The sequence below is a fragment of the Nuphar pumila genome, chromosome 8 (assembly GCF_984573655.1).
Source record: "Nuphar pumila chromosome 8, dmNupPumi1.hap1.1, whole genome shotgun sequence".
In the NCBI taxonomy this organism is placed as follows: Eukaryota; Viridiplantae; Streptophyta; class Magnoliopsida; order Nymphaeales; family Nymphaeaceae; genus Nuphar; species Nuphar pumila.
Genome location: NC_143256.1, coordinates 122,010,044 through 122,082,132, shown reverse-complemented (window position 1 = coordinate 122,082,132; position 72,089 = coordinate 122,010,044). Strand labels below are relative to the sequence as shown.

Genomic DNA, 72,089 nt, shown 5'->3' with positions numbered 1-72,089 from the left:
ATTGAATTGCATGCGGTGTCACAGGCAGAAAGCTTTGAGTGGTCAAGAGGATCCATAATTTGTTGGGCAATGCATGCTTGATATGGGCCCCCAATTGTCTTGTTGTGCTTGATGAGGGCATGTGATTGCTCAATGCACATGTTTGGTGGGGATGCCCAAAGCAAATCAATCCATCAGGGGTCCAACTTGATAAGGACTAATGATCTTGATGAGGGTAGGGCTGGTAAACAAGGTTGATCAAACTTACTTGAGTTGTTCAAGCTTGGCTTGTTTTTATGATAAATTAAGCCGAGCACAAACTGGTTTGTTTAAAAATATATATTTATATAATGTTTAAAAGCTTAAAAGTAATAAAAATTGAACTATATGTCTATCGAGCCAATCAAAGTTTATTTTTTCTAGTGAAAAATATACTTTGTTTAAAAGCTCAAAACAATGTAATTTGAACTCTAAACCTGCTATGTGAAAGTGTTGCAATGAATTAGCACCCTAGCGTAGCTATGAAACTAAGAAACTACAAAAAAACAAAAATTAGCATAAAATTGAAGAAAAATCACCAAAAAAACACTCATAATTCATTCATCTCTTCCCCCTTCTTTCTGTATAAAATAAAGAGAGCAAACCCTTAGAAACTCTAATTTTATTAGAGATAGAAGATAGGTCCAATATGAAACTATGATTCCAACATGACTCGAGAACCAATATGAATATGAGATGGATTCGATAATAAATAAAATCCAAAATATGATCATAAACTAATATCCAAATTAAATAAGTACAAAAGAAAAAACAAACAAAGAAAATATATCTAAATGGACCCTGTAAACTCAGTGGTGACTCGCATTCTCCCAAGGTTGGAGAAGACTTGCCCTCAAGTCTCGATCGCTTTTGCGTTTTTTTCAATTATATTTTACTTTGTGGATTATGGGCCCACAATATAGAATCGGGTCTCAATGATACTCTACCAACTGAATGAACCAAGCAAGATCTACCAGAACACTAAAACCAGAAACATTATTTTCAAACCAACCAAAGTCACGTACGGAGCCTCTAAAATAAAATAGGTCAAACAGATCTAGAGGTATAACTGAGACAAAAATTGGACCTACTCTAAAGGAACCACATCCATAGCTAACCATGAAAACTCATATTGATCCAAATTAGGCAAGTTGAAGGTTTGAAGCGGGCTTGGGTTAGGCATGATGAATATAAGATAATTTTGGTTTTGGTTATTATAGTCTGGATATCAGATTTGGTTAAAATCTGGTTATATCGTGACTGGATTGGGTAGATTATGAGTCGTTGGACCTAGGTTATCGTAGGACAGAGCCTGAATCGAGTTTGGGGGGGATAACATGTCTGGTCAAGATCCGAGACAGGTCTACAAAGTGTTTGGATTTGACCTAATCCAAAATCAGTTGAAGCTCCATCAGGGCCCGATTAAGTTAAGTCTAGGTCAGTTCCACATGAATGGGGCCAAAATAATGGGTTTGGGTCTAATCCGAATAAAAAACAAGACCAAACCTGGCCTTAGGAGGTGTCATTTGGGCCTTAACTAAGCCCAAACCCATTTGAACTAGATCTGGGGTCCCTTGGCTAGAATTAGCCCATACTACACTCATGTTTCATAGAGCGAATGGGTGGTTCTAATCACCAAGGCTGCCCCAACCCTCAGCGGACTATCGCTCGAATCTGTTTGGGGCATACCACAAACAAGATCTTCCCTTGCACCACCACGGTTTGATTTGTCAACTGGTTTTGAATATTTGTGGTTTTTAGATCAAACTCAACAAATCTTTTCTCTATCAATCGATTTGTGTCACCCAATTATGTAATAGTTCGAGAGCAGCCTTCTTGCATGCACTCGATGAGACCTTTTATCTCATCAAGAGCCTTATTTGTTTCATGTTGATCGGTCCCGTGGCGCTTCAAGCATTCTTGATGCTTTTCCATGAATCTTTCTTGGATCTTTCAAAATCTGTCGAGATTGTGGCCTCAAATCGGTCGATCAAACAAATTGAGGTGAACTGTTCTTTTTTCTTAACATGATCGCCCATTGAACTTCTTAATAAAGCAATGATCGAGAGGAACATCCAAGGCTCTAGTACCAAATTGATGCACTGAATAAGAGAATTTCTCTTGAACCCTACACGAATCAGCACCTTAGTCCAGCTATGAAACTATGAAAAACAGAAAATTAACATAACATTGAGGAAAAACACTCATAATTCATTCATCTCTCCCCTTCTTTTTGTTTCTACAATGAATATATATAATAGAGATAAACCCTAGAAACCCTAATTCTGCTACGGATCTAAGATAGATCCAATATGAAACTACGATTCAACCATGATTCAAGAACCATTATGGGTTTGAGATAGATTTGATATTAAATAAAATCCAAAATAAGATCATAAACTAATATCCAAATTAAATAATACAAAAACCCAAATAAATAAAATGGATCCGAATGGACCTTGTAAACCAATATATATTTCATGCAAACTTCCTCAAGTCCGTATATATTTTATGCGGACTTGAGAAAGTTTTCACATATTTTATACAAACTTTCTCAAGTCTGCATAAAACATATGAGGACTTCCTCAGTCTTGCCTATGTTCATTGTTTGTATGTTTAGAAGGAACAGTATATCTTTCATATGATGTTTCTCTCCAACAACTCATCACATCAAGGTGATTTTAGTGGCGGTGGAAAGCTAACATCCAAATCATTTTTTAAAATTTTTTGTAAAGGTGGCCAGAAAATAGCATAGAACAGGCAGAAAATGGGCAACCCTAGAGAGTGCATAGCATATTTTTATTCTAGTTTTGAAACTCATAAATGAAAACCCTAAAGGGTTTTTTAGTTCTGACTCAAAACATGAAAGTTACGTACTTGTGTCTTACCTTTTCAACGACTGTAAAAACATCAGAGAGATATAAATATGAGAACAGAGATTGTTCTACAAAAAATAGTCATGTTTTAGAGAAAGTTCTCATATATAGGAAGAGGTTCGCATGTGCGAAGTGTAAAAAGGTCTTTTTAGATTCAGATATTTGTGATTTTGAATATAAGAAGAATATCAAAATTTGTAGGGGTTTTAGATAAACGCATCAAATTACCCGTATACTACATTATGTGCTGAAAAATATATTTAAGATATATTTATTACTTCCTAATCAAGCTGAACTGAGTCAAACACCCGTTGTTTACGGCCAGCTTGCCAAGCCTATTTTACGAGCTTGAACAAGCTATTTACAAGCTGAACCACAAAGTAGTTCATCCCTTTCCGGAATTTTATTTAGGGGTAGTGCCGACAGGCCAGATCCTAACCCAAACCCTGCTGGCGAATTTCTGGCATGGATCTTATTAATGGTTCTAGCATGCACCAAGCAAGAGTTCTTAAACAACAAGCTCAGATCCAGCCACATCTGCTCGGTGCCCCTAGGTGAGAATGGAAGGTCCGCATAGATGAGGGTGGTAAGGGATCAGTGTCCCACCATTCAGAAATGTGATAGAAATATCACCGATATTTTGCATGGATCAGTTACAATTTTGGACTTTTTTTTTATTTTTGAGACATTATACGCAAATGGTCTGATACTATCAATAATATCCTCTCTTTTACTGGAAATAATGGGTGCAAACCGTATCTAGCAGACCCATGAATATGTTTATCATGGTTGGTTTAATCATCCAAAAAATAATAGTTTCTATAAGGGTCTCCCTTACCCCAGCTTGATCATCTAAAAAATAAAAGTACTACATTCACATATAAATCATAATACCCACCTTTTAAATGGATGCTAGTACCATGATCCGTGCCCTTCAAATGGATATGATTCAGACAGGTAGCCAAACTCGTTTCATACCTGTTTTCAGTCCTAGTTCCACAAGCCGCAAAACCGAAGCAATAAGCAAGCGGTCACACCAGTTTTGTTAGTTTCTATATATTAGAAACATACAGGAGTAAAGTTCGCGGCCTCAGTTCATCAAGTGTTCTATTCAATGTTGCTTGAATCGAATCGAAAGGGCCTGAATCAGCTGATTCAAATTGAATTAGTGTTTATTCGGATTAATGGATATTTTCCAATTTTCTTGAAAATCAGCTTAATCGGTTTTCTTTTTATTTTCTGGTGTTTACGATAGTTATAATATTTATTGGAGATTTGATTGTTCGGGCATTAAATGCATATTTTGGAATTTGATTGGACCCCATAGGTCATCATTTATTTTATTTCTGTATTTTCATCATTTTCCTTTTTTTTGTGATTTTTTGAACTTTTTAAAATAAAAAGAACTTAAAAAAGGCCGATTCAATACGATTCAATTCAACTCTGAATTGGCAGATTCTCTGAATCATTTTGTTCAGAAACCAATTCTGACAACATTGGTTCTATTCGACCAGATGACCGGCATGCTTATGTTTCACTGTCAAAAGACCCAAAACTGTAGAAACAGAAGGCTTCCTAGCAATATTATTAAAAGAAAAGAAAGTGGTAGCTTTTCTTTTTTTCCCTCAATAGTCAAGACAGAAAGAAGGGAAAACCAGTAATCAATTGGTGGTTAGAACTAGAAGCCCACGGTGCATGATATGCAGCCAAGCAATACATAGACATATCAGAAAGTAACAGAGGCAAGAGGCCCAAGTGTAGCGCTTACATGATTAGATTTGCATTTCTGAATTGCAGAACAAGCATAATTTATATGACTGTACAAGCAAGAAAACTCACCTATTATGTAGGCAGGTGCTCCAATGCTCACCTCGTGGGCAGGCTCCGGAAACAATAACGAATGCAGTCTACAGCTCATAGTCAAACTCAGTATAGCCACTGGCTCAATTGAACATGCACTGGCAGAGAGTCCGGCTATGAAACATGCTAAGGGTAAGTCCACACCGCAAACATTCTCCAACTGATAATAGCAACTACAGGGCTGAAGGCAATGCACTACCTGAAAGAAGGGCTAATGGCAATCTTGGCCCCACTAGATTTGATTTCTCTAAATGATTTTGAAACACCAACAATTGCAATGTTTCTAATGCCTGCCTCCACTGCCTCCCTTTCATCATTCTCTCTCTTCTTCCTCTCAGACATACTGTGTTCCAAGCTTTGGTTTTGGGAATGAGAGTGGGATTGGGATGGCAATTGTGATTGGGATTGGGAGTGGCTGTGGCTTCCTGGCTGGGATTGAATGGCAGGAGAGGGTGTAGATGGCAATGGTTCAAGAAGTCGAGGATGAGCATCGAGCCAGGGGTGAAGCAGCAATTGAGCCGCAGTTGGCCGCTTCTCTGGAACAAAGTCCAGTATTGGAATGAGGAAATTTGCCATATCATTTGCATCTTGTTCGCTGAACTCATACTTCTCAATAAGAATTTTATTCAATGGCCAGAAGCGTAAGCGTCTGATATGCCTCAAGTCCCCATGTTTGTTGAAGAATTCCCGTGAATATCGCCCACCTAGTGCAATCTGCAAAGCAAAAATATCTTGTTATAATTCCTTCGAAGTAAATGCAAAATACAAGTTCTTGCATAAATTTAACTTACTTTGCGAGGCATCATCCCAAGGAGCTCCATCATCAGTGCCAGGTGGTCCTGGAGAAAGACAAAACATTCATACGCATGGTTTTATCATGGCTTGCTGTGCATGTGTATATATAGGACAAATCTTTGGTGTGCAATGCATGCCATAAATGTGATATCAATGAGTAGAAACTCACTATTCATGCACTTTTAAGTCATCTGACCACAAAGATGGATTTATCATGGTTCATTTACCATTGAACATGCTTCAAATCAATAAATTTGAAAACACATGCACGCACACACACACACAATCAACTTGAAAAAGCACAAATAGCTGAGAATATGTTCAATCATATGGTATGCACATCAGCACCAGACCTATCTCCACACACACACACACACAACTATTTGTGTAGAAGTACTTTTCCAATGTACAGCTGTCTAAATTAGTTTGAAAACCTGTCAGGTTGGCCCAAGCAACTCGTCTGAATCAAGTCAATACACAAAAATATGAATTATTTCCTTCTAACTACTACAACATATAAAGAAGAAATGAAAATGGGAAGAATTTCTTTGTTTTATGATGTGGCCAGGAGGGAGGGGGGAGGGTGTTGTGGGGAAGGAGATGAAGATGAGGAAGCAAATCATATATTTGTAACTTGTTTATTTATTTCAGAAGATAATGACAGATTGGAGAATTTTTCCATGGAGGGAGGACAACATCATTTGAGATATCTCACGACTCGAAGATGGCCTTAACAAGTCATTCAAAGAGGTCATCATCAAGAGGTAAGGGGGTCTGGCCATTAAAATGATGGGGAAAATTGCAAAAGTAGCTCTCCTCCGAGAGGAGAATGTGAAAAGAAGGAACAAATAGGATTGCTGGTTGACAGTCCACTGGATAGTCTTATTTTCAACTTATGATAGTGCTATAATTTTAATTAGAGTATCCATTTTCTACTCTTTCACTACATACATATATATAGGGTTAATCTAACATTAAACTAGTTGTATTTAACATTAGATGGATTCAACCTTATTAAAATAACTAAAACACCCGTAAAATAATGCCATTTTTTAAAATGCAAGGTTACTTTTTGAGGTAAAAAAGGTAACTTTGATAGATTCATAGTTACTTTTTTTGGAAAAGGTGTTTGACTTTTCATTTCCCACCAAGTTCAAAAAACCTATGCTGCCCAAAAAAAGTAACATGCATTTTCAAAAAATATCATTCCTTTAAGGGTATTTTAGTCATTTTAATATGGTTGAATCCGTCTAATGTTAAATACAACTAGTTTAATGTTAGATTAGCCCATATATATTGCATTAATAAGATGACAATGACATCAGAGACTAAATACAGGTTCATAAACAAATTCTTTTCTGGACAAGAAGAAAAACATTGCATTACAAGAAATATTAAACAGGTGACAAGACCGATGAGGAATCGGCTTGTACAGAAATGAAAAGATCTAAATTACATTTAAATAGAGGCTTCAACCAACCAAAGTCACAGAATCCCCAACATGAACCAATCATGCTGAAAACATCTATGGTTTCATAAATAGAATTATGATGCACTATAATTAACCTAAATGCTGCAGAACATCAACAATGTTTTATTATTACAAAAGTTTAGTTTAATATGTATATTAGCTTGTGATTATAGTAACAGTGTCACTATATCATGATGCTCTGATGATGATAACCAGGAAAACCAAAATGGCATAGCTTTAACCCTGTTAACGTATTATGCCATAAATAATATATCTTTACAGTAATATTAGCAAAGACATGATAACTGTACTTGTACTAAAAGAGCAATAACATCAATTCACTAGGATATTATTCCTCTAGCTTTAACCCTGTTGACTTATTATGCCATAACTAATGTTGACTTAAGGTAATAATAAAAAAGATATAATAAATGTGCTTAGTCATACTAAATATCATCTGTAACTTTTTTTTTTTACACATCATCCGTACTTGTGAATGGATGGCAATATTCTTATTAATGAACTCAATCATCAGGCACACAACAAACTGGTATGATTACCATGAAAACACACTAACATTGCTATAACTACCTGCATCATGAATGTGAAAACTACTGCAGTCAGTGTGTGATGCAAAACAGATTTACTCTTCAAAAACTGGGTCTCACTTTTGGGAAATCACCAACTTGATTTAATGGACATCTTTTATTGGTCTTATAAGAGCCAATAGATCATCAGATTTAAGATTTAACATTTAAATAATTCACACGAGGGTAGGGGTGGTGTGGGGTGGCTGATGTAGGGGTTAAGACAAATTGCACTAATATGGCACTTTCTATAATATAGCCCTTAGCCATCTAGTAGACTCAATCTAAGAAACCCACAAGGCAATAAACCTAGGTAGTATATCATATCAGTTGGATCTAGTCGATGATGATTGGATTTACCCTAATCAAAGAATGCACGATAAGGTGCTGTCTATTGATAATAGAACAGGTTATTTCCATAAAATACAATTATCATCTCACACATATATTGGTAAAGGCATACACTATGCCTCAAGGTGTACACCTCATCACGAGGCATATGCATGTGAGTCACCAAACCCCAAGTTGGGTTTAACGGTTGCTTCTTTTATTTACTAAAACCACTGATGAGATTTAGCCTTTTTATTACTGAAAACTTAATGGTTGTTTTGACTTTATGAGAGGACAAAAGGCAAAGTCATAATTATGTGCCTTAAAGGACCCTTTAGTAAATTATAGGATAGTAATCAAATCAACCCTGCTAACAAAGGTCCAAATCAAAGAAGTAAATTAATTACGCATTTCAAAATTTAGAAATTACTTAAACTTTACTTTTTTCCTAGTAATAAATTTAGGAAACTCATAATTGATCTATCAAGATGATTTGTTTGTTTTTCAGAGAAGTCTTTTATTAAGGGAAAGAATAACCTCCAAAAGGGGTCTTAACAAGGTTACCAAAAGTTTCCAGACATCCTTGGAAGCCCATTTTCCCAAAAACCACTTCAAAAGCAAGAAACTAAGCTCTTCCAAAGCTCATTCTCCATTTTATGGGCAGCAGACTTCTGAGTGCATAAGACTTTTACATGAATTGTACTATTATATAAAGTAAAATGTTCACATAATTAAGAAATTTTATGATTCCTAATGGAAGGGAGCTATAGTAGATATATTTTAGTTGAATTGAGGAATAAACTGTAACAATAACTTGTTTTCTTTTTTTTAATAGAAAATGTATTTTTACTGAAAACAAAGGCATTCTAGGCAACTCGGTTGAAAGATTATGACAAGGTAAAAGTGTTCAATATTTTCTTCTAACTATAAGAAGAATATGTACAGTTCTTTGCATATAACTCAAACATTTGTTATGCTAAAGTATATCATTATTTGCTATTGATTTGTTATTTTAACATTACAGAGTAATGATTTCCATTTGAATTTAAGATGTTCATACTTATTTTATTTCCATCTATAGTTACATAACAAAAAAATGTATTTTAGATGCTTGAATATGCTTTAAAGACAAAATTTAATTATTTAATCATGGATGTAATTGACTATTTCTACTTGTGAATTAAAAAAAAAACTTTCTAATTCACGACTTAAACATTTCCTAGTCATTTTTCACTTTCCGCTTCACATGGATCTGAAAAACCCTGATTTCTCGCTTCTGCATCCTGTCTTGATTCTCAATTCCCCTTCCCTCTTTGACACCCTTGGTTCTTAATCTACAATAGGAAGATAAGAAATGAAACATAAGAGAAATTTGTATGAAAGAAATTAAATAATCCAGTTTCATTTTTTCTTTTTTTAAATTGAATAAATTTATTGAACGTACAAACAAGGACAAGCAGAAAAGGTAAAAAACAAAACAATGACAATGTGTCATCCAACATTAATGCAATTTAGTCATTATTCATAAGCCTTAACCTATTACTCCCAACCATAGTCGCAGATATAGGGGATATTTTGAAAATATAGTGATAATATAGTTGTAAATGCATAAAACAATATTAAAGGCAAAATATCACGATATTTTGAAAATCTTAGATTTATATATATTGTAACATTATCGCAATAATATCATGATATTATGAGTTACCTTTTATTTTTTTATTCTTTTATACATCTTAACTATGTTTTCCTTCTTTCTAATTTTATTTCTTTTATTATGTGTATTTTATTATCTAAAAAATATTGTTTTTCTTACTTATTTATACTCAAAAAAATTTAAGCACTAGTTTTTTTCCAAGATTTATCAACTAAATCTATATTAGCGTGAGAAATTGCCTTCCTGAGATATAACCAAGACCGATACTTGTGAATATGCTCCCAACCCATTCCAAATTTACACCTAGCCTTTTTTCAGTTCATTCAATAAAATCTGGCTTTGGACAAAGCAATGTATGATATAGATATTATTTGTCTTTTCTTAATGAGTTCTATGATTCCTTTCTTTTCCATCTGAGACAACAAGTTATGTGCAGCCATCACCTACCATTTCTCCTTGTGCAAGGAGCAAAACCAGATCCCTAGAGCCAATAACAGTAATATCACAAATATCAAACCCACCCAAGCAACTTATTGAGCTTCTTAAAACATACCAAGACAGTAACATTATTATGCACTGAAGATCATTTCCCATAGTTTAAAAATCCTCTTTAAGCCTATGTTTGCATTACCATTTGCCATGAAACTTGTAGATTGATTGAAATGTATAAACTATACTGTTATATATGTTTTATGAACTTTCTTTTTTTTTAACCAAAACAACTAGTACAATCATGCCAGCCAAGAGAACCGTTGCACAGTTATGCCTAGCACTTCTCGTAACCTTATTTACATGTATACATATAGTAAAGACTCCTATAAATAGGTGATCAAGAAAGATTGAAATACCTCATCCCTATCAAAATTATCACCACTATGAGGATCAAAAAGAACATCCCCTGTCGCAAGCTCAAAACAGATGCACGCAAAGGACCATAGATCTGCAGAGGTGGAGTACTTAGAACCAAGGATAACCTCGGGACATCTGTATTGCTGTGTCTGAATGTCACTTGTAAATTGTTTATAGACCCAACAAGCATTTCCGAAATCAACTAATTTGCACTTCAAATCAAGTGAGTTCAGAAGCTTTTGCCGTGCAGAATGGCAGCCTCTTCTATGTGTGTGATTCTCATGCTGCACTTCCTTTTTATCATTGGAATCCAATGGGCTGGCTTTACCAGCAGAACCTTCCGGTAGATCCTCCATAGATTTTCCATCCAACTTTGCATCAGAAAAATCTGCATTACTTTTCCTGTCAAGTTCTGCTTCTTGATTGACCCCACCATCCACACAATCTTGTGCTGCTCTCTTCGCCTTCCGCTTGATCATCTTCTTCTGGTTCCTTGTCAAATCTCCATTTAAGCTCTTCACATCTTTTACAACCCTAGAGTTTACAGGTAAGGTTGTCTTGTCCTTGTTGGCGGGATGGATCAGAGGAGTAACCGACTGCCTTGGATCCTTGGATGGGTCTATCACAGAGAGTAGCAAAATGTTTTCTGGCTTCAGATCGGTATGTATAACAGAAAGTTGCCGATGCAAGTAATCCAACCCCACCAAAATATAGTAACAAATTTCTCTAACCATGTGGAGTGGCACTCCGCTATAATTGGTATACTTGATCAGCGTCAACAGATTGCCTCCTAAGTACTCAAAGACCATACAAACATGCTGCCCGTTGGGCCCCAAATGCTTAAAGTGGTCCAACAACTTAACGACGCACTTGCTATCGTCAGGGTCACCTTCCGAGATCTGCTTAAGAATCGTAATCTCATCCATGGCAGCCTCTGTATAGTGTTGCGCACTTTTCTGAACTTTTAATGCTACATATCTCTGAATACATCAAAAATTAACAAGTGGGTATCATCTGTTACAACTCCAAACAGCCCAAAAAACAAAAAATGCGCAATTTTCTGAACTTTCAATGCCACGTATCTCTGAAAACATCACAAATCATAAAATGGGTATTGTCTATTACAACTCTAAAAGAACCCAGGAACAAAAAATGGCAATACAAGAATTCAATGAAAACCAAACGATTCCAAAAAACAGAACAGAAACATAAAACGAAAACCACGAGCATAGTTCAGTATGAAAATCATTGCAAAAATAGTAAAAAATATTTTTTCCCCAGAAAGAGAAGGAAAACCTTCATTTTGCAACTTGTTTAAGTGTAAGTCAATAACAAATCCAAAAAATAAAAACTAAAAGCAAAACCAAAAACGCCGAGAGAGAGAGATGCATCCACACCAAGGATTTCAGTGTCGAAGCTCGAAAATGTAAAACCATCGATTCAAGGCAGAATGGGGCGAAACAGAAAACTCAGAGAGAGAGAGAGGCGTACGTTGTGGTGGGTATCCCAGGCAAGCCAGACGGTGGAGAAATGGCCCCAGCCCAGCTTTCTCTGCACGACGTAGCATCCTCCCTTGAAGTTGTCGCCGATCCGGACGGCGTGGTATCCTCCCCGTCGGTAGTCCTCCGTCCCCTCGTCCTCCGAAGTGTAGTCGCCGCTCTCGCTCCCATCCTCCACCTCCGCCATCCCCACAAGACGAGAAGAAGAGCTTTAGATTTTTGCACCCACCACCCACCGAGAAACAATCTCCCAACGAGATGGATCAACAAGGAAGACGACCAACTCGACCAAAACTCTCTCTCTCTCTCTCTCTCTCTCTCTCTCTCTACGGTGAACGAAGACACCAGTATGGGTTTTGTGCGTATTGAAAAAAGTTTAAAACGGGAAACTAACGATAGCCAAATTTTCGTAACAACTTTGAGATTTTTTTCCCGCGTTTTTATCAGCAAAATATCGGAAACAGTAAATATATTAAAAACTAGGCATAAATAATCAATATGAATTATGAAAGTCTATATATAATATAAAACTATCTATTTTTCTTGAAATATAATTGGAATGAATTTTAAAATAGTGATATCTTTGTTAAGATGATAAGATCATGATATTTTAGCCATTTAAAATAATAAACGCCAATATCATGTTGCTTTCAAAATATTGCCTATATTGTCACTTTGTTGTTGGTATTTGGGGCTGCCAAAAACGTGGCGGACCAATGTGGGACCAGGGAGGGTCAGGGTCCGGACTTTGATCGCCAGGTCCGGTCATCATGTCTCACACACTTAGGGGTAGGGATGGCAGTGGACCGGGGGAAAGTGGGGCCCCGCCTCGCCCCGTTTGGACCGGGGATGAAGGGTATGAAACGGGGATGGAGGCGGGGACAAAGGTTAAAATCTATCCCCGTCCGGGGGTGGAGGCGGGGATGGACGTGCACTTTTCCCTGCCCCGCCCCGCCCCGCCCCGCCCCGCCTCATCCTCGTTTGAACCGGGGATGGAGGACATGAAACGGGGATGAAGGCGGGGGTGGAGGATAAAATCCATCCCCGCCGGGGATGGAGGCGGGGGTGGGGGATAAAATCTTGAGGCGGGGCGGGGGTGGAGACCTTGTCCCCCGCCCTGCCCCATCCCTACTTAGGGGTGTCAACGGGCCGGGTTTGGTTTGGACCCAGGTAAAACCAGACCTAGCCCCGATTTTCTGGCATGGTATCAAGACCTAGGTCTAATCGGATCTACCATAAGAGAAAACATACCCGAACATGATAAGAACCACATGAACGAGACTCAGGCCATACTCGATAAAATACTATTTTTTTTATCATTTTTACATTAAAAATTTGTAGGTCAATCAGAACTTGCGCCCAAGTCTGATATAAAATTTTATAAACTATACCCGGCTTCATGTATTAATCGAACCTTCGGGCCTGGACCCCGATCTTAATCGGATCTTTTTATTTATCACCATAGCCAGACCCTATAGGGTTTGGTCCGGATCGGTCCCGGTAAATCCAGCCCATTGTCACCCCTACTCACACCTCACTATTCATGAATCATGACCCTTGTTTGGATTGGATCAGAACAATCTTTGTTGATCAAGAAATGCCCAATGCATAAAAGCATTTAGAAATCATAAGCAGAAGCAAGTAAGAAATTACAACCAAAACTAGTTATAAATGGTATAAAAGATATTGTCTTTTTACTTAAAATAAATTATATATATAATTATATAATAATTCATGTTAAGTGAAAAGAAATGCAAGCATGCTAAATGGGTTTTTTCAATTTTTTCAATTTTTTTTTAATTTTGATTTTTTGTATAATTTTCACTATACAAACGTAACTCCGCCTGTGTTTAGTTATACACTGCCGGTCCCAAGCCCGGATAAAGGAGGAGGGTTGCGATAGGCCTGTGACAGCCAGCATAAAAACTTAGTCATACCCTATGAATATGAACCAATATGAGAATTTCATTGGGGTGTTCCCTACTGAGCGACGCGCTATACTCTATAGGCCTGGAGGCAGTGATAAATGGGCAAGGGTTGCTAGGTCGTCGCCCGGAAGCGACGCGTCACACCGGCGCCCGGGTGTGGTGTCAAATAGGCAAGGGTTCCCTCACTTTGTTGGACGGGTGGGGGTAAAGAAGTTAGTCCAAGACCATAAAATTAGGTTAGCCACTTGGAACAGAGGATCTTTAATTGGTAAGTTGGTAGAGTTAGTAGATGTTATGTGTAGGAGAAAGATTGATATTTTATGTCTACAAGAGACCAAATGGGTAGGTGAGAAAGCAAAAGTGATAGAACCTTGGGGATATAAAATTTGGTATACATGAATAAATAGGAATAGGAATGGAGTAGGGATTGTTATGAGTCGTGAGTTTATAGATAATGTAGTTGAGGTCCGTAGGAAGGGTGATAGGATTTTACTTATTGAATTAGTATTAGGTTCGGATATTATTGATATTATTAGTGTTTATGCACCTCAAGTAGGTTTAGATGATTCCATTAAGCATCAATTTTGGGAAGATTTAGATGGAGTAGTACAAGGGATATCTTATGGAGAAAGGCTTTTCATCAGCGGTGACCTTAATGGGCATGTAGGCATTAGTAGGGATGGATTTGAGAGTATCCATGGAGGCTATGGTATACGAGAAAGTAACGAAAGTGGAGAAAGAATTTTAGATTTTGGTTTGTCCTATGATATGATCTTAGCAAACACTTGGTTTAGGAAGAGGGAGTCTCACTTAGTAACATTTAAAAGTGGGGTTAATACGAGTCAGATAGATTTTTTCCTACTTAGAAAGAGAGATAGGGGTTGTTGCATCGATTGTAAGGTTATACCGGGAGAAAGTGTAGCTACAAAACATAGAGTCTTAATTTTAGATCTTAGAATTAGACAATGCCGCAAAAGGAATAGACATAGGATAGATCCTAGAATTAAGTGGTGGGCACTGAAAGGAGCTAAACAAGGAATGTTTGTAGCGCAGGTAATTAAGGAAGTTGATTGGTGTCTCGAGGAGGATTCAGAATCAATGTGGAATAAGATAGTGGGTGGCATAGAAAGGTGGATAAGGAGGTATTGGGTGAGTCTAAAGGCGGTGCACCGCTAGGTAAGGATACATCGTGGTGGAACGAGGATGTCAAATTAGCTATTAAGGTTAAAAGAGAGTGTTATAGAAATCTAAGTAAAAGTCATGATGATGAGAATTTGGAGAAGTATATGATAGCAAAGAAGAAAGCTAAAAAAGTAGTTCGGAACGCAAGGGATAAGGTATATAAGGAGGTTTATGACAAGTTGGATACCAAAGAGGGTGAGAAGGATATTTATAGGATTGCAAAAATGAGAGATAGGAAATCGAGGGATCTGGGTATGGTTAGATGTATCAAAGATGAAACGCTAAGGGTTTTAGTCAAAGATGAGGAGATTAAGGAGAGATGAAAAGATTATTTTGATAAGCTATTTAATGAAAGTCATGCTCAGAATCTTGGAGACTTTTCCATTCCTTTTCATGAGATGAATCGTGACTTCATGCGCAAGATTCAAAAGAAAGAAATTGCAGAGGCTTTGAAGAAAATGAAATCAAGAAGGGAAGTTGGCCCAGATGGTATACTTATCGAGGCTTGGAAATGCTTGGGAGAGAAAGGTTTAGAATGGTTGACAAATCTTTTTAACAAGATTTGGCGGACAAATAAGATGCCTAATGAGTGGAGGAAGAGTACTTTGGTGCCTCTATATAAGAATAAGGGTGATATACAAGATTGCACAAACTATCGTGGTATAAAACTCATGAGCCATACTATGAAACTTTGGGAGAGGGTGATTGAGTCTAGGTTGAGGAAGGTTGTTATGATATCGGAGAATCAATTTGGTTTTATGCCTGGAAGATCTACTATGGAAGCTATACATCTTCTTAGACAACTTATTGAGAGAAATAGAGAGAGGAACAAAGATTTTCATATGGTTTTTATTGATTTGGAGAAGGCTTACGATAGAGTACCTAGGGACGTTCTCTGGTGGACAATGATGAAGAAAGGTGTTTCTCTCAAGTACATTAGTATAATTAAAGATATGTATGAAGGAGTAGTAACCAATGTCCGCATTTGTGGAGGGGTGACAACCAATTTTCCTATAACGGTTGGGTTACATCAAGGATCTGCTTTAAGCCCTTTCCTATTTGTTATAGTGATGGATGAACTTACGAGATCAATTCAAGAAAATGTGTCGTGGTGTATGTTGTTTGCTGATGATATTGTTTTGATTGATGAGTCTAGAGCTGGGGTTAATGCTAAGTTAGAATTATGGAGACAGACATTGGAAGCAAGAGGTTTTAAGTTGAGTAAGAGTAAGACAGAATACATGGAATGTCGGTTTAGTAAGCAACGAAGTAGTGATGGGAGTGTAGTGAAGCTTGGTGAGCAAGAAATACCGGTGTATGATTGTTTCAAATATTTGGGATCTATCATTCAAAAGTATGGAGAAATTGATGGAGATGTAAATCATAGGATAAAGGTTGGGTGGATGAAATGGAAAAGTGCAACTGAAGTGTTGTGCGATCGTAGAATGCCATTTCGGTTGAAGGGAAAGTTTTATAGGACGACTATTAGGCCCGCTTTACTATATGATACAAAATGTTGGGCTGCCAAGAGACATCATATTCAAAAAATGAGTGTAGCTGAGATGCGTATGTTGAGATGGATATGTGGAAATACAATAAAAGATAAGATTCAGAACGAGGATATACGTAAGAAGGTAGGCGTTGCACCCATTGAAAATAAGATGAGAGAGAATCGTTTACGGTGGTTTGGACATATTCGGCGAAGGTTTAATGATGCTCCAGTTAGAAGGATGGAGAAATGGGAAAATATATTAATTAAAAGAGGTCAGGGTAGGCCTAGGAAGACATGGATGGAGGTGATAGGAAAGGATATGAATGCTTTGAACCTCAACGAGGACATGGCATTGGATAGAAATGATTGGAGGAGAAGGATTCATGTGGAAGACCCAAAATGATTTTCTTTTTTGGTTCATATCGCTGACCCCAATTGTTTTGGGATGAAGGCGTAGTTGTTGTTGTTGTTGTTGTGTGACTATACAAACGTGACCTATGCGCTTGACTTGACAGGGCTCAACTCTTGAAGTTGGTAAGTTTTTATGAGGTTTTAAAATTTGATGGCCCAAATTTTTCATACATTTTTAAGGCTCCAAATTTCATTTTCTTATTAAAAAAACATAGTCCCCATATCAATTCCTATTAAATTGACTATGTCAAACACATCGATGGGATCAGAATTGGAAACAACAACACTGTAAAGGCTCTGAGAAACTGATTTAACATGCATTTAGCTGGTATTTGTCACCATAATATATATATATATATATATATATATATATATATATATATATAGAGAGAGAGAGAGAGAGAGAGAAAGAGATGTAATATTGGGTGTCAGAAAGATGGATGTGCATACAATTTGCAAAAAAAAAGGGCTTTAGTAGCAATCAGTGACTGTCACTAATAACAGCACACACTCGTTTGACATGAGCATTCGACATTGCACTCTTTCACACGTATGTGTGCGCGTGTGAAAGAGTAGAGATCACCCTGATCTTTTTTTCAGGTATTTTTGCTTGATCTAAAGCAATAGACTTTAAGTCCATTCTTGTACCCTAGTAAATAGGGGTGGCAAAATTTGACTCGACCCGCCAACCCACTTCTTAGCCGGGTTAGGGTTTGGCTTAAACGGGTTCGTGTCGTAAATGGATCGACCCGCCTAACTCATTTATTAAACGGGTCGTGTCCGTGTTAGGAGTATGCCAACCCGCCAACCCGTTTGACCCGTTTAATAAACAGGTTAGGCAGGCGGGTCAACCCATTTACATGAACCCGTCAACCCGCAACCAGTTTATATAAAGGCCTTAAAAATTAATGTGTCATGTCAACCTGTCAACCCCCACTTATTACACGAACCTGTCGACCCATCAACCCGCAACCCGTGTCGTGTAATCGTGTCGACCTGACCCATTTATTAAACGGGTTAACCGTGTCGTGTCGAGTTACCCGTTTAATAAATGGGTCGTGTTCATGTTTGCCACATCTGACCAGTTTAATAAACGGGTCGTGTTCGTGTTGAGGTATTCTGACCCGCCAACCCAACCCGATTGCCACCCCTAGTAGTAAATCATCAAATCTCATGGTTTTTATGGTTCATGCAATGGTTGGTTTGGTATTTCTAGTTAGTTAGAATTAATCTAAACATGTTTTGGTTTGTGATTTGACTTTGTTTTTTCCATGAGAGAATGGGAAACCAACCCCAAGAGTAAGATACCCAGTTATGCTGGACTACGTCTGCCAACCTATGATCGCTTCTCCAACAACATAAAATTGTGGTACACCTCTTGCCCCTAGGGAGTCATCTTGCTTTGGCTATTATGCAAGGGGCTGACGCTTATAGGATTTGAACTTAGTCCACTCATCTAGCGGCCTAGGCCTTACCTCACTGCACCAAACCCTTTTGGAGTGAGTTGACTGAATGGTTCACTATATTGTAAACTAGGTAACTCTTAGAACTCGATTCTAGGGAGGAACTGATTCTACAAATGAGACGAAGGAACAACAAGAGGGTGAGTCTTAAACACAAATAGGTAAAGAAAAAAGAGGGTCTATTGGCCTGATACATGATTCTCAAGGCAAGGTGCCTACAAGGTAGGTGAAAAAAGCTTAATCTCGCCTTGGGACTCTGGAGAGAGACTCGCAATCCCTGAAGCCATAAACCAAGGTCAATAATAAAGAATAGGAAAATTCTCAATTATCTTCATTAATTTTAAATAAAAAATACAATATGTCCTACTAAAAATCATAACTAAATCAATAAGCCAAGAAGATAAGATTCTCAATCCAAGAAACCAAGAAGCATAAAAAAAATAAAAATAAAAATAAAAATAGTTAAATGCCCTCCAGGGCTGACTGACTGACTGAGACTGTTGGGCGAGGCTGGATCCTGAACTGGGTTAGGTCTATGTAACAATATACCCCTCTCAAACTCACCTTGCCCTTAAGGCAAAAACTCGAAAAAAAGAGCGGTGATCTAATCATGTTCCTCCCACATGGCTTCGTCTAGGCTACTCTCACTCCAACCAAAACTTCAGTGATCAATCGACCATCTTGTCGGCATTATTTTTGCCCAAGATAAAAATAGGTTGGGGTTGTGTGGCTCTTCTTAAGTTAGGCAGGGTCAAAAGGGTGTCGGGGAACTCTCCTTTGTAGGTGAGTCATGGAACACCAGATGAATCTGGACTCTTGCCGGCAAATCCAGACGATGTGCCATTTTATCAATCCTTTCCAGAATGGAAAAGGGTTCATAGAATCTTGGTTCTAGTTTATGATGTAGAGCCTGTCTAACCATACATTGTCGATGGTGTGGCAACCGTAGGAGCACATGATCTCCCACTTGAAACTGGTGTGGGGTGATGCTTCTAGTCATGCGCCCTTTTTATTCGCTCTTGGGCGATAGTCATATTCGACCTAAGTTGTCGCAGCATTTGGTCCCTCTCTAAAACTGATGTAGCTACTATATCTGCCCGCACCACACTCCCAATATATTTGACATTAGTGGGAGGTGGTTGTTCATACACGGCCTGGAAGCGGGTTGTCTAAATCACTAAATGACAGGCCATGTTATAGGACCACTTAGCTCAAGGCAAGAACTTCACTCAGGCCCTAGGTCGGTTGCCCACAAATGCACGAAAGTAATCCTCTAAGCAATAATTTAGTACCTACATCTGACCTTTAATTTGGGGATGGTTTGCAGTACTCATGGCCAACTTCATCCTCGACAATATAAAAAAATTCACCTAAAAAGTATTGATGAATAGAGGATCACGATCACTAACCATCATGCGGGGCATACCATGCAATCAAAATATCTCACATAAATAAGTCTGTGATAGTCTGGGCTGTATAGAGGGCCATAGTCAGGAAGTGTTCGTACTTAGACAGTCGGTTCACTACCACCAGTATTGTGGACTTTTCCTGGATGATTGGGAGCCCATCTATGAAATCCATCGATATGTCTTTCCAGGTGTGGTCGGGCACTGGCAAGGGTTGTAATAACCTGGTAGGAGAGGCCACCTCATATTTGACTCTCTATCATATGTCACATTGTCCAACAACCTACCATGCATGCTTCTTCATATCTGCCTAAGTGAATTCTCGGCTTAACCATCGATATGTCCTTTGAAATCCCTTGTTTTAGGATAAGAGCATGGTGTGGTACTGCTCTATCAAAATCTCTGTCAAGTTTGACTTATATGGAACTATTATCTGCCCTAAATGCATCATCAGGTTGCCTTGAATCTTGTACTTGAGTGCCTCCCACTACAAGAAAATAGGGGATTAGCGACGAATATTAGCGACGGAAAAATTTCATCGCTAATTATTGATTGATTAACGAGAGAAACAAATTTGTCGCTAAGAACCATAATATTTACGAAAATATCGACGAAATACCTTTCGTCGCACAATCCATCGCAAATTAGCGACAGCTTAGCGACAGAATGTTTGGTCGTAATAACCGCGTATTTTAGCGGCGGATTTGGCGAGGGAAAGTGTGTTGTCGCTATCTCACGATGGATTTAGCGATAGAATAGTTTCGTCGATACGTAGTTATATTAATTTACGACTGCTTTGCGACGGATTTAGGCCATCGCGAAATCCTTCACTAAATGTCGCATAAATCCCTAATCAGAGCCCTCTTTCTCTTTTTTATTCCGTTGTTCCCGCCGGCCGCCCTCTCCCTCCTGTCGCCCCATATCTCGCCCGTTGGCGTCTCCCCGGTCCCCACTGCTCGCCACCCGTTGCTCCCCGGCCTGCCCGTTGCCCCCAGTCCGCCGCCCCCCGACCAACGTCTCTCATGTTTTTCTGATAAAAGACACATTTTTTTTCTGATAAAAGGGGCAGATGCCCCTTTTAGTTTTTCCGGCAGGGGGTCGGCCCCCCTGTCTCATTAGTATCTTTCGACAAGGTGGCCGACCCTCTCCCGCGTGTTGTGTTTTTCAGCAAGGGGGCGACCCCCTTGCCACATTTTTTGTTTTCCGGCAGGAGGGGCGCCCCCCTACTGAAAAAAAATAACTGAGGCAGGGGGCGACCCCCTGCCACATTTTCTGTTTTCTGGCAGGGGGGTGACACCCTTGCCTCGTTGTTTTATTCTGACAGGGGATCGCCCCCCTGCCCCTTTTTTGCCATTTTTTTTTTCGGCAGGGGGTCGCCCCCTGCCCCTTTTTTCCGGCATGTGGGGTGACCCCCTGCCTTTTTTTTCGGCGAGGGGTCACCCCCTGCCTCATTTTTTTATTCAGGCAAGGGGTCGCCCCCGTGCCTCTCTTTTTTTCGGAAGTGGGGCGACCCCTGCCTCGTTTGTTTTCTCCGACAGGAGGTCGCCCCTTGCCTCATTTTTTTATCCGGGCAGGGGGTCGCCCCCGTGATCCTCTAGCAGGGGGGAGGAGGGCGACCCTGCCTCTCTTTTTTTTAGGCAGGTGGTCGCCCCTTCGGCCTCTGTTTTTTTTTTCGACAGGGGGCGACGGGTCGTGGTTCAGGAACCCGATGCTCGTCGGGTTCCTAAACCACGTCATCACCCTGTGTCTGCCGCTTCGGGAAACGATCACTGCCTCTTGAGTGTCTTCATTTTAACACAGTGTAATTTCATTTTAACACAGTATCTCTTGCAGATTTCTTAATGCATCCAGCTTGTGCTCCGCCACCCGTGGTAAGTAATTGACAAAAACAATGCAAATCGGGTAAATACCCGTGGTGAGTAAGTGATGCAAGCACTTCACATGTTATTTAATTTATTGGATACAACACTTTACTGTTCACACACTCACTTAGTTGTTGATATCTAGGACTGCTTTGTTGGAGTTTGGAGATCATGCTGAGCATGATTTTAATGTACGAGAATAGAAGTGTTCTTATTTTTGGAGTACGGATTTCATGCTAGGCATGGTAGTAGTTAGTGAGATATTGAAGTGTGTTTGTTGCAGGTACATGTTTGATATTTTTTTTATATGAATTATTTTCATGTATTGCAATATTTGATGTGATTATATCCATGCTTGCATGTAGTTAATTTCAATTTAATTATGACTTCTATGTGAAATTGTATAATGATAGTATGCTTCAAATTAATGCATCATGTTATGAATAGTTTTGCACATGAAAATATTAAGTTATTAATGCATGCATTATAATTCTTGTGATTGTATGACATCATATATTGCATAATAAATTTGATATTTTTTTCATTATAGCATTTTGATGGTTCTCTTTTAACTGGTTAGGATACATTTCGTAACATCATACGACAAAATGACTGCAAACCGTGAATGGATGTACCGTAGGGTAGTTGACAATGAGTTATCACATGAATATATGGATGGTGTTGAAAGTTTTATTGAATTTGCAACTGCAAGTGTCAGTACAGTGGATCCCACAGGTCAGATTAGGTGTCCTCGCAAGATTTGTAAGAATAATCGATTTGTAGAACCTCATGGCGTTAGACATCACCTATACAGGAAGGGTTTTGTGAGTGATTATCAGAATTGAATGTTTCATGGAGAAGAATTTAGAAACAATTTTGATGCAACGGGTGAATGTGGTGCACGATAATCCATATATGGATTTGATATTTGATGCCACAGGAACAAAACTCGATTCTGCTATGGGTCCTAGTGATGTAAGAAGTGCAGTAGATGAAGAATCATCAAACGATGCAACTAGTAGATTTTATGATTTACTTAGAGATGTTGATGAACCACTTTGGAACGGTTGCAAGAGTCACACTATCTTGTTTGCAGTTCTTCAACTAATGAATTTAAAGTCCGAGTATAATTTGAGTCAATCATGTTTTGACTGTTTGTGCATGATTGTGAAGAGTATGTTGCTCAAAAATGAGAAATTGCCACAAAATTTCTATCGTGCGAAAGTTATGGTCAACGCTCTAGGTATGGGGTATAAAAAGATAGATGTTTGTCTAAATCACTGCATGTTGTATTTCAAGGATCATGAAAATAGCATATCATGCCCGTCATGTAAGCATTCTCGGTTCAAGTCAAAGACAAGAGGCAATGGTAGCACGAGATCAAAAGAAGTTGCATACAAGTCGCTCCGCTACTTTTCTATCACTCCTAGATTACAATGATTGTATATGTCTTTAAGGACAGCTAAACACATGATATGGCATGCAAATAAAGTTTGACATGATGAAGACAAGATCACGCATCCTGTTGACGCTGAAGCTTGGAAGCACTTTAATCGTACTCATCAGAACTTCGCAATGGAGGTGAGAAATGTTAGACTCAGTCTATGTACAGATGAATTTAATCCATTTGAGGGTAGATCAACTCCATACTCATGCTGGCCAATATTTGTAACTCCATACAACCTTCCACCAAGCTTGTGTATGAAGCGTCTAAATCTTTTCTTGTCTCTATTGATCCCTGGTCTGACCTCACCTGGCCAAAATCTTGATGTATATTTAAGGTCATTGATTGATGAACTAAAAGTATTGTGGGATGATAGTGTTACCACGTATGATGCTCACAAAAAACAAAATTTCAATATAAAGGCCGTTGTTCTATGGACAATCAGTGACTTCCCTGCATATGGTATGTTATCTGGTTGGAGCACACATGAGAGGTTGGCATGTCTGTACTGCATGGAGGATACAAAATCTTTTAGATTGACACATGGAAGAAAGCCTTGCTGGTTTGAGTGTCATCATTGATTTCTACCCAGCGACCATCCGTTACGACGACAAAGTTTTTTTACTGTTTTATAACACATATGTGCATGATAAAATCATGTATAAAGTTATTTTACTGCCTTAGAACACATATTAGCATGATAGAATCACATATACAGTTTTTTTACTGCCTTAGAGCACATATGAGCATGATAGAATCACATATAAAGTTTTTTTACTACTTTATAACACATATGAGCATGATAGAATCATGTATAAAGTTATTTTACTGCCTTAGAACACATATTAGCATGATAGAATCACATATACGGTTTTTTTACTGCCTTAGAGCACATATGAGCATGATAGAATCACATATAAAGTTTTTTTACTACCTTATAACACATATAAGCATGATAGAATCACATATACAATTTTTTTACTGCCTTAGAGCACATACGAGCATAGTAGAATCACATATATAATTTTTTTACTGCCTTAGAGTACATATGAGCATGATAAAATCACATATATAGTTTTTTGCCTGCCTTAGAACACATATGAGCATGGTAGAATCACATATACAGTTTTTTTACTGTCTTAGAGCACATATGAGCATAGTAGAATCACATATACAGTTTTTTTACTGCCTTAGAGCACATATGAGCATGATAGAATTACATATAAAGCTTTTTTACTACCTTAGAGCACATATAAGCATGATAGAATCACATATATAGCTTTTTTACTATCGTAGAGCACATATAAGCATGATAGAATCACATATAAAGCTTTTTTACTACCTTAGAGCACATATAAGCATGATAGAATCACATATATAGCTTTTTTACTACCGTAGAGCATATATAAGCATGATAGAATCACATATATAGTTTTTTTACTGCCTTAGAGCACATATGAGCATGATAGAATCACATATAAAGTTTTTTTATTACTTTATAACACATATGAGCATGATAGAATCATGTATAAAGTTATTTTATTGCCTTAGAACACATATTAGCATGATAGAATCACATATACAGTTTTTTTACTACCTTAAAGCACATATGAGCATGATATAATCACATATAAAGTTTTTTTACTACCTTATAACACATATAAGAATGATAAAATCACATATACAATTTTTTTACTGCCTTACAGCACATATGAGCATAGTAGAATCACATATACAGTTTTTTTACTGCCTTAGAGTACATATATATGAGCATGATAAAATCACATATACAATTTTTTGACTGCCTTAGAACACATATGAGCATGATAGAATCACATATACAGTTTTTTTACTGCCTTAGAGCACATATGAGTATAGTAGAATCACATATGCAGTTTTTTTACTGCCTTAGAGTACATATATATGAGCATGGTAGAATCACATATACAACTTTTTGACTGCCTTAGAGCACATATGAGCATGGTAGAATCACATATACAGTTTTTTTACTGCCTTAGAACACATATGAGCATGATAGAATCACATACAAAGTTTTTTTACTGCTTTATAACACATATGAGAATGATAGAATCATGTATAAAGTTTTTTTACTGCCTTAGAACACATATGCGCATGATAGAATCACATATAAAGTAGGCTATATTTCAGTATATTTTGTTTATCAATACTGACATTTCTTTTCTCGTGTAGGTTGCTGGCGATAATCAGCGTAGTGGAGTTGAAGGGACAGATCGAGACATTGAACAAGAGGACGCACAAAATCTTGGCGATGATTAGATTTATGTGTTGAATTTGTTCTACCTTCTTTTTGTTTCAAAAATATAAATGTGAAATTGTAAATAATTAGAACTTGCGAATTCTATGGTGGATCGATTAATTGTTTCAGTTTCCTTTTATATGTATTTTGATGTGTAGTTTGTTTTTTATTCACAGAAAATATAAATTGTACAAGAAATATAAATTGTATCATGAGAAATTTTTCTCGATATTTAATTTTCAAATATTTTTTTTTAATTTTTTTTCTTTTTTACGATGGATTAGCGACGGATATGTCCATCACTATTTAATATTACCGTTGTATGTAGCGACGACTATAAATCCGTCGCCAAACTGAAGTCGTCGTTTAGTGATGATGGCCTTGCGACAGATTTTGTCATTCATTATTTCGTCGTAATTTAGCGACAGAACTGGCGACAAATACAGTCTGTCGCTACTTAGCGATGGAATGGGCGACAAATATATGCCGTCACTTATTAGCGTCAAAAAAATCGTGATAGAAGCTATCCGACGCTAAGCTGTTTAGCGACGAATTAGCGTTGGATTAGCGACGGATTTAGGTCATCGCTAATCCGCTGGTTTGTTGTAGTGTCCACTCTTTGAATCTTTGCCCAGACAATGGAGAGAAAGTCATGCACCTCATACTCATGACTAAGATCGTCCAAGAATGTGAATATTATTGTTGTCATGCTGAAGCAGGATAACTCATCTTTGTGGTCTCGATGCAAAAGTGCATCACCCACTTGATTATTAGTGCCCTTGCAGTGTTAGATCTCAAAATCATATCTAAGGAGTTTAGAGATCAACTTTTGCTAGGTCGATGTACTCACTCTCTACTCAAGCATGTAGTTGAGGCTCTAGTGGTCTGTCTAAACTATGAAATATCGCCCAATCATATATGGTCAGTATTTGTCCACATCAAGGATAATAGCTATGAGCTCCTTCTCGTAGGTTGAGAGTCTACACTTTTCTTGGGATGTAGTTTCATACTTGGCCCTCTTGGCGGTCTGTTCATGCAAAAAGTTATTCATGAACCTTGTGTCTATCGGCACATTGATGCTCAGTTGGCCAATTCTCCCAAGTACCTGCATCGTTTGTGGTACCTCAACACCAACCAAGCCGTAATAAGAGATCTCTGGGACCTCTTCTGGGGTAACCTCATCTACATCTACTTCCTCTAACTCCACATCATTGTCCTCATTATCCTCAAGCTCACTTTTACACAAGTATAGGTTAATGGTCATGCATTGATTCCCCTTTACCCATACATTATCACACTTGAAGCAGAGGCCCTTTAGGTGTTATTCCATCATCTGCTCGTGTGTAAGCCTCTTCACTTGAACTGTGGGTCGCTCTCCTGACCCACGACTTGACGGGTTATGGTCCTTAGAGTACCTGGATGACTGATCAGACTCGGTCTCACATGCAAGGGTTGGCCTAGTCTACTAGAAGATCTCATGCTCTAGGATGTTTACCTCTAATTGGATGTCCCATTGTCTTTGGTCCAACATAATTCCATCGAGACAACTTATCCTCAGCCACGCATGCCAACTCAAACACCTGGGTCAAGGATGTAGGTTCATCTTGAGCCCGACTCAGTCCCTCAAACTCGGCCTATTATTCCATGAGGTTGCCCTATTGACAAATCTTGGACAGTGTCACATGGTGGTTGGAGTATATAGAAGGCTGAAAATGTATTACTAGAGCCCTGAAAAAAGGCTTCCCAAAGAAGGGTATCTATCTGGGTCTCGAGCCAGTGGTACCAGTACTGCTCCACACGAAAAACCTAGTTGGTAGGATAATCTCTGACGAACTTACGAAAGTCCAACCTGAGCTTGCGTGCGATAAAGGATCCCTGCATGGATCCATTGTCTGTGTCGTTACCACCTCACCCTTCGGGACATTCATGATTTTTTATACCGACCAAGATCCATAGTACCTACTGGAATCTTTCATCCAGCTTTCTGTTCAAGGCCATGATCTCAACCTACATCGCATTGAATCTTTCATTAACATGTCTTTCACGACCCTGAATCTCTGCACGAAACTCTTCAATATGTTATTGAGCTTGCATCATCGTGCAGATTCAAGATCGGTACCAAGAAATCAGCAAGAATTGCAAGAACATAGAGTGAGGGCATGGGTCTTTGCTGGTATAAAAAAATCGGATAAAACACCAAGAACACAAATCTTGTGGATCTATAATGCATCTTGAACACAAAAAAAAAAAAAAAATGAAAGGTCGAATGGCCTGAGGCATGATTCATAAGGCAGACTGCCTGCAGGGTAGGTAGAAGAAGCTCAATTTCGCCTATTCTGCCGGTTATGCTTGGATGTGTGGAAGGAGACTCTCAATCCCTCAAACCGTAAACCAAGGTCAAGAATGAAGATGAGAGGAACTCTCAATAGTCTTCGTTAATTTTAAATAAAAAACACATTACATATTTCTAGAGTGTTATGCTAAAAAGTATAACTAAATCAATAAACCAAGAATGTAAGTCATAATCCAAGAAACCAAGAAGCATAAAAGATAACAAAAATCCTAACTAATACAAGAATTAAGAAACTGAGGAGGGCTAGACACCCTTCAGGGCTGATCGACTAAGGCTCTTGGGCGGGTCTGGATCTTGAACCGAGACGGGTCAGAGTTAGTCTGTGACGGTAACAATGAACTTAATTTGATTCATATGCTTGAATTGGAGAGAGAGAGAACCCAATTTAGGAGCCCAGATCAAGAAAAACCGGCTGTCCTTGTAACATGTTGGAACTTGATTGGAACATATAAAGATGTTAAATATGAATGAGCCTTAGTAATAAATATTGAAAGGTAAAAAAAAAAAAATGGATAATAGGGCTTGGGTTTGGCAGACCCTATCAATTCATTAATGGAAACAAAAATTTAAAGGTAAATGTCTACAAACTACAATTGTTCAAACTTGTTTAATCCTAATAACAGACAATGGAGCAAATGACACTATTTTTTAGCGCAATACCATAACAGATCGCAAACTAAAAAATATAATATACATGGTCAATTTACTATTTTCTTGACAGTTGTGTAAATCATGATGCCTGATTTTTTCAGGGGACAATTTACATGGCACCTGGTTTTTCCAGGTGACAACTTAGACTGCAAGGTGCTTATTTTTCAGGTGACAACAGGAAAAAATTATCAAGAAAAAAAAATCAATTGGTCAAATTTGTTATATTTTGAGTCCTGAATTGGCCATGTTTGGCATATTTTTTCTATCTTGACTAAAACACAGAATGGTGTCAAAAGTGAGTGTCATCTATGTCTTTGCCATTTTTAATAATCCTTTTAAGATAGATCAGTTTTAGATTGTCCAAGCCAAGAGGCAAGCTTGGTTCATGTTAAGATCCAAGTCTTGAATGTCCCCATCCATTTGTCATAGATCAGTCAGGTGGGATTAAAATGGTGAGCCCCATGGGGCCTCTATGATTAGGCTTTCTGGCGTACAAATGAGGACTTTGGATACCATGGTTTGGTTGTATGCACATGTCAACAACTCAACTTGGGATACCTTATGCAAGGATAACTGAAGGCAGCACAATCCTATAAGCCATCATGCTATGAACTGCCTTACAAACTGGGATTTTCAGATCTTTTGTTTTTAATGTGACCATCCGGATGTATTCTATACACTTGATTCTATAAGAATTGACCCTTGGATTGTTTGATTATGACACTTAGAAGTTTTTTAGAGCTTGAAAATTAACAGCTGGGTATTTTTATAAATATTCAATTCTTTAAAAAGTCATATTTATTCATCAAAAATATAAAATTCAAGTATCAATTCTTAATAAATGAACCATGCCAAATACATCTATAATCTCATTTCTCATATAACTAATATTCAAGTGCTTTAGGACTTAAGAAACGGGTTCCTGTCAGTACAAAGTGATTGCTACTATCAGACATGCATAAGTGTGTTACACCCACAAGAGAGAGAGAGAGAGAGAGAGAGAGAGAGAGAGAGAGAGAGAGAGAGAGAGAGAGAGAGAGAAATTTCGGGTTTTCTTGCAAAATTGTTGACGCATTGATTTGCAAAATAGTCCTTGCCTTATGAGATTTTTTAGCTTGGTTCTGCCGTTTCAATAACCCTAGTAAATTGGCTCCTGAGGTTAACAACCATGCCTCTTTTGACAGAAACAGTTAAGGGTAGGCAAATTGATGGTTCTGCCCTAGTATGAGGACCATTTTGCAAAAACCAAACAAAATAGGGACTAATTTGCAAAAAGTGAGAAAATGTGTTGCCTTAGTAGAGGACCATTTTGCAAAAAAACAAATAAAGCAATGACTGATTTGCTAAATGAAAGAACACATTTTAGAAGGTATAATTGTCAGTTTTCTTAACATATAACCATGATCAATGCCTAAATATGGTTAACTTGATGCCAACCTAACAAAAGGACTATTTTGCAATAAATGTGCAAAAGGCAGTGACCAATTTGAAAATTTTCATAACGGGGGATTATTTTGCAAATTTCCAATAAGGTGGGGAATATTTTGTAAAAAACACAAACTTAAATATGCACAAAAATATGTAGCTCTATGTAAAAAGGAGGTGACTTCTTTTATAAGCCATGTATAAGTGTGTTATACTCACACACACACGAGAGAGAGAGAGTCCTCGGCCAAGGTACATTGGCCATTTTAACGTACCAATGTTACATCTTTTATTCCTAAGATTTTCTTGTGAAAGATTTTCTAATGAGCCTGTTTGTTCCACGCCCGCCAAACGGTGGAGAAAAGGCCCATTTTCATATGGGAATTCCCCACCATAGGTGAAACGAATGCTAAAAATATGTCATAAAAATCAACTCAGCTGGTTAGGGTGCACAGTTTGCAAAAATGGGATTTAGGTTAGGAATCCCATTGTCTTCCTCATCACAAGCTTGACTTGGCACAGTTTGCACGAGCCCAAACCCAAGCTTGAGCTGAGTCTAAACATAAACAAGCCCAGCCCGAAAAACCTCTCTTCAGTTCGTTTGGGCTATTTACCAGCACTAATTAGGAGTCTTTCTGATGCAGTAGATGAAAAGATGATGCTAGGAAAATTTCAGCTTTATGGGTGATAGCAAGAAAGCATTTACCTTCGTTTTTTAACACAATAGGGAGGCAAGCAAATCAGATTTAGGTTGTTTAGAGGCACTCCTATAGTCCTGTTTAAGCACTTTATCTTTTTTTCCAGATAGGCAGGCTGGGGTTAGGCTATATAAACCAGCAAAATATGTAAACTAGTATGAACCAAAATTTTCATAGGGTTTTTTGCAAATCTAACCCTAAAGATGCATTCGGCGTGGTCCATTTGCTTAGAATCAAATATTGGATTATCGTAAACTGATCAAGAAATGTTATTTTGTATGCTTGAATATTTATAAAAATTCCGTGTCATTGATTTTCAAGCCTTAGAATATCTTTCTTATACATTGTGGATGATCTAAGAGTCCATTTCTATAAAACCAAGCATTTAGATTGCATTCCTGCAGTGAAATTAAAAAACAAAAAAAACTATGAAAATCTCGGTGCATACCAGTTTACATATTTTGCTTGTTTACGTACTTCCAGTTACCTCCCTACTGATATATTAAAGAATTAAGGAAGCAAACTATACAAGGCTGACCCATCTGAGGTAATGTCAGTCCGGGTAGTAGTCCTTCCACATCCCGGGCTTAACCAATGTGGCTAATTATCTCGCCAAAATGTTAGTCTGCTGGTTAAGACACATCTGCTTGGCCCCAAATGAGAATCATTCTCTCACAGGATGTGAGAAAATTATTCCCATTTTTCCAATTACTCAGATGCAATCAAGCATGAGAAAATTGGGCAGCGAGATTTGAAATCACATTTGGGGTTATTTTACTAGCTTTTCATGTGATTCCAAGTCACATTGTCCACCATGTGATTTGGAATTACATGGTTTCAAATCATATGAGACGAAATCACGTGATTTCAAATCACATGATATGCAAGCAAACACGCCCTTAATTTGAATGAATCCAAAGCATAAATGCTGACCGATGCCTTTTTTTCTTCCTTCTTTGGCCATTTGCTTGTACGGATTGTTCCATGATTTATCGCTTGCTTTATAGTATGGTAATTATTAAAGCATCATGTGATCATGTTTTTCTTATTTCACCCTACTCTCTCTCTCAATCTATATATAGGAAAACCCATAACATTTCACCCAATTAGAGGCAGTCACGACTGCTGCTAATGCTCTGGGTGGAAAAGGCACATTAACGGTCGCGACCGCAGCTGAATGTGATTTTTCCAGAAAAAAAATGATGCTCTTCCACTGATCTTTGTGTGATCAGCTGCGGATATGCATCCAATAACAGTGGACTACTTGCTCGTCCACTGTTGCGGGCTACTGTATATATACACTTTACTACCTTTTTTTCCATAGAGAAAGCTGAGGTTACCTGTTTGTTGGAAAATAAAGGTACTATACATATTTACATTGTAAGAATGTTGGACATTTTGGGTTACGGGTCCAACCCACAGTCTGACTCGGTTTGACACCTACTAGTGGGTCACGCAAGTGGCCAAGTAATGGAGATAGTGGGTGGGAGTTACGTGAATGTGGAGAGACCACATTCACGTAACTGCCTAATTCCCCATTACATAAGGGGTTAGGAGGCTACGAAAATGATGAGTGTGCGTAACATTTCTCTGCCAAAATATTGTTCCGCATTCGGACGCTGCGGAAAGGGTCCTGCTCACCGTCGACTTAAGGTCTGGGCTCATTGTGGGCGTCGACCGGCTGAGGAGAACGCCAAAACTTCCTACACGAACTATGGCGAATTCAGGTACGCTCCCAGTCTATGCTGTTTTTGCAGGGTATTCGTCGACATTGGGTTATGGGCCCACTTCCACGCATTTCCGCTGCGTGTGGCTGTGTAGGCCATTTCGGCGATTTGGCGTCGGTGGAGTCACCGTGGGGCGACAACCACCGATTAGCTGCAGATTGTCGCCGTGGGGCGACAGTCTTCACCGACTACTGTTGCCGAAAAGGGCGACATAAAATTCACGGTTTAGGCAAACCTCATAAAAAATAAAAAAAATTAATCGTTTTATACCTGTGGCCGTTGGGCTGCAGAGAGGTTTTTGCCATAGCCGGGATTATCGCCGGAGTCGTCGCCTGATAATGTGACCGGCAAATGTCGAAAGGGGTTTAAAAACCCCTTTTCTCTCTGTTTTCTATTTCAGTCATCGGGCAAGGAGCTTTTGCCAGAAAACTGCAGGTGACAGCGGCGGTCTTGCCGGCACCACGGATTGCCCACCCCATCGCCGGAGTAACCTGCAAAACCGACGACAACAATAAAAAAAAAATGTTTAACCCTTACCTGTCGCTGGAGGGGTGGGTTCGCCGGGGTTCGCCGTGGGGTGTTTTGCCGGCAAGGGCAGCCATTGGTCGACGGCATCCTTGTTGATGTCGTTGGGGCTGCCGCCAGACTAGCAGGCGCTGTCGGTCCTCTGCCATTGGACGACGAAGCTGTGAAGCGTCGCCGTGGGGCGACGTCTTCTGACGGGGGGGTTGTCGCCGGATCGGCGACGCAGGTCATCAGGGTTCGGCGTCAGTCGTCGTTACAGCGACGTGGGTCGCCGTGGAACCAAAAAGGGCAGAAACCCCTTTTCGGTTTCCCTGAAATTTCAAACAGAAACCCATCGAGTTTCTGTTTAATTTCATTCAGTGGATCGGATCGGGTCCAATAAGCACCCATTTTGAAACGGGTATGATCCAGACCCATTAAGAACTGGGTCGAACCCAGGTCCATGAGGGATCGGGTCGTACCCGGGGTTCGGTTTAGACCGGGTCCGGTTTGGACCGGGTCGAACCCGGGTCTGATTTTGGATCAGGTCCGATCCAGACCTATTAAGAACCGAGTCTATTTTGGACCGGGTCCGACCCGGGTCTAACCCAGGTATGGTTCGGGCCGGGTCCGACCCGTATTAAGTATGGGTCGGGTCAGACCCGGATCCCATTTAAACTGTGTCGGATCCATGTAATGCAAGATCTGAACACTATTTAGACTGAATCGGATCAGGAACCTGATCTGACCCCTTCTGGAACCAGTTCGGAGCCATTTTTGACCGATTTTTTCCAGTTTTTCACCGGTTTTGGGATGCTGAGACCCTGTTTTCATAAATATAAAGAAATACAGGGATTTTGGCATACGGTCATAGGGTTTTATGAACTTTTGTTGATATTAAGTATCGGTTTATAAGGTTTAGAACCGGTTCAGACCCTTAGATGACCGGTTTGGGGCAGTTTCAGACCGGTTCAGAGTGTTTTTAGACCGGTTCCTACTTGTGGACCCTGAGTTTTACCCATATGAGCATGCTTTTGTTATTTTTTCATGCTTTATAAAGTATTTATTTTGAATAATGCATGACTTATGCATGTTAATTCATGTATTTTGCGTTGGTTAAGTTATGCATGCTGATTTTAAGCATGAATTGTAACTAAATTCATGACAATTAGTTTATGCATATTTGTTAAAGTATGAACTTGTATTATGTCATGAATATACATGCATTAAAATGTGTGCATGGGCGTGCTCTATAATACAAATAGATTTTTCGGTAAAAGATCTTGATTGACCGATTCGTGTAATCACCAAAGTGATCTGAGTCATGTTAATTAAGGATTCTTTGGACCGTATTAAGATTCGTTATTATGATTGTGTGTGAATTTATGAAACATCGATTCTACCCAAAGGTAGGTCGTTGTGTTCCAAATTTACACACGGTGTGATAGTAGATGTGTATTCCAGCCCATGAAGCATGTTCGTACCCAAAGGTACAATGCTGAATTGCCTCTGGATTCATGATCTACTAGTTTCACCAACTGAAGTCAATTCCTTAAGAATTGAAGAGACGGAGCAATTATGAGTATTGTCGTTTTCACCAAAGTGAAACGATAATGGCTCAACTATGCTTGTCTCAGAAAAGGTGAAAATAAAGGGTCTCACTTTTACCTTTTCAACACGAGTCTCGTCTGAGCAATAATAGTAATGTCTTTCCGTTTTCGTTCCTTGATTTATCAGGTTCCTTCCATATCGACGGTTCAAGTAGTATCCCTATCTTAGACGGATCGAATTTTTCTGATTGGAAAGAAATCGTATTATTCACTTTGGGCTATATGAATTTAGATCTGACCCTTAGAATTGATGAGCCTCTCGCTCTTACAGAGCAGAGTACAACCGATCAGAAGGCTGCATCTGAGAAGTGGGACCGCTCGAACAGACTTAGCATGTTGCTTTTGCAATCTCGGATGGCTAAGAATACTCGATGCGCCATTCCTCATTGTAGGACAGTTAAGGAATTTCTGGGAACCATTGAGGTTCAGTTCGTCACTTTTAATAAGGCAAGGGCTAGTACACTCATGTCCAAATTAGTGTCTATGAAATATGTTGGTGATAGTCACATCCGACAGCACATTTTAGAAATGAGGAATATTGCGACTCAACTGAATGACATGAAGTTCGCCATATCTGACTCCTTCTTAGTCCATCTGATTTTAACCTCGTTATCTACTGAGTATGGACCCTTTAAAATCTCCTACAACACACATAATGATGAGTGGTCTTTTAATGACCTATTGGCAAAGTGTGTTGAGGAAGAGGAGAGATTAAAGGGTGAGAGGGTGCCAAGTGCACATATGGCCTCTCATAAGGATAAATAGAGGTCGAGGCCAAAGAAAAGTTCCTTCCAAAGGAAGAATCAGAAGAAGGCCACTGGAGAGAGTTCAAACTCTCAGGCGAAAACTAAATCCCAGTTTGGTGGCCCTTCTATAAAGTGTTTCTTCTGCAAAAAAAAGGGGCATAAGAAGGTGGACTGTTTGAAGTATAAGAAGTGACTCAAAAATAAAGGTAATAAGTCATTCGTTTCTCATGAGTGCAATCTAATTCATGTTCCATTGCATAGTTGGTGGATTGATTCTGGTGCCACGGTGCACGTTGTCAACTCTTTGCAGGCATTTTTGAATAAAAGGGAACCAACGGAGCATGAAAGAAGCATCTTCTTAGAAAATAAGATGCGTTCGCATGTCAAGAGCGTTGGGACCTGCAGAATTATGTTGGAGTCATGATTTGTATTGGATTTGGTTGATACATTTTATGTTCCATCTTATAGTCGGAACCTAATTTCAATTTCAAAACTTGACAAGTTTGGTTTTGCTTTTAAATTTGAAAAAATCTGAACTTATTGTTATGAAAAATTCAATGAATGTAGGTTCTGCATATATGTGTGATGATTTGTATCGATTAAGAACGAAATTCCAAATTCGGGAATCTCACTCCATTGAGAACACAATGATTGGCAATAAACGTGGCCTAAAGGATGATCAATCCTATTTGCTTTGGCATCGAAGATTAGGACATATCTCGAAAGTGAGAGTCCAAAGACTCGTGAAAGAGGGAATCCTTGGATCCCTTGATTTTACGAATATAGAGTCATGTGTTGACTGCATAAAGGTTAAGCAGTCTAACACATATAAGAAAGATGCCAAACGCAGCAATGGAAAATTATAAATAGTGCATACGGATGTCTGCGACCCTTTTTCATCGTGTTATACGGGTGAAAAATATTTTGTCACCTTTATAGATGATTACTCACGGTATATGTATCTCTACTTATTATCTGAAAAATTAGAGGTCTTTCAGGTTTTTAAGGACTTCAAGAAAGAAGTAGAGAAACAAACCGGTGAAGTTATTAAGGTTGTCAGGTCTGATAGAGGTGGTGAATATTATGGTCGTTTCACTGAGATGAAACAAAATGAAGGTCCATTAGCGCGGTTTCTAAAAGCGAAAGGCATTGTACCTCAGTATACCATGCCTGGTAGTGCCTACCAGAATGGTGTAGCTGAAAGGAGAAATCGTACGCTTAAAGAAATGGTTCGAGCGATGTTGAATCACTCAAACCTTCCTTTGACTTTGTGGGGTGAAGCTCTTAGAACTGCAGTGCATATTCTGAATAAGGTTCCTACGAAGGTTGTTCAAAAGACTCCTTACGAGTTATGGACAGGTAGAAAACCTTCATTGTCATATATGCACATATGGGGATGTCCAGCATAAGCTAAATTGTATAACCCATATATAAAAGCTTTTAATCCTAGGACAACTAGTGGTTTCTTCATTGGTTATCCAGAAAGATCGAAAGGCTTTAAGTTTTATTGTTCATCTCATACACCACAGATAGTGAAAACAGATAAAGCAAGATTTCTTGAAAATGGTTCTGTTGGGATAGATGCGTCTCAAAATATTGATTTTGAGGAAATGTAGGATTCAGGTTTCACACCTGCTAAGGATAAAGACTCGACTTTCTCTATCATTATTCCTTCGAGTAATGTAAGAAAAAATCTAGTCAATGAACATCAATCCCAACTAGATCTGGTTGTTGATGAGGATATACAACAACAACAGGATACAAAGGCTCATTTTGAACCATCTGTAGCACCTGTATGGAGGTCCACCAGAATTAGGAAATCTGCTATCCATTCAGACTATGTGGTGTATTTACAAGAGTCAAATGATTTCATAGACATTGATGAAGATCCCTTCACATTTGCAGAAGCCATTGAAAGTGAAAGATCAACACATTTAATCAATGCCATGAAAGAAGAGCTTGACTCTATGGCAAAGAACCAAGTGTGGGATCTAGTACCTTGACCTGATGGAGTTAGACCTGTTGGTTGTAGATGGGTTTATAAAACCAAAACAGACTCTAAAGGTCATGTGGAAAAGTACAAGGCTAGGCTTGTTGCAAAAGGTTTCACACAGATAGAGGGCATTGACTATAATGAGACTTTTTCTCCTGTCTCAACTAAGAAATCATTGAGGATAATCATGGCCCTCGTAGCTTATTTTGATTTAGAGCTGCATCAAATGGATGTGAAAACTGCCTTCCTGAATGAGGATCTGGATGAGGAGGTATACATGCAACAACCTTCTGGTTTCAGTATAGATGACTCGAATAACTTAGTTTGCAAATTGAATAAGTCAATTTATGGACTTAAACAGGCCTCCCGCCAGTGGTATAAGAAGTTCAATCAGGTAATTGTGAACTTTGGATTCACTGAAAACATTGTTGATCAGTGTATTTACATTAAGACTAGTGGGAGTAAGTTCATAATTTTGGCTTTATATGTTGACGATATTCTTCTTGCAACTAATGATTTGAGTCTTTTACATGAAACAAAAGACTTTCTTTCCTCTCATTTCGATATAAAAGACATGGGTGACGCCACTTATGTCCTTGGAATCGAGATCCGTCGTAACAGAACTAAGGGTGTCCTTGACCTATCTCAGAAATCCTATATCCTTAAGGTTCTTAAAAGATATGGGATGAAGAATTGTTCTCCTAGTTCGGCACCTATAGTGAAAGGGGATAAATTGAGCTTAAAGGACTGTCCTCAGGATGATATTGCGAAGGCTAAGATGGATGTTGTCCCATATGCCTCGGCAGTTGAGAGTTTACAGTACGCGCAAACCTGCACTCGACCTGATATAGCATTTGTTGTGGGAATGCTTGGTAGATATCAGTCAAATCCAGGCATTGCGCACTGGAAGGCAGCGAAGAAGGTCATGCGCTATTTACAAGGAACGAAGGACTATATGTTGATCTACAGGAAAGTTGACCACCTAGAGGTTGTTGGATACTTAGGAGGGTGTATTGACAGTACAAAATCCACTACTGGATATATTTTCCTTCTAGCGGGTGGTGTTGTCTCATGGAGAAGCGGAAAACAGTCTACCACTGCTGCTCATACCATGGAGGCGGAATTTATTGCTCTATACGAGACTTCGTCATAGATCATTTGGATAAAGAACTTCATTATAGGTCTTGGTATAGTGGACTCTATTGAGAGACCACTAAAGATCTTTTGTGACAATGAAGCAGTTGTGTCCTTTTCAAATAACAACAAGAGCTCAACATTGTGTCGACACATGGAGTTAAAATATTTTGTTGTTAAAGAAAGGACTGAGAATTATCTGGTATGTATTAATACAATTGGGACGAAGGAAATGACTGCGGATCCCCTTACTAAAGGGCTAGCACCGGGATTATATTCCCAACATGTAAAGGGGATGGGTCTTTTTTATTCCTTCTGATGTATGACAATACATTATGTGATCACATTTGTGTTTATGTTTTGATTCTCTAAGGTTTTGTGTTATTGTTGATTTTGCATAAAGAATCTCTCATATGGGTTAGAGAGAATAACATAATAACAATATTAAAGGACCAATAGAATAGGTGAAAGACCAACCTATTCATAAAGGTAATTTCTTTACATGCCTAAGCACTGAAGGTGAATTATAGTACAAGGAAATATGACATTTCATAAAGAGGTGTTCATATCTTTGACTCATACGATTTATCCTTGTGATAAATGGTGACATGTAAACCCACATAAAGAATTAAATCGAGATAACGGTATATACCTCGATTTAATACACTTTTGGTGTCAATGGGCCAAGTGGAAGAATGTTGGACATTTTGGGTTACGGGTCCAACCCACAGACTGACCCGGTTTGACACCTACTAGTGGGTCACGCAAGTGGCCAAGTAATGGAGATAGTGGGTGAGAGTTACGTGAATGTGGAGAGACCACATTCATGTAACTGCCTAATTCCCCATTACATAAGGGGTTAGGAGGCTACGAAAATGATGAGTGTTCGTAGCATTTCCCTGCCAAAATATTGTTCTGCATTCGGATGCTGCAGAAAGGGTCTTGCTCACTGTCGACTTAAGGCCTGGGCTCATTGTGGGCGTCGACCGGCTGAGGAGAACGCCGAAACTTCTTACACAAACTATGGCGAATTCAGGTACGCTCCCTGTCTATGCTGTTTTTGCAGGGTATTCGCAGACAAGGAATTCATGTTCCTGAGACAAAGTATTCATATGTTTAGGGACAAAACACAGTTTCATTCTGGAGAACCGAAGCAAACACTCAATAAGCTTTTCCATAGATTCACTAGGAGAACTCCTGCCTTCCATGCACCTGATGATCTGGTCTTTCAGTGTTGGACTCGATGAGATTTGTTGCTCACAATTTTCGTCCAGCTGATGTAGTCACGATCTCGATCTCATGCTAGACTGATCAATGGACCACCCCGGCCGCATTAGACGACATCTTGTGGAGGTGGAAGGACTTGTAACAAGAGAAAGTGTCCAGTAGAAAAGCATGAAGGCTCAACGCGCACACCTGCTGAGCCCGATTCACGCCGTGGGGCTATGGCTGGGTCCATTAATGTCAGCGGGGGCATTCTTTTTCATCAGTGTACGTCTCCCATGCCCGAAATTTAAACTCTGGCGTGTCGCCGGCACCACCTCAGTCGGTGACTTGGCCTGTGGGACCGCGGCAAAGTGCCAATGTCTTAAGATAAGCTCGCTCAAAAATTAAATATATATAAAAAATATTATCTACAAGATCTTATCGCATTGATAACTATTTTTGCAATTACTTGTAGTTTGAAACAAATGCTTTGGTAAATATGTTACTTCTTCAGCTATGACATGTTGTGTTCTTAAGATAAGCTCGCTCAAGCAATTTAAAAGAATGAACAATTATCCTCAATGATTAAGATGGTTGTTGAAACATCAATTGTAAGTATATACATAATTAAACTCATTTTTTATTATTTTCAGTTCAAGATTGTATGTTTTAAAACTAATTTCTATGTTTTGTAGGGAGAGCATCAACTGTTTTTTATACATCTACTTTTTAATTTCGCTCGTTATTGGTGTTTAGGTCAGTCTATTACATAAGCAACTTCGAAGCTGATCCAACAAAATAAGATTTCATTCATGTACATGGCATGACAGAGTTGACCATGTGATAAAAAGAAATAATACAAAAAGAGGTCAATGTTGTTTTGATTCACCCTACATGTCATTTTCATTTGACTCATTGACTATAAAGGCAACTGAGTTACCACATTACAAAGTTACACATTATTTATGAATTGTTGATTGTTGACCATGTTACTTCTTTATCTAACTTTTTGCATTGAACAAATAGATATTATTGGCATCTTGTTGAAAGCTGAAAGATATACTGAGAAAAAAAAAGGATTTCGATGACAATTTCATATTGTGCTATTTAACAATGATTAATAATGTGTAAGTCATTTAAATATTTTTGTTTTAATAATTTGTTTTTTATTAATTCATTTCCTTCGTATAATATATAGAGATGACCTTTTCGAAGTAACATTATGGAATGAAGTTGTTACTATGCTTCCTTTTGATTAAGTGCTTAATTCATGTCTTTATGTTCTAGCATTGATGGCAATGAAGGTTACTAGCTTTGTAAGGTTGTCAGTCTCTTCTACATATATCACCATGCATCCCAACAATTGACCTTGAAACAAAGATAACTTATGTTTTGTATGATTGGTAGAATTTATAAAATATTTACATGAATCCATTTATTTTAAAAGCATGAATTTCATGTGATATAACATATCTTTTATAATTGTAGGTTACAAAAATAAACATTGGTAATGGAGTTTTTGATAATGAAACTTCTTCTCTTGAATTTTTTTTTTTAGCACCATGTGATAAGATTCATTGGCTTTACATCCAATAAACAACTTGATATAAACAACTTGATGATGCATAATCTATATGTATTGATGATCTCTTAATACAACCCCATAATTATATGTAAGTTCCATTAACCATTGAACTTTTTAACTCATTATTATTCTTAATATATTAATTACTTTTTTTTATCTATAATTTATAGGAAAAGGTCTACAAAATATACTGAGAAATTGTTCACATAAATTTCAATGGCATGTCATGGTATGATGCATGTACAGAATGTCGCAAAAAGGCTATTGTGGATCATGAAACATTGAAAGCAAATTGTGCTCGTTGTGGGATTGTTTCTACAATAAAACAGTAAGTTACCACTGCGGTAGTTGCCCATGTGGTCAGCGGGGTCATGTGTCAAGCTGAAGACCCAAGATCGAAACTTTTTGGTGTATGGGGATGTTGTTGCCTTATCATGGTTGGGACACGTAAGGCTAGGTGGTCATGTCCTCAACCCGAAGTTTTCTTTGACAAGGAGGTGGGTCCATTAAGTGACTCGGGTCTCAGTGACGATTAAGTTTTCTCTTCTTTTGAATTTATAAATTACAGACTCAAATGTCTTTCTTTACCTTGTATTGTCAAACTCATTGTAATTGTCTATTGAAGATCACTATTACAGATAAGAAACAAAGCAAACTTGGTGTTACTGTTTTCAATGATCTACACAACCTAACAAAAGGGAAGGTAAACCTACAATTAACATGATTATTGAATCTTACCAATTTTTCATTCAATTTTCAACATGAAAATGAAACACTTTGTTTGGAGGCTGAATTGAGCATGAAAACAGACGGATTTTATGATTTCTTTGTATGTTTGGATCGATCGAGAAAAGAATTTCGTCATCATAATATGTTCAAGTACAAAATGATAACTGTCAAAAAGGTTCGAAAGAGGAATGTTCGTGTGAAAGTGGCCCTTAACCCCAGTTGGGGGCCACGGGTGGTTATGGGGCCCACTTGGGGTTTTCCCTCGCTTTGGTGAGGGTTCCTAGTCATAAAAAAAAAACTTTGAAGACATCACCTCATCACCTTCAAAAGAAAACGGAAAAGTGCAAACAACCAAAGAATGAATTTATTTTGAAAACTTGATAAAAATTTTTTTATGTTTTTTTATAATTAGTGTTGAAACCACGATTGAGTACCAGGAACACACACACACACAGAGAGAGAGAGGAGTCTTTTTTTTATTAGGGTTTAATCTCTACTTAAATAGAGATTAAACAAGAGCATCAAATTATAAAAATAACCCTCACACAATATATAATAACACGTAAACCCAAAATGCCCTTATAGCATGTCTCAACACTCCCCCTCAAGCTGGAGCATAAATATCAATCATGCTCAGTTTGTCACAGCAGTGAGAGGAACTCAACCTCGCCAGAGCCTTGATAAAGACATCAACTACTTGATCTTCGGAAGATACATGATCGGTGCATATATTGATCTTCGGAAGATACATGATCGGTGCAGATATACCCAGCCTGAACCAAGTCGCGGACATAGTGACAGTCAACTTCAATATGTTTAGTTATTTCATGAAACACTGGGTTGTTGGCAATATATGTAGCAGCCCTATTGTCACACATCATCAACATAGGTAGAAATACTTTTACCTGAAGCTCGGTCAAAACTGATTTTACCCACATAATCTCAGCTGCAGTCTGGGCCATCGATCGGTATTTAAATTCAGCACTTGACCTGGCTACAACGATTTGTTTCTTACTCCTCTAGGAAACAAGATTTCCTCACACAAACACATAAAATCCAGATGTTGACTTTCTATCTTCAACTGACCCCGCATAATCTGCGTCAATGTAAGCAACAACGTCTAAGGAGAGATTTTGTTTAAACAACAGACCTTTACCAGGAGATGACTTTAAGTACTTGAGAACCATCATAGTTGCATCCTAGTGAACTTTGGTAGGTTTGTTCATGAACTGACTGATTTTACTCACGGCTAATGAAATGTCAGGTCTAGTAACAGTCACATATAACAACTTACCCACCAAGGATCTAAAACTGGTACTATCCACATAGTCAGACTTCTCATCAAACCTATGAGTTTTGGGATCCATTGGAATGTTAGCTAGCTTAGCTCCTAGCATTCCAGTCACTTTTAATAAATCCAACACATACTTTCTTTGCGACAAAACTAGACCCTCTTTGTTTCTTGTAACTTCGATACACAAAAAACATTGAAGGTGACCAAGATCTTTAGTAACAGAGTATTTTTTAAGATGATCCTTTGTTGCAGAAATATCTTGAGAACTGCTCCCTATTAATATGATGTCATCGACATATACCACCATAACAACAATTACAACATTGATTTTCTTGATAAACAATGAGTGATCTGAAGCTGACCTGACAAATCCAAAATTCGACATCACCTCAAATAATTTGTGAAACCATGCCCGAGGGCTCTGCTTCAGGCCATAAATAGCCTTCTTCAATTTGCACACCTTCTGACACTCTCCCTGAACCTTGAAGCCTGAGGGTTGTTGCATGTAGGTAGTTTAATGCAAATCCCCATACAAAAAGGTATTCTTAACATCCAACTGAAACATGGGTCATCCATGGTGCATAACAACAGAAAGAACAAGACGAATAGTGTCAAGACGAGCAACTGAAAAAAAAGTTTCAAAAAAGTCAACCCCATAAGTCTGAGTATAGCCTTTTGCAACCAACCGGGCTTTGTACCGTTCAATTGACCCATCCGAGTTATATTTAATGCTATATACCCATTTGCATCCTACAATATCTGCATTAGTGGGAGGATCAACCAAGTCCTAAGTGCCTCGAGACCATAGGGCATCCATCTCATCACGCATAGCCTGCATTCATTTGGAATCGAGTAGAGCTTGACTGTGATGAAGCGGAACAGAGGAGGCAGACAGAGCTGAAATAAAATTCTTCATAGATGCCCCAAGGTTAACTTCTGAAATAAATTGCGAGATGGGGTGGAGAGTACATTGTCTCTTTCCCTTGCGCAAAGCAATAGGAAGATCATCATCAGGAGCAGAAACTGCAGTATGCTCAGAAATACTTACCACAGGAGAAGGAGATAACAAAGGCATAAAGGTAGGTGGTACCCTGTGAGAGTATACTATGGAAGGATTTCGATAGCGAGACATCCCATATGATGGAGCCAAGGACTGAGGAGGAAGCAACTCTAACAGAAAGGGAGGAATTGGCAGAGAAAGGGAATCACCAAGGCGCTCCTGTAATCTTGGAGTAGTACTCGAAAAGTATGGAATAGACTCAAAGAAGGTAACGTCCACACTGACATACTCTTTATGAGATATAGGGTCATAACAACAATATCCTTTTTGGTTTTTAACATACCCAAGGAAAACACATTTAATAGACTGTGCAACAAGTTTATCTCGATCAGGACCCAACTTATGCACAAAACACACACATCCAAAAACTTTAGGGGGGATAGGAAAGAGAGGAGCCTCCGGTTGAAGAATTTGAATTGGGATCTGGTCTTTTACAGAACGTGAAGACATGCGATTTATAAGAAAGCCGGAAGTCAAAACCGCATCACCCCAGTATGAAGCAGGCATATTGGATTGAATCATTAGGCACCGAGCATCATTGAGGATTTGTCTATGTTTCCTCTCAGTCACACCATTTTGCTGGGAGGTATGAGGACATGTAAATTGAGGTTGAATCCCATTAGCAGAATAGAATTGAAGCAAGTCTTTGGATTTGAACTCAAGAGCATTATCAATGTGAACAATTTTAACACACACGTCAAATTGAGTTTTTATCTCAGCAATTAAAGATTTAAGAATGACAGGACCTTGAGACTGATCTTTTAATAGGAACACCCACGATAACCTTGAGAAGTCATCAACAATAACTAGATAATAACAACACTGAGTTCTACTCGGAATCCTACTCGGACCCCACACATTGACATGAAGAAGACCAAATAATCATTGACTTGACGGACTCTGACTGGAGGGAAAAGAACTTCGACAATGTTTTCCTAATTAACATGTTTCACACTGAAAGAAAACTGAATGAGGTATATGAGGAATGACATGACGAAGTTTTGTCACTGGAAGGTGACCTAGACAATGATGCCACAATAGAGGACTTGAGGATGATGAAACAGTAGAATAGGTTGAAACCTCTAGTTGATGTAGATAGTACAAACCACCTTCCTCATAGCCGCTACCAATCCTTTTTCCCGTCAACAAGTCCTGAACTGTGCACCCCATAGGATAAAAAATCATCCTACAATTCAACTCTTTTGTCATTCGACTGACGGATAATAAATTCTGTGGAAACGAATGAGCATGAAGAACATGCGACAATTGAAGGGTAGGGGAAATATATATGTTTTTCTGCCCTACAATTGGGGAAGAGCTCCCATCAGCAAGAACTATCCCTTTTTTATCAGTCACAGGATTTAAACTTAAAAAGTTACTCGAATTTCCGCACAAGTGTCTGGATGCTCCAGAATCAATGATCCACCTACCACCTTGGCCAAATAGGCCATCACCTGCCAAGCACGCAACCTTCACAACAGAAGACTTCGAAAAGGATGAGCATAAAGCAAGAAGCTTATTATATTCAGCCTGACTAAGAGTTACATAATCATTAGAGTAATCTGCATCTTATTTAACCACTTGAGCCATAAGGAAAAGTAATGGGTTAAAAATGAACAGGTACAATCACACGCGCACACCAACAACCAACTATGAAACCGACTATATCTCGATTGAATTTTACAAATGAAATCTGAGATACACGATTGCCGCCTGTTTAGATCCACACTTCAAGTATAATTTTAAAGGAACTTGACCAAAACCATACACCTCAACAAAGGATTGCTATAGAATCTATATCAATACCACACATCCAACATGATAAAGATGTGTTTGGTTCATACTTGAAACTGCGACACTTCCAGCTGACAATGGTAGACTGAACTCTCCACCACAACAATCAATCTAATATAAACTCAGATCAAATCCACAACAATAGATTAAATATCACGACCCATTTCATAACTGAATAATACGAATCTGAACTGATCTACTCACCAGTTACTACCATAGACAATACCAAGACCGTGATGCAAAAACTATTGAGATGCTTATACTCTAGCAAATCAATATTTGAGCAAGCATATCAAGTTGGGAACCTAGGTGTTGGTCTGCAGTAGACGACTTCAATTACACCAAAAAACAAATATCAGATCTAAACATGATCTGACTTAACATCACCACGTCAACCCACATCAACTTAGAGACTGTTGATTGCCAGCACCACAACGATATTAACAGCAGCAACTCACGACTACACCAGATTAGATCTGATCACAACATCTTTAACACACCTGCAATGAAGACTGATCTGGTCCACACCATGCGACAGGCTCAAAATCACCATCAACTGCAACCTCGTCAACGCCACAACTTCAACACACAGATATCAACCTACTGCTCCAGCTTGCCAAATCACGACGATCCATATCTTTATACAAATCTGCGTGGATCTTATGCCCACAACTACCTTACCAATCAATCAGACCCACACCACATTCAGGTCAATGACATATGTGAGTCATGCCACTGCAAAGTCAGATCTGCGACCAGATCTGATTCACTTCTACACTTTTCAGATCAGCGACAAGACCTTTTCACGACCACACAACTCACGACTACTGCACTTAGATCTGAGACTAGATCCACGACTTCAACCTCAACCACAAGATTCAGATTAGATGTTAGATCTGAATCACATCCACAACATCAACAACTTTCAGATCTGCGACAAGCCAGATCTATATTAAGTCCACAACGTTGTCGACGGCTGCAACTTTGATGTTCTCCAGACGCCACCCATGATGATCTTCAGCTACCCAGAGATATGCCAGGCTCTGATACCATGTTGAAACCACGATTGAGTATGCATGAACCAAGGCAGAGAGAGAGAGGGAAAGTCTTTTTTTCTATTAGGGCTTAATCTCTACTTAAATAGAGATTAAACAAGAGCATCAAATTACAAAAATAACCCTCACACAATATATAATAACACATAAACCCAAAATGCCCTTATAGCATGTCTCAACAATTAGATTATAAACATGATTGCAAATATAGTTTAGTTGTTTATGGTTTCATTTTGCCTTCAAAGCAAGACAATTATGCCACGACTGTGTTTGAAAGATTTTAATTATCCAATGCTCAGAACAATACATTATTATTAGTCATTGTTTTCGACTACCTCTTCTTTTGTGTGCTTGCAAACAAGTGAAGGAACTGTGTTATTGGTCAAGCTGATTTTTTATTATATGTGCCTATTTATCATCTCATTGCATTCTTATTAGGTTGCTGCTACAGTAGCAAAAACTATCAGAAACACCAGATCAATGTTTTTTGTGTTTGTGGTGTTTTTGGAAAGGTTTGGCCCTCTCCATGATGTTCGTTTTGGTTACTGGTAGACTCCTAATGTCAATGATTTAAGCATGAAGCACTAGCCACAAAATTGTGACAGTCAAGAGGGTGGTCAATCAAGTCCTTATAGATCATATTGTGCATGGAAGACCATGTACCTGCTAAAAAAAGACTGCTTATGGAATCTTTGAAGGAGCAGCAACATTATTGTAGATGGAAGATCGTTGTTTTTGTGTCTTGCATCTTCTCACGATTTAATGTCATGGTGTGCAGTTCCTATTTGCTTTGGCAATGATGCTTAGCCATTGCACAAGTGGAAACATACAAATCACAGCCAACACAATGCTGCCCTCACTGATCTCTCTACATTTTTTACCACAGGTAACAAAACTGGAAGCATGTACATATATTTGTTTTTATACACTTTTCTGCAGTTGTTATCTCTTAACTTTGGTTTTACCAAGGACTTGTATTATTGTTTAAGCTCCAGCTTTTAGCTTTCCATTTGTTAGTGAACCAGCATGGTTGTGCATGCCTTTTTTGTGTATCTTCTTCTGTTCTGGTGGTTCTCATAATTTTAGTTACAGCTGCATTTTTTGGAAAGAGGAAAATTGATCTGAGAAGAAAAGGTCATATAATTTTTTTGAGGTGAATATTTAGTCTATGGTATTCTCCTCTTTCTAAAACTGATTTCTGCTTCAGAGAGGAACAACTTGGTGGTCTAGCTGTTCCTTTCCTCTATTTTTTTTATCTTGTTTACTACTATTTCCACCATTCATTCATCATCCTTATTGGCTTGAATGAATTTGGTTATCAGCAATCTGGACTCAGAACACATCTTAGATCTTCAAGAGAGAAGATGAAGGATCCAATTTTTGTATACAGGATAGTATCCATAGCACAAAAGTTTTGGAATACTTGATCAAAATAGTTCCCATGAAATTCTTGCATAAGTGCTCCTAAAGTTGTGGTTGCTTTGTTATTTAGTCATTAGCACTTAATTAGGCACTGACTATATGTTAAGATGAATAGGAAAGTTACAGTAAGCCATGTTCACCACCTTCATTATCTTTTTAATCAAATTCTTTTTTTGGTTTTTCAAATGCAGATAACTGTACTTCGAATTTGTGACCCATCCATAAGGACAGACCATTATTCTAGTGTGTGTGTGTGTGTGTATATATATATATGTATATATATATATATATATATATATATATATATATAACAGGCCATTATTCGAGATCTTTCAAGGGTTGAAAATTAACGACTTAGAAATAAATATTCAAGCATAAAAATCACATTTCTTGATCCGATTACGATGATCCAACAGTCAATTCCTAGCAAATGGACCACCTTGACTGCACGGTTAGATTTGCAAAAAAACCTATGAAAATCTTGATTCATACCAGCAAACATATTTGGCTGGTAAACATATTCTAGTTTCCCTTCTAGTGTATATATATACACACAGAGACAATGATGAGATGTTTCAGGTCACCTACACCCACCTAGCAGAAGCTATAATTTTTCATAATTATTGAGCTTCTTGGTTAATCAAACATATAGATATGATCTACATATATTGCTTAGTAAGAAAACAAGTTTTGGATCACATAATTGTGATGTACATATAGGTCTTTAAGATCTTCAAAGATCAATGGCCCATATTGTACTAAAATTTTATGACTTGAAAATGCGTAATTCTACATCTGAAAAACATGATCCAAGGTAATGATTACTATCAAATAAACTATGATGAATACATCTACGAGGCCTGAATGAGAACATGCAGCCTACACCCATGATTTCTAGCTACATGAAATTTATGCACAAAATGTGTCTTCAGAAAGTTTTTAATTTAGACGTGAAGTTTACACTAAAAAATTCTTGGTATTGAGATTTTCTATTGCCAAGGAAAATATCAAGAAAATATCAGTACACAAGAATTAGTAATTTAAGAAAATATTTTAGAACATAATAAAGAATATTTAAAAAAAATAAAATTAGCATCAACACAATATTTTGAAACTAAGTAATATTTCAAAAATATGAAAATTTTATCAGGGTTTTACTTTTTCTGGATATATTGGAAAAAAATCATGATATTTTCAAAATATCTCATATAATTGTGATTATGGTGTAACACAAAAACCTACATCTATTGCTATACAACAAGAAAATGTAGAAGGAGAATATGAATTATTATTCAAGATAGTGAGAGGTCACTCAGCTTTAAACTACTCTCGAGAATTGCATAGATCTGCTTGGTACATGGATGGGATTTGTCTCCTGACAGGAAAATATGCACCTTTCCTTTCACCAAGATCCAACTACATCCAGGATATTTTCTCACTCCTTTATGCAACATTGAGTTTCTCAGCTTCACGGATTCATCCTGCCGAGCAGAGCCATAATACATGTTGCAGAGCAAGACATGTGCAGGTGCATTGAGTGGGTCATGCTGAAGAACATGTTTTGCTGCATGTATACCAATATCCATGCTCTTATGGAGGCTGCATGAACCAAGCAGTGCTCCCCAAACAGCAAGACCAGCACTGCAAGGCATACTTTGAACAATCTCTGCAGCTTCAACAACTTTCCCGGCACGACCAAGAAGATCGATCATGCATATATAGTGTTCTACTTCTGGTTGAATCAGGTACTCCTCAGACATGGACTTGAAGAACAACCAACCTTCATTAAGCAAGCCAGCATGACTACAGGCCGATAGAATCCCAAGAAATGTAACAGAATTAGGTTTATGGCCATTGTTTTTCATCAACTCAAAAAGATGAATAGCCATGTTGGCCAAAGCATTATGTGAAAATCCCATGATCATTGAATTCCAAGAGATTATATCCCTTGACAACATCCCACAGAACACAAAATATGAATCCTCTATATCACCACACTTTGCATACATTGCAACCAGTGCATTGTTGAGATGTATATCCAATGTTGATTGTGTCTGCAGCACTTGAGCATGGAATTGCTTTCCCTGATCCAGGTCAGCAATTGAACCAACAGCACCAAGAAGACATGCATAGGTGCGATCTAACGGTCTGATTCCTTCCATCTGCATTTGTGAAAATAAATTCATGGCTTCAGGGAAGAGTTCATTCTGAACATGCCCAGATATCATGGCAGTCCAAGACACAGCATCTCTTTCTGGCATCTTATGAAACAGAGTGCATGCCTCTGCTACCTTACCAACATGGAGAAACCCGGTGATCACTGTCGTCCATGAGACAATATCTGGGGCAGGCATCAAACTAAATAGATCAAAAGCTTTTCCTAACTGCCCACACAGTACATAGCCATTTAACAAATCATTCCATGACATGCTGCAATTGTTTGAGTTACTAGAAAAAATATACAAAGCAGTATCCATTATTCTAAATCGGGAGTACATGTGTATCAAGCTCTTCGCTATTCTATCATTATTAAAATCAAACCCGTTGGTTATAAGCCGTGCATGAATCGGCATTCCAAGAAAAGGATAATTCAGGCAAGAACATGCATAAAAGAGAACAACATATGTAGCTTCATTTGGATTGATACGTTCCTTCAGCATGGAATGAAACAGTCGCAATGCATCATTATAAAAACCATTGGAAACACAACCACTGATCATAGCAGTCCACGAGACAACATTTCTCACTGGCATCTCATTGAACAATCGGAAGGCTTCGCCAACTTCACCAATTTGAAAATAACCCATGATCAAACTCGTCCAACTAGCAACATCGGGCCCTGGCATCGACTCAAACAACTTCCTTGCTTCACTCATTTGTGAATTCTTCGCATAGCCCTCGATCATCACATTCCACGACACAGCGTTTCTTTGGGGCATTTCAACAAACAGTTGCTTCGCGCCCTCCAAGTCGCCATTCCAAACTAACCCCGAGATCATGGCATTCCACGAAACCAAATTTCGATGCGGCATCATCTCAAACAATGATTTAGCAGCCTGGATCAGTCCAGAGCGAGCAAACCCATATATCATGGCAGTCCATGACACAACATTTCGTTGGGGCATTTCATCGAACAGTTTGCGGGCATCAGAAATCCTCCCGGATCGCACGTATCCAGAAAGCATAGCGTTCCAAGTGACCAAGTTTCGTTCGGGAATTGTGTCGAAAATGTTCCTGGCTTCATCGACGCGGCCTTCTCGGGAGAGACGCGAGATCTTGCTGGTCCAGTAGACGATGACATTGTGGCGAATATTGGAAGGGCGTGAGAGGTTCTGCGAGAGTTGGGGGCCTCCTAGAACGTGGGCAGACGAGAAATGGCGAAGTTGGTGTGCAGAGAATGGGAAGAGCAATCTGGGGAATGAAGAGGATGGCATAGAAGTGATGGTTCTGCGCTAGCACACGAGGGGATCACCATCGCTTCAGTGGGTGAGAAAGGCACCAAGGCAACGGTGGGGCTCTGCCTCTGAGGCGTCTCGAGGTGTAATTTGGGTCGGGTTTTCTCATACCCGATTTAAAATGGGCCTAAAAATTAGACCCAGATCCGATAAAATCTGCTTTGGGTTCTGGTCCGTGTTCCGGTATGACTAAAATTGTAGATCCATGCAGGTGAATGGGTTCAGCCTAGGTATCAACGGGTTGACTTAATTAGACTAGTTCTCATTTGGGTCTAAAAATTAGGTTCGGGCTTGATCCCATTTCATTCGAGTTTGGGCTTAGCTATGGTTCAAATTATAGACCATTATAGGTTAATGGGTTTGGGTATAAATTAGGTTGGGTTTTAAACAGACCTGCTTTTATAATCAGGTCAAATGTTATCCTTTAACATGATTAAAGAGCGGTGCGACTAGGTCTTTGATAGGGATGGCAGTGGAGCGGGGCGGGGGCAGGGGACAAGGTGTCCACCCCCGCTCCGTCTCAAAATCCTGCCCTCTATCCCTGCCTCCATGGGTTTTGATTTTAACCTCCATCCTTTTTTCATGTTCTCCATCCCTGCTCCAAACTGGGCAAGGCGGAGCGGAGCCCAGTTTCTCCTCCGCCCGTTGTCATCTCTAAAGAAGGATTGAGGACGGGGCAGGGCAAGACAGGAATTAGGATGGAGACGGGGCAGGGCGGGGAAAGCGTATGTTCAACCCTGCCTCTATCCCGCATGGGTTTTGGTTTTAACCTTCATCCTCATTTTATGTCCTCCGTACCCAGTCCAAACAGGGTGAGGCGGGGCTCCATTCCACCCGATCCACTGCCATCCCTAGTCTTTGATCTTGGGGCGGTTTCTTCCAATAAAAAAAGCATACCAAAATTTAGAGAAAAAGAAAGCATTCCTCAAGAGAGGTTTGGATAGAAATTGGGTTTGGGTTTCCGTCAGTTTTGGGTTGGGTCTTTTTTTTGTTCAGGTCAGGTATGAAATAGGTTGGGGTAAAAACCCAGTTAGATTTATCAAGGTTCGGTACAAATTACATAGAACCATTTGGGTTAGGCATAAAAACGGGTCTAACAAAAATGAACCTGATCCATGTCTAAGACGAGTCTTAGATTTTAGACTTGACTTGAACCCACAACTTTATCAAGTTCAGGTCTTTAAAAAAGAAAAACAAATTCAGGTCGGGTCAGGTCAGGTCTAACCGTTTCAGGATTCAGGGTAATTGACAATTGTGAACTATATTATCTCAAATGTAAATTTGCCGGTTTTGCCACTTCTTACTAAGAATGAACCTTGCAGCCAAGGCCTCACCAAGGGCTGGTAAACGATCCAAACTAACCGAATAGGGCATGTTCGGCTTGGCTCATTTTCTAGTGGATTGAGCTCATGGCTCAGCTCACATTGGTGTTTAGCTGAGCTGAGCCAAGCTCATCCCTGAGATGAGCCAAACACAAGCTGACTCGTGTCAAAATATTTCATGTTATATATATATATATATATATTTATATTTATATAATATACTTAAAAATATATATAATTTTTTATAAATTACACTTAATAGTTCATATTTTATATATATATATATATATATATATATATATTTCATTCATCCTTACTTTTTATATATTTTAACATTCTTCCTTTTATATATTATACAATATATATATATATATCCGGCCAAGCCGAGTTGCATCAACTTATTTAAGCTAAACGAGCTGCTCATGGCTTGTCTCGCCAACTATACAAACCGATCATGGACGAGTTAGTGACGAGCCAAACCAAACCGAGTTACGAGCTGCTCGGTTCATTTAGCAGCCCTAGCCCCACCCCCACTACGCCAACCCCATCTTGGGACAAAAAAAAAAAACAAAAAACACCAGCATATAAAAATACAAAAATATTAATTTCGGAAAAGAACGCGATAGTTTCAAAATGGGCGATATTTAGTGAGATATAATGGCAGGCTAAAGAGTCGGAGCCTCCCTCCCTTTACAAAACCCAAACACTAACAGATCCCCCAACCCCAGCGAAGAGGAGGAAGAAGATGAACAGATCCAAGAACTTCAGAAGGCGAGCGGACGATGACGATGACGATGAATGCGGCGGCGGCGATGCCCTCGTCATCAAACCCCTTCCCTCCAAGACCACCACCAAACATAAACCACCTCCTCAGCCGCAGAGGCGCTCCAAGCTCTTGAGCTTCGCCGATGACGAAGACGCCTCCCCGGCCGCCCGCCCCAAGTCGGGGCACAAATCCGAGAAGCAGAAGCCCCAACCCTCCCGTTCTCTCCTCAGCTTCCACGCCGACGACGGCGATTCCACCGGACCGTCGGCACCCGCGCCGAAGAGACCGGGTTTCGCGATTTCTTCGGCGCACAAGATCGTCTCGATGAAGGACCGGTCGACGCAGCCCTCGTCTTCCGTACCTTCGAACGTTCAACCTCAGGCTGGAGAGTACACGAAGGAGAAGCTCCTCGAGTTGCAGAAGAATACTCGAACCCTCGGCGGCGCCAAGGCCGCCGAGCCGGTCGTCCTTCTCAAGGGTCTCGTGAAGCCGGTGGTTCAAGAGAGTGGCGGACCGACGGAGGATGAGGGGGTCAGGGTTGAATTGGAAAGAGATGGTGGGGATAGGAAATTGGGGAAGATTGGTGCTGACAAAGAGAGGGATTCCTTGATTCCCGATCAGGCGACGATAGATGCGATCAGGTTGAAGCGCGAACGGCTCAGGCAGGCGAGGCTAGCACCGGATTATATTTCCTTGGACGGCGGTAGCGGTCGGGGTGTCTTGGGCGATTCCCTGAAGGATGTCGGAGGTTCGAGCGACGATGAGATTGAATTTAGTGGAAGGATTGCATTGTTGGGCGAGAGGAGCGATTCTGTGCGTAAGGGCGTTTTCGAGAGCGTGGATGCGAAAAATGTGGAGTTGAGCTCTAGGGAGGAGAGCACGGATGAAGGAGGCGGTGAGGACGACGAAGAAGAGGAAAAGAGGTGGGAAGAAGAGCAGTTTAGGAAGGGTTTTGGGAAGAGAGTAGATGATGGTTCCAACAGGGGGAACGTTCTGCCCGTTCCGGTTACTGGTTCGATACTACAGCCAGCACAAGTGCCTCCATTGTACTCGTCTGTTGGACCCCTCGCCAGTAAAGGAGTCGGCATTACCCGCAGCGCGGAAGTTATGTCAATACATCAGAAGGCTGAAGTTGCTAACCGAGCATTGGAGCAGAACTTTCAGATGCTACAGGTAAGCCACTGCTCTAAAAAAAAATGGTTCATGGTTTTAAGTGAGAGAAAAAGATTTATACCGTGCTGAATTGCCCAAAAGTCTGTAAAGTTTATGCGCTCTAGTTTGGAAATGGCTAACACTTTGTATACTGATTAATTAATTCATCATCACAAGTAGTTCTGAATTCTTTGAGAAAGAGATGGATTTATACCAAGCTGAAGTGCTCAAGATTCTGTCATAGTTTATGCTGTATTGTCTGGAACTGTGTAACATTTAGATACTGATCAGTTACTTCATCATCACAAATAGAACTGAATTCTTTGGTGGCATTTTGGGTTGAATTTGTTACATTCTCATTGGTGGTTCCACAATAGCTTTAGCTTCACAAGATATCTTTAGCTTCACAAGATATAGGATACCCAAAACTTTTAAAGAGTGGGTGTTAGATGATCTCTTGCGCCATTATTCATCACCTGTGGCTTCTTCCTATGTGAAGGGACAATTAAAATTGTCTGTTTGATCTCCTTCATTGGACATATTTGTCTCTTTCTATTACATTTTTCCAGCTCATTTCTCTGTCTTATGTAATTTCAACTGTGTCTTTCTCAACGCGTTGGTTGAGCCAGATTTTTGTCTTTATTTTCTTTGTTCAACCCCCTTCTTTGCCTTTTTACAGAATCATGTTTGTCCCAGCTGTGCCACTAACTCTCATTAGCCCTTCAGTCAAACTTAACCTTGGTGTCATCCTGCCTTTATTTGCGCAGTTTTTTTTTCTTTGTTTTGTTTTTTGAACAGAGTGGCCGTATCTATTTATTATCTGCTATCCCTATGATTTTCTTCCTTTCTCCTTCTTCTATAGGGCTTGATGTATGCCAAATAGGTGGCTTCCTTCTTTTAACTTTTCCATGATACTAATATCCAGGATTCTAGTTTTTGGATGGTAAATTGGTAATATTCTTCATCTGTGAAAATTCTTTCTATTTAATGATCTGATGATGTCTAAACCATCCAAACTGATACAAGAAAAGTTACTTAGCTTTAGGAAGTAAAGGTTCTACTTGCTTTCTAGGGCAGGCCACATATCTCTTGTTGTTGCCATTAATGAAGATGTTTGCACTGAAACCTCACGCCCCTCTACATAATCCCTAAGAAGATGGAAACAAGAATTTCAAGTTATGAGCTTGTTTCTTTGGAGAAAATGTAGAAGGACAGAATTTAATGTAGTAGGAAAAAGAAAATAATACCTATACCTTAATAGTTCAAGGCTCTTATACTACAATAATCTTGAAGAAGAAGAAGAGGAAGGTGATAACATTGAAATAGGTATTTTTAGCCCAAATATTTCTCAATGTGTGGAGCGGCCATATTTGATTCATTTTTGTAATGTGACCCTAATTAGGGTTAATGACTATAACATCTATTTTACAGACAAATATGCCATCACAAAATGGCATCAACCAAATGTCATAAATAACAATAATGCCACCACCCAGTATACTACATATGTTACATGGCTACCACTTAAAGGTTTCGTGAACAGTGAAGGAGATATTATATATAAGTCACTGTGCTTGTCTATTATTTGGAATCATGGTTTCAAGGGCAAAGTGGGTGGATGGACCATGGGATTGAAAACCTTATAGCAGGTTAATCTTTAATATGTTAATGGATATATTACTCGCTATCTTGCATTTCATTTCATGGTTAACTTTCAGAGCAAGACGCCTTTGGTTTGGTTAAGGCGATAGCCCTTGGAAGGGTACTTTCTCCTTGTACTGGTATTAGTTCCAAACATTTTGGCTTTGTTGTATTTTTTCTTGATTAATTTTTGGAGATCCCCTTGCAACCTCTATTTGGCTACAAACAGTTGATAAATCTGAGTTCCGAACTCATGATCTTGTGCCATGATGTTTTAAATACATGTCTTATGAATGGTTCAGAACTTGACGATACTATTCATGCAAATATCTAGAATCTAGATTATATTTAAATGGTTTGTTAATTTTGAATTGTTTACAATTTTTTCTTTAGGAAACTTATGGCAGAACGATCTCCTCCATGACTAGGACAGATGAAAATTTGACCATGTCATCATTGAATGCTGCTGATCTCGAGAAGTCTCTGTCAGCTGCAGGGGAGAAGTTCTTGTTCATGCAAAAACTTCGCAACTTCATATCGGTTCTATGCGACTTTTTACAGGTAAAAATATAATCAGCTTGTCGTATATATATTTTGATGTTGACTCCTCTTTCATTTTTTTTTTGTGTTGTCTAGTGCAAGTTCTCCTCTGGCCTTGTGATTGTTGTCTTGCATTTTTAGTCAAGCAGAATGCAGTTTTTTTCACTGAACCTCACCAGTATCTATGGAGATTTTCTGTTCAACTGTTTTTACCTATAAAATTCCATATTACAGAATGAATTCCAATTAATGTTACTCTTGTTTGCCTCTTGTTAAACCAGACCCATAGAAGCTGTCAGCATAGGCTTCACACTTTTTAAAATTTGTGAATTTGGACTTTTTGTGTGTGACAGGATTCAGCATGCTTATACGGTTATACCATATAAGGGCTTATATTGTCGTTTCTTAGTTCTTTGTTTTTCGCCTAATACCATACAAGGACTTGTACTGTTGTTTCTTAATTTTTTTTAGAAAAGATGATAAGTATGGTAATGCTATTATGCTGCTATTTTCCTTTTAGTTAATTTTGACTGGTAGCATATTTGCAAAATGTTACTGTTCAATGAGGTTTACAACCTTCACTCTTTCAAACCTTAGAAAACAGTGTTCCAAAATTGATGTTCTACATTAATAGATCAAGTGAAATTCACATTTTGGAGTGTTATCTGATAAATGTTGTGGCATGTCTTTTACAACTTTTGGTGGATTTAAATGATCATCCAGCAGACTATGAGTAATAGATTGCAATTTGCAAGTAAAAAAGACGTTCAAGAAATTGGCCGGGGCGGGGGGGGGGGGGTATCTGCAGCAAATGTCTTTGATAGGCAGAGAAACAGAAGACTAGTTTTCTTGTTTGGTAGATAAAATCTTGGGATAGGGATCGTTTGCTATATTTTTCTCCATATTTCCATTTGCATTTTTATTGTATAAATGTTTTTTTATATGTTCTAGCTGCATGATTTTAGCTGAGGGATTTAGCAGTCTGAATGTGATTGTCTCATTATGTAATTGATTCCAGTCTGTCATTCATTTGTGGTTGTTGATTGACCTTTTAGGATAAGGCTCCGTTCATAGAGGAACTAGAAGAACAAATGCAGAAACTTCATGAAGTACGTGCCTCATCTATTATAGAAAGACGGGAAGCTGACAATGCTGATGAAATGTCAGAAGTGGAGGCTGCAGTCAATGCTGCAATGACAGTTTTCAAGAGAAGGGGTAGTGAAGGAGATATCACTGCAGCTACCAATGCTGCTCAGGCTGCATTTTCTGCAGCCAGAGAACAGAGAAATTTGCCAGTACAGCTGGATGAGTTTGGTAGAGATGTAAACCTTCAGAAACGAATGGACGAATCTCGCAGGGCAGATGCTCGGCAGCGCAGAAAGAATAGATCTGACCTGAAGAGAGCTTCAATTGCACGAGAAGATGGTTATCATCGGTATATAGAAGGGGAATCAAGTACTGATGAAAGTGACAGTGAGTCCAGGGCATACCAATCTAGCTGTAATGAGTTGTTGCAAACTGCAGAAATGGTTTTTAGTGATGCAGCGGATGAATATTCAAAGCTTTCTGTTGTGAAAGAAAGGTTTGAAGGTTGGAAGAAGCATTACTCGTCCAGTTACCGTGATGCATATGTATCACTGAGTGCATCTGCTATTTTTTCACCTTATGTGAGGCTGGATCTTCTAAAATGGGACCCTCTTTATGAGGATGCAGATTTTAACAACATACAGTGGTGCGCTATGCAATTAAAATTGTCTGCTCCTTATTTGTTGATCACTAATAGTTTTCTTTTTTAATTTAATATTTTTATTCTTTGACCTGTAGGCACTCTTTGCTTTTCAATTATGGAATGCCAGAAGATGCAAATGATTTTGATCCTGCTGATCCTGATGCTGATCTTGTGCCTGGACTAGTTGAAAAGGTTGCCCTCCCAATTTTGCACCATGAAATTGCACACTGTTGGGATATGTTTAGTACCAGAGAAACAAAAAATGCTGTTTCAGCCACCCAAATGATTATTAATTATGTTCCGGCATCCAGTGAGGCCCTCCAGGAACTGCTTGTAGCTGTTCGAACTCGCCTGTCTGAGGCTATCTCCAATTTAATAGTAGGTCATTTTTATTTCTTTTCTTAGCTCTAAGTTATTGATACTGTTGCATGTTTGTGGTCATTCCATATTAGCTTTTTACAGCTGCAATTTTAGTTACTTTCTATGTCTTGGTTTCATTGAACAGGTTCCTACTTGGACTCCCCGTGTAATATCTGCTGTACCTCAAGCAGCCAGAGTTGCAGCCTATCGCTTTGGAGTGTCTGTTCGTTTGCTAAGGAATATTTGCTTGTGGAAAGACATCCTTGCCACAACCATTTTGGAGCAACTTGCCCTTGATGGGCTTTTGAGTGGAAAAGTTCTTCCCCATGTACAGAGTATTAAGTCAAATATTCACGATGTAGTTACAAGAACAGAGAGGGTAATTGCTTCACTATCAGGAGTTTGGTCTGGATCCAGTATCAGAGGACGTACTAGGTATTTTCTCCCCTTTTTTGCATCATCCTGTTGGTTGTCGTAATTTTTAGTCTCTATAGTTTAACAGTGAATGCGATAAGTATTGTGCTTTGTCTGTGTTAGAAGCAAAGTTTTGACAATGTTACCTTTCAAATTCATCAAAATTTCATGTACTGATTATCCAATATATAGTATCCTAGAATTAGGGATGCACAACGAACCGATCTAGCTCGAGCTTGGTTGCTTGTCTATGAAAATAAATGAGTCAAGCTTGAACACAAGTCCTGGCTTGATGTGCATAAAGGAGCCGACCTTGATCAAATCGCTGAACTTGATTAAGATCGAAAAGCTCGATTAAGCTCGCATAAATTGTATAATATATATAATATGTTTGCAAAATAAAATAGAAAGTTAAATGTTTCCCTAATGGGTAGGGCATTAGTCTCCTCCTCAAAAGGTGCTGAGTTCAAATCTCGTACCTTATGAATCTTTACGATGCGTGATAATCTAGCCGGTTTTTAAGTATGCATATGTTTTTTTAAGTCATAATAAGCAAAAACACAACCTGGCGTAATGGCGGGTCATTTGTCCACCCTTTGGAGAGCTGGGGGATCGAATCCCACCTTTTCAAAACTCTTTAATGGTATAATTCTTTTTGGAACAACGGTCAAGCTTGGCTCAGCTCAAGCTCAGAACCTAGCTGAGTCTGGACAATGCTGTTCAATCTCGGTTCTGAGTTCGAGCCATGCTTCAACCGAGGCATTTTGAAGTGAGCCGAGTTTGAACAGCCCAGGCTTGGATTGTGTGCACCCCAACCTATAATGTAACTTATAATGTTCATGTGGTACTTTACCGGAGTTTGCATGCGTAATTTTGCTTTCATCTCTAGGTAAAACAGAATTGATAATTTAATATTTTAAATTAGTCAAATAAAATGTGCTATCTTTTTCTTTCCAAGGGATGTGGTTGGGCTGTCTAATAAGTAATAACCTAATTGAGGATAGCTATGACTGTTTTGATCAGAGTTACCGGAAGTGCCTTGTTAAAATGTAAAACTGTACATATATGTATATATATGTATATATAATAATATTATATTATTATATATATATATATAAATACATTTTTAATTTCTTTCTTTTCTGTATTTTTTTTCCTTTATTTTTATTTTTTGTCTTTATGTCATCTAGTTCAGTTTGAACTAGAATGACTGTTGCTAGTCAAGTCCTGTCCAGACTTGACTAGCAATAGAGCTGTTGGACTGACACATTCCAACAGCTCTAAATAGAGCTGTTGGACTGTGCCCAACAGCTCTATTGAGTCCTCTTTCAGCTGTGTATATAAAGGGGTGCAGCCCCTCTTGTATTTGACTCCAATGCTTCTTAAGCAATTGGTTTTTCATATCAATAAAGAATACATTTTTATTTTTATTTTGTTTCCAGTTATACCCTTTTTAAGGGTTATGCTTTAGTGTCATTCTTGACACTTGCTCTTGTTAATCAAAGCTCGTGTTTCGAAGATCCCCATTTCATTTCATGGTATCAAAGCCGCGGAAGTACTAAATCTTAAGGAAAAGCTGCCTCGGTTTCCGTGCCCGTTTGCAAAAGTGTTCGCCACTTGAAGAGAAGTGTTTTATCACTTCATTGGAGAAGATTTCACATCTTGTTGTATTGTTTTTTTTTTCTTTCTTTCTCATTTTCCTTCTTGTTTCTCTTCTATCCCTATTCTTTCTCTCCTTGTAATCGATGGATGACAATGATAAAGTCACCATCATGCCTATGAAACTAAGCGATACGAACTATGTAACATGGGCTTCAATCATGAAGCACCATATATGGGGAAAAGGCTTATGGGGGATTGTGGATGGTTCCGATTCGGAACCTAAGCTATCTCTTACTAAAAAGGAGGGAGATAAAGACGTCCCTCTATCGGAAGAAGAGAAAATCAAGGCTATTGCCTCATACGAGAAGAAATGGAAAGAATGGAGAATATCTCATGCGAAGATAATGTCATGGCTTATCAATAGCGTTGACATTAAAAAATGCTCAAGTCTTGCCAAATTTGATCATGCCGATAAGGCATGGGAATACCTTAAGAATATGTATTCCCTTAAAGATATTGCACACGTGTGCAACCTCCAAGAAAAAGTTCGAATGATGACACAAGGAGACAAAACTATTCGTGAATATTACAATGGGTTGTCCGAACTTTGGGAAGAACTTTCCCTTTTAGAACCAAAGTGGCATTGTGCCGAAAACATCGAGCTTCGTCAGAAACAACTCGATGTTGAACATTTTTACCAGTTTATCACTGGATTAAGGCCGGAATTTGAAACCACTAAATCGGCCCTACTTCACCGGGGAAAAATTCCTTCTATTGTTGAAACTATTGAAGAGTTAACAATGAAAGAAAATCGTCTCCGGAAAGGTTCTTTAAAAATTGAAGATGATTCCGTTTTAGCCGTGTCTAGACCAGGGAATCATGTTCGATCATATAGGCCTCCTCACTTTAACCGACAAAATGGTGACTATGATAAGAAGAAAGTTATTTGTCATCACTGTCATGAACCGGGACACTACAGGCCACAATGTCCCAAACTTAAGGAGCTGAGAGAAAAAAGAACTACAATTGCTGGATCGGAGCCTAAAGATCAGGATGCACCAGTTTCCCTGGCCCAACTAATGGAGATCCTTCAGCCTCTCATCAAAGGTGCCTCTTCCTCATCTGAAGCTTCAACCGGCGCAGCAGCCTCATCTTTTTCTGATTTAGGTAAAATTTCTTGGCTTCTTGACTCTGGTGCATCTTTTCATATGACCCCAAATAATCAAAGTCTATCCAAATGTGTTAAAAATAAAACAAGTGTGTCAAAGGTCTTTACTGCTGATGGGACTTCTCTTGAAATAGAAGGAATAGGAGATTTTGAAAAAATTTATAAAACAAAAAATTTTTTTATTCCAGAAATTAGACATGTTCCCAAATTAAATTTAAATCTTTTATCTGTATCTCAAATTTCTGATTATGGGTGTAATATTTCTTTTTCTTCTCATGGTTGTTGGGTACAGGATCGCCAGTCAGGCAAGCTGATTGGGGAAGGCCATAGAGAAGGAGGACTCTATTACATGGATTTTTTGGAAATGCCGAAGAAAGCTTTTTGTTATAATATTCAAAAAATAGAGTTGGAACTGTGGCATAAGAGACTTGGTCACCCACATATAGCCAAAATCCAACATTTTCCAAATCTAGGGAAATTTTGTAACTCTGAATCATTTGATTGTAAAGATTGTATTCTCGGCAAAATGAAAAGATTACCATTTCAGAACAGAACCTTTTTCTCTTCAAGACCACTTGAATTAATACACTCGGATGTTTGGGGTCCTGCACCAGTAATTTCTAAAGGAGGATTTGTTTACTATGTTATTTTTGTCGATGATTTCTCCCGACATACGTGGATGTACTTTCTCAAACATAAGTCTGAAGTATTTTCATACTTTCAAACTTTTCATAATATGGTTAAAAACAAATTTCAAAATGATATTACTATTTTTCGCACAGATTCAGGGGGAGAGTTTTTATCCACAGATTTTCAAAATTATCTTAAATTGCATGGCATCACACACCAAAGATCTTGTCCTTATACACCTCAACAAAATGGACTGGCAGAACGAAAACATCGCCATATTATAGAAACCACTAGAACTTTATTAATAGCAAATCAAGTCCCTAAAGACTTTTGGGCAGAAGCTGCCTTAACTGCCACCTATCTCATTAATAGGATGCCATCTTCTTCGTTACAAAATATCACTCCCATTAAAAAACTTATGAACATTTCTCCAGACTACTCTAGATTAAGAATATTTGGGTGCAAATGTTTCATATTTATTGACAAAAATGATAAACTTTCCCCTCGTGTGATTCCCTGTTCCTTTTTAGGATATGCTGAAAACCAGAAAGGTTATAGATGTTTTGACTTCAAAAATAATAAACTATATGTGTCTAGAAATGTTTCCTTTCTTGAAAAGGAGAGCTTCTTTGATTTTAGAAAATTAAAAGACGTCACTGAGTACTCCTTTTTGCTAGATCTAACATCAACATCTGATGAATATGACCTTGATTGTAACTTTGATGATGATCCAAGAATTATTGATCTTAATGTTGAAAATGAAGAAGTTCATAGAGATACTAGTATTCAATATTCCAGGCGACAAGAGTCTAATACTCCATGTGCACTTGAGAAATATTCTAACATTCCAACTAGACAATCATCCCGAATCTCGAGGCCTCCAGAAAAGTTTGTATCATACGAGTCTTTCTCACCCACATATAGGGCAGTTATTGCATTAATTCACTCATATGAAGAACCATCCACATATTTTCAAGCAAAAAATGATATCAAATGGATAGAAGCCATGAAAGTTGAATTAGATGCACTTGAAAAGGCTTCTACATGGAATATTCAAGATCTTCCTTCAGGGAAGAAAACTATAGGATGTCGATGGGTTTATAAAATTAAAACCAAGAGTGATGGTACTCTTGAAAGATATAAAGCCCGTTTAGTAGTCAAAGGTTATGCCCAAGAATATGGGATTGATTATGAAGAAACCTTTGCTCCGGTGGCTCGTATGACTACTGTCCGAACCTTAATTGCCTTAGCTTCTATCAAAAAATGGTCTATTTTTCAAATGGATGTCAAAAATGCTTTTTTAAATGGAAAGCTAGTTGAAGAAGTATATATGGAACCCCCTCCTGGTCTAAGTATTCCTAAGGGTAAAGTCCTTCGCTTAGAAAAAGCTCTTTATGGACTTAAACAAGCACCAAAAGCTTGGTATGATAGGTTTAGTCGTGTTATGATTGATATTGGTTTTCAATTCTGTTTAACTGACACTGCTTTGTTTATTAAGAATTCTGATGCAGGGATCATTGTGCTTCTTCTCTATGTGGATGATATGATCATCACCGGAAGCGATAAACAGGGAGTTGAAACAATCAAAACACTTCTTAAATCTCATTTTGAAATGACTGATTTGGGCTTGTTGAGATATTTTTTAGGCATTGAAGTTGCTTATTCTCCTAGAGGATATTTATTATCTCAGACTAAATTTGCTTTTGATATTGTTTTCAGGTCTGGTATTACTGATGATAAGAAAGTTGACACTCCAGAAGTTGTTAATGTTAAAATGAAGATTGATGATGGAGAACTTCTTGCAGACCCTACTCCTTACAGACAGCTTGTCGGGGCACTTTCCTATCTATCCATTACCAGACCAGATATAGCACATGCTGTTCATACAGCAAGTCAATTTCAACATGCTCCTACTTCTGTTCATATGGGAGCAGTCATGCGTATTATCAGATACATCAAGTCCTCTCTTTCACGAGGACTTTTCTTATCTTCCTCCTCTTCTCTTGATTTAATTGCATATACTGATGCTGATTGGGGAGGTGATCCCAATAACAGACACTCAACCACTGGCTTTTGTGTCTTTTTAGGGGAATCATTAATCTCGTGGAGGTGTAAAAAGCAGCAGAAGGTATCTCTCTCATCCACCGAAGCTGAATACAGAGCCATGGCAACCACGACCATGGAAGTAGTTTGGCTCCGACGACTGCTTGCTGATATGGGAGTTGAAGCAACAAAGGCTTCACAAATGTGTTGTGACAACAAAAGTGCGATCTACATTGCCAGTAACAGAACATTCCACGAACGCACCAAACACATCGAAATGGATTGTCACTACGTCAGAGAGGAATATCTACACGGGATAATTGATCTGCCATATGTCACTTCAGAATATCAGTTAGCAGACCTCTTTACAAAGCCTCTCGCTGCTCCCCGATTTCACTTTCTCTTAGACAAACTTTCGCTCATTGTACCGTAAGTTTGAGGGGGAGTGTTAAAATGTAAAACTGTACATATATGTATATATAATAATATTATATTATTATATATATATATATAAATACATTTTTAATTTCTTTCTTTTCTGTATTTTTTTTCCTTTATTTTTATTTTTTGTCTTTATGTCATCTAGTTCAGTTTGAACTAGAATGACTGTTGCTAGTCAAGTCCTGTCCAGACTTGACTAGCAATAGAGCTGTTGGACTGACACAGTCCAACAGCTCTTTATATACGCAGCTGAAAGAGGACTCAATAGAGCTTTAGTGTCATTCTTGACACTTGCTCTTGTTAATCAAAGCTCGTGTTTCGAAGATCCCCATTTCATTTCATGCCTAAGTAAAGGGGGGAGCACGCTTCCCCGAAGCGCGCTTCGGAAGCGCGAAATGTCGCGCTTCCGAAGTGTTAGGGGAAGCGTCCCCCTTTTTTGGGAAGCGCGCTTCCCCCTCGCTTTCCCTTTTTTTCATTTTTTTCGCTTCCCCCTCGCTTCCGGTTCGCTTCCTAGGTCGCTTCCTAGGTCGCTTCCGAGACAGTTCGGAATTTTCTTCTAAGTGGTCGCACGCTTCCCCGCTTCCTAAATTTTTGAAAGTGCCCCGCTTCCCGCTCCTGCTTCATCAACTGGTAACTCTGGTTTTGATAATATAAAACACAAACCTAAATGTATACATTTTATGTTGTGATCGTGCGATGACTTTCATAACTCAACGGCACCTGCCTGTTTTTTCATTCTAGTACATATAAGCAGTTAGTTTGCTTCAAAGATGGCCTTGCATTTATTGGGCTATGCAATTTACATTATAATTATAGGTAACTAGGAAGTTTATAGTTGGCAAGGAGTTGATTCTACCTTAGTCAAGAAAAATAGAAAGTTTTATACTTTTTTTCCCCTTGGTGCCTTTATCACAAGCAGCATTTGGCAGGAACTGTCCCCTTAGTTTCGTTCATCACAAGTAGCACCTTGCAGGAACTGTTGTAATTGTCTCTTTTACATCCTTTCAAAATACTCCAACAATTGGCTGTCTAGTCCAGGATAACACAGAACATGCATATTTGTGGCTTGAAGTAGGAAGGTTATTTCAGGCTGCACCTGTATTTCAACTCCACCAGAAAAATTAAATAGCGAAGCCAAATTCATCAGCATTAGCTTGTTCTTGTCAAGCTTCTTGGACCTAGCATCCTAATGATTCGCTGCTTAGTAACAGAACAAGCTCCGTCATTCTGGTGATGGTTATTTGGAGGAAACTATCTAGAGTTATGAGGGAACGTTGCTGCTGATGGTCAGAAGAATAAAATGATGACAGATCTGGAGGTTCATTTGAGCGGGAAAGTCCACATAAGATGTGGGTCGGGGAGGAACACATCCATCCATAACCTGATTGTGTATAAACTTGAAGAAAAAAGGTAAACTTATATTGTCTAAGAATATGATACTGCTGAGTCCATCCATGGGTGATCCATGCAAATGGATTCAACAGCTGGTGTAATCCAATCAGAAGAATAGCTCTCTGATATGCTCAATGTGAATGTCAGAAATCAGCCTTTACCTGCATATGCTGCTGTAGATGCAGAAAAACAAGTAATTGTTAAGGAATAAACAAGTAGAAGCGAAAGAGGGAGAAGAAGAGTAGCCACTTTAGATGAGAAGAGGGAGAAGAAAAGTACTCTCAATCTATGTCACAGGGATACACCCTTTTGAGCACTGTACCCATGCCAAATGGATACAGTTTGGATACGGTTCCAATACGGACAGGATACGGTCAAACTGTATCCAGCATGGTTTGACCGTATCCAACCCATTTTTGTCTCATCCAGAAAATATTATTTAGCTAACACTCATAAACCTCTACCTTTTGTTTATAACCATATTTGACTCATTTGACCATCATTATTAGGCTAAACAGTTGGTCGAACACTAAAATTAAAACTAAAAAAAATGGATTCCAATGTGGATAAGGTTTGCAGTTTGCAACTTTGCACCTCTGACTAGACCACTTAAATCCAATCTGCCACGCACACGCACACGCACACGCACACGCACACGCACACGCACACGCACACGCACACGCACACGCACACGCACACGCACAGAGAGAGAGAGAGAGTCATCGGACGCTATTTAAGTGTCGAATGGGCGGAAGTGCGCGTCCGCCTGAGAGGTTGTGCAAAATAACTGTAAGGCCTTTAGCGGCGGCCGCGACCGTTGCTAAAGACCTGTTTTCGTAATTTTCTTTCCGCCGCTGATCGCCCGCTCGATAAGCGGCGACGATTTGTCCGACGGTCGTCCGATGATAGGGTGTCCGCCGTCTCTCTCTCTCTCTCTCTCTCTCTCTCTCTCTCTATATATATATATATATATATATATATATATATATATATATATATATATATATATATATATATATATATATATATATATATATATATCCGAAACCTGTTTTACAGAAATTTTTGTTCGTACTATCCGAACTTGTGGTGTATTCTGTTCCTGTATCCATATCCATGTGACATAGCTCTCAAGTATATTTGAGCTAGGTGAAGCAACAGAGCAATTGCAGCATTCTTATTACCTACCTGACCAGTTGAGCACATATAAAAGGGCACCTTTCTTTTGCCTGGGTTCTTTGCCCCCATTCTCTGTCCTGGTGGGTATTTTCTGCATTTTTCCCCTCTCAATGGGTGGGCGGATGTGATTTGGGTTGGGGGAATGCAGGGAGGGGGAAGAATATTTTGTGGATAATTTCCTATTTCCTCTGTAATCATCCAAATCGTGACATCTGCAAATTTTGTTCTTTCTTCTTGCCATGTTTCCCTGTCTTTCTTGGAGCTTTGCCGATCATTGTGGAGCATCAGCATGACGTGCTCATTTTTTTTCATTTATGTAGATTGATTTTTTCCTGTTTTATATTTACCCATATATATATGACTTTTTTTTCTTACATTTACTATGATATGATTTAATGCACTTCCATGATTTTTTTGCCTTAGCATTATTGTTTTCTAATTTATTAAAATTGTATCCATTTTCTTCTTGTATTTCATCATTTTTCTTCTTTTGTGCCAAGCTTACCTGCTGCATTTGGCATCATGCTTGCAGAGACGAGTGGATGTGATTGTAATAATGAGCTAAAACCATCTTGTATTCTTTTGTTAGTTGTTACATTAGCGGTTTCTGTTTCCACAATTAGGTCTCCAATGATTACAATATAAGAAAAATGTTTGCAGTTACTATCTTGATCTTCAATCTGTGAGTCCAACATTACCAGGCCCTGTTCTTGTTTATTGATGAATGCCATTGAGTTCTTGATTCAATCTCATAAGGGCACCTAATCATTGTTAAGAGTCAATTTGTTTGACTTTTCATAGGTTTATTTTGGTTAGGTTGATTATTCTGTTGGCTGATTTTTTCCTTTGAATGGTTACAGTCCCAAGTTACAGCCATTGGTAGAGTGCTTGGGTACACTTGGAAAAGAACTTGAGAAGAAGCATGCATCTGGTGTTCATGTTGAGGAGATCAGCGGTCTTGCTCGTAGGCTGAAGAAAATGTTGGTCGAGCTTAACGAATATGACAAGGCCAGGGCCATATTGAAGACTTTTCAGCTCAAGGAGGCACTTTAAAACTTTCAAGTTTTTTTACAATATCCATCTGTATTTCTTCATTCTTTTCTCTAATGCTAGAGCCTTCAGCAAGTTATTGTATCATTTAGGAAAAGTTCAATGTTGGAGATGATGTGATCAACTCCCAATTTTGACATTCCTAATGAAGAAGTAAACTTCATCTTACTGGCTGTATGAGGTGACAGCAGGTGATACATCTTCTGAATGGAATAAAATATATCTCAGTTTATGAAGGAAATGCTTACTAATCACAGTTTCTTTTTTCCAGTTTTTGAAGGCAAGCTGGGGTTAGGCAGACCCCTACCAGTTATACAATGACACCATTGGGATTCGAACTTGCAACGTCCCAGCACAAGGTGACGTGCACTAGCTGTTCCTACCAGATAAACGGAGCCCCCGTTGGTACTAATCACAGTTTCTTCATTGATATGAAAATGTGAGAATTGGGTGATGGTTTGTGCTTGGAATCTGCTTGGTGCTTGGAGCTTGGAGCCTTGAGTGTTCATGATTCATGAACGGTGGGGTGCCTTGGTAAACAGACAGAATACAGACTTCAGATTTGGTCAACTGGGTCTACATTGAAAAGATGTTTAATGGCATGATTGTACATATATCTGCATGGTTAGACAACTAAAAAAAAGTCTCTGCTCAGTAAAACTTGAATCAACCTGCATCCTATCATTATTTGTGAATGGGCAAACTTAGATTTACCTGCTACCTACCATGGGTTTTTGTCAACTCAACATTATGACCAGTCTGAGGTCTGTGCTTGTTAAACTCATTCTGATGCTTGCTGATGCACAGTATGGACTGTGTTAGATTCTTAGGTGTTTTGTCCTTGTGTTTCTGTCGTAACGTTTCCTTTTTGGATAATTTATGGTTCTTACTGGGGTTTTTATTATTTATTCATTCTTACATCAGTTGAAGTTGTGATTACCTTTTTAGCTTCACACACTTTTTCAAACAAGTCCTCTTTTGGCGTCATCTGGGGGCGGTTTCTGTGTAAATATTAAAAAAAAAAGTGCTCTTTTCATTTCTCAATGGGTATATTTCGTCTGTTTGATCTATTGTGTCTTGATCTATTGTTGGAAGATTTGAATCGGTAGCGTATACCCATTTACCATATATGCAATTTTCCCAATCACACATCGTCTTTTGTGTTTGAATTATATTGTTTATATTTTCAAGCTTATTTTTTTGAAGACATTTATAAGAATACATTACATTTATAAAATTAGTTCTTCTAGTCATATGAATTCTTTATGCAGATTTAGTAATTTTAGTTTATTTCATTTTTACAGATTTATATTCAAACTTTCTTTCAAAAAACAAATCTATATGCAAACTAATTACAAAATGGTAAAGTGATCCTTTGGTTGAGTTACCTAAGTCTTGAAAGCTATCAACAGCCTCAATGGAAGTGAGAGAAGTCTGCTAACGATTTTAATGGAAGTAAGCTAGTTCTTCACATATAAGAAAGGTGTAAGACGGGGCTGCGGATGTCCTATTGTCCCATGTCTTGCCTTGTTTAAGAGTGATACAATTATTGCTTGCACAAACCAAATTTGTTATTGGTTTCACTTGTATAATAAACTGATTTCCTATATCCTAGGGATATGGATTTAAAAACGAGTTTCTTTGGGTTAATGAAACTAGTTTCAAAGTTTTTTAATCAGTTTCTTACCAGTACCCAGTATCAAGTACTGGAAACAGGATAGGTAGGGCAAAATATGGTTTCTATGCAACTATAGGCTAAACCCAGCCCATGATTGGTTGACAAATTAAAAAAGTAAAAGTTGAAGTCCTCGAATTAATTAGATATTTAGGAAAGGAGCTGTCATTATGGCTATTACGATTAACCCTTTTTTTCGATGTTATTATAAAAGACAACCATATCTTAAAAATCAGTTAGTTCAACATTTAATCGAACAAAATGGTTAAAAATGGTCCTTAAGCAAACAAAGATCAGATTTCAGTAAAAAAAAGAAAAGTTAAGTTTTTTTTTAGTTCCAAAATAAGAAGCAATTTTATATCTTAAGAAGGTGTCTCAAATGAATTAAGAGAAAACTGGGCAGTCTTTTGTGAGAAGCTGACCACTTGATTATAAAGCTCTGGCAAATTCTTTTGGACACTATTTAGTTCATACGAGAAGCTTGTAAAAACCTTGGAAGCTTGTTTTAGGAAAGTGAAACTAAACACTTATTTCATGCTTCCATATTTTAAAAGTTCATTTTCTAAAATGAAAATTTTGTTTTTCTCAAATATGAAAATGTACTTTAATGTAAAAAGAATTATATTTTTTATCATATTTTATTACATTCTGTTCAGTGTTTCCTATTCATCGTCCAGTTCCTCATCAATTGAAAAAAAAAATTAGCTTTACACATTTTGTTATGCAAACTACAATCAAAACTAAACAAACCACAAGATAAAGAGAAGAAAATAACAAGAAAAATCACAAGATTTATGTGGTTTGGCATTCAGGCATATGTCTATGGGCAAAGGAGGAGCACAAAATCCACCAACAAATGCAACAACAAACAACAACAACAACGCCTTCATCCCAAACTAATTGGGGTCGGCAATATATCCACCAACAAATGCAAGAAAATAAAATATAGAGGCTATATACAGAGCTTTTAAAACCTTAATCCAAGGGCATAAAACCCTAGTCTGCCAACAACCCGATTCATCTGCTACCACCACAAATCCTATTAAAAATTCTCACTGTGCGGTCACTAAAATGTTTCGGATGGGTCATTGATTAGGGTGAGTCCAAAATTTAAGATTGGATGCTCCCACTTACCT

General features: G+C 38.6%; 3 protein-coding genes across 3 annotated transcripts; 1 reads left to right on the top strand and 2 right to left on the bottom strand.

The window, feature by feature from the left end:
• Positions 1-1,928: 1,928 nt before the first annotated feature.
• Positions 1,929-12,259, bottom strand: LOC149830489 (uncharacterized). The gene is made up of 7 exons (XM_090015464.1): positions 11,935-12,259; positions 10,443-11,423; positions 5,546-5,593; positions 4,954-5,468; positions 4,734-4,801; positions 2,907-2,917; positions 1,929-2,180 (listed from the first exon to the last, which is right to left on the bottom strand). The coding sequence occupies exons 1-7, from the start codon at positions 12,127-12,129 to the stop codon at positions 1,929-1,931; spliced, it is 2,070 nt and encodes a 689-aa protein (XP_089871590.1). The 5' UTR covers positions 12,130-12,259.
• Positions 12,260-49,671: 37,412 nt separating this feature from the next.
• Positions 49,672-51,828, bottom strand: LOC149830488 (pentatricopeptide (PPR) repeat-containing protein). Its single transcript, XM_090015463.1, has one exon. The coding sequence runs from the start codon at positions 51,826-51,828 to the stop codon at positions 49,687-49,689; it is 2,142 nt and encodes a 713-aa protein (XP_089871589.1). The 3' UTR covers positions 49,672-49,686.
• A 2,041-nt stretch (positions 51,829-53,869) lies between these two features.
• On the top strand, positions 53,870-69,959 carry LOC149830487 (transcriptional repressor ILP1-like). The gene is made up of 7 exons (XM_090016553.1): positions 53,870-55,110; positions 57,124-57,291; positions 58,326-59,002; positions 59,095-59,377; positions 59,505-59,794; positions 69,089-69,469; positions 69,550-69,959. The coding sequence occupies exons 1-6, from the start codon at positions 53,917-53,919 to the stop codon at positions 69,279-69,281; spliced, it is 2,805 nt and encodes a 934-aa protein (XP_089872679.1). The 5' UTR covers positions 53,870-53,916; the 3' UTR covers positions 69,282-69,469; positions 69,550-69,959.
• Positions 69,960-72,089: the final 2,130 nt, after the last annotated feature.

Coding starts and splice junctions, on each gene's coding strand:
- LOC149830487 (XM_090016553.1), top strand. CDS start 53,917: ATGAACAGATCCAAGAACTTCAGAAGGCGAGCGGACGATGACGATGAC. Junction 59,003..59,094: donor GATTTTAACAACATACAGTG/GTGCGCTATGCA, acceptor TTTGACCTGTAG/GCACTCTTTGCTTTTCAATT. Junction 59,378..59,504: donor AGGCTATCTCCAATTTAATA/GTAGGTCATTTT, acceptor TTCATTGAACAG/GTTCCTACTTGGACTCCCCG.
- LOC149830489 (XM_090015464.1), bottom strand. CDS start 12,129: ATGGCGGAGGTGGAGGATGGGAGCGAGAGCGGCGACTACACTTCGGAG. Junction 11,424..11,934: donor CCTGGGATACCCACCACAAC/GTACGCCTCTCT, acceptor TGATGTATTCAG/AGATATGTAGCATTAAAAGT. Junction 5,594..10,442: donor ATAATTTTGATAGGGATGAG/GTATTTCAATCT, acceptor GTCTTTCTCCAG/GACCACCTGGCACTGATGAT.
- LOC149830488 (XM_090015463.1), bottom strand. CDS start 51,828: ATGCCATCCTCTTCATTCCCCAGATTGCTCTTCCCATTCTCTGCACAC.